General features: G+C 39.9%; 1 protein-coding gene across 2 annotated transcripts; it reads right to left on the bottom strand.

Moving 5' to 3' along the window:
* Positions 1–29,317: 29,317 nt before the first annotated feature.
* Positions 29,318–56,822, bottom strand: LOC107795893 (uncharacterized). Of its 2 annotated transcripts, none has more exons than XM_016618600.2 (18): positions 56,441–56,819; positions 56,160–56,255; positions 55,320–55,891; positions 54,753–54,828; positions 54,516–54,557; positions 54,317–54,379; positions 53,592–53,641; positions 53,478–53,505; positions 53,082–53,156; positions 40,958–41,005; positions 40,808–40,868; positions 36,552–36,665; positions 36,334–36,455; positions 32,473–32,536; positions 32,004–32,051; positions 31,331–31,371; positions 30,140–30,266; positions 29,318–29,895 (listed from the first exon to the last, which is right to left on the bottom strand). In XM_016618600.2, the coding sequence occupies exons 1-18, from the start codon at positions 56,687–56,689 to the stop codon at positions 29,780–29,782; spliced, it is 1,992 nt and encodes a 663-aa protein (XP_016474086.2). In that variant the 5' UTR covers positions 56,690–56,819; the 3' UTR covers positions 29,318–29,779. The 2 variants fall into 2 exon arrangements, 1 of the variants encoding a protein (XP_016474086.2); XR_012701133.1 differs by lacking the exon at positions 29,318–29,895 and adding an exon at positions 32,281–32,329 and having other exon boundaries at positions 30,217–30,266; positions 56,441–56,822.
* Between the last annotated feature and the right edge of the window lie 15,267 nt (positions 56,823–72,089).

Below are 72,089 nucleotides of genomic sequence, written 5' to 3'. Positions count from 1 at the left end.
TATATCAAACATGTTGCGACATGCAACCCGATCCCATAAATATGCAACATGCTGCGGCGTGCAGCCCGATCCCATAAATATCCTCACAAATCAGGCCCTCGGCCTCACTCAGTCATAAGCCTCTCAAGCCAGTCGGGCATTTCAGTAAAACAGGGTGCTCAGCCCAAAATAACACTAATATGCATCAAAATCGAGTAATAAAACTGAGTTATGCAGCAAGCAGGTATAACCATGACTGAGTATAGATTTTCAATCGAAAATAGTGAGAGGATAATAAAAATAAAATAAAACCCCTAAGGGTCCAAAAAGCACTGGAACAAGGACCAAACATGGCATTCAGCCCAATTAACAGAAACTCTTTATACACATAAGTATCATATAATTTCCACAAAATATGCAACTTTACAGTTGCTACGGGACGGACCAAGTCACAATCCCCAACAATGCACGTCCACACACCCGTCACCTAGCATGTGCGTCACTTCAAAATAGTAGAATGATAATAAATCCGGGGTTTCATACCCTCAGGACTAGATTTACAATCGTTACTTACCTCAACCAGGTTAAATCTCTACCCCGCAATGCTCTTGCCTCTGGAATCGGCCTCCAAATGCTCCAAATCTATTCGCAATCGATACAATACCATCAATACGCGCTAATGGAATGAATTCCACAAGAAAAGCTACAAAATTAGACCAAAACCCGAAATTTGGCTCAAACCCGGCCCCTGGACCCACATCTCGAAATCCGACAAAATTCACAAAACTAGAAAGCTCATTCACTAACGAGTCTAAGCATACCAAATTCATCAAAATCCGACATTGTTTGGTCCTTCAAATCCTTAAATTACTTCTCCAAAAATCCCAAGCCCTAACCCCTCATTTTCACTAATTAAAATGATTAAACAACAGAAAATCACCATATATACAAGTATTAGGGCTCAAGTAACTTACCTAAATGAAAACCCCCTTGATTCCCTCTTCAAATCTCTCCCAAAAGCTCCAAAATCGAATAGAAATGGTGAAGAATGCACCAAAATTCGCGAAGTGTGCAATATATACCCTCTGCCCAGGCTTCTCGCACCTGCGGCCATTTGCTCGCACCCGCGCAACTGCACATGCGGTCCAAGGAGCCACATCTGCGCAACTCACTTATCCGCCCAGACTCCGCATCTGCGGCAATTAGGTCGCACCTGTGTTTGCGCACCTGCACGTGGCGCGCCGCATCTGCGAAGCCAGCCTTCTTCCTTCTTTCTGCATCTGCGCCCAAGGTCTCGCACCTGTGGGCTCACAGATGCGATAGCCTTATCGCACCTGCACGTCCTGCCTAGCCTAGGATTGTCCGCACCTGCGAACCCCCTTTGCGCACCAGCGACGTCGCACCTACGACTCCTCCTTCCGCAGGTGCGGAAATAGCAGAAGCAACAGCTCCAGCTGCAAATTCCAACTTCGACAAATCCATTAACCACCGGGAATCACCCCGAGGCCCTCGGGACCTCAACCAAAAATATCAACAAGTCATATATCAACATACAAACTTAGTCAAACCTTCGAATCATTCGAAATGACATCCAAACACCAAATCACCCTCGGATTCAAGCCTAAGAACTTCTAAATTTCTAAATTCGGCAACCGATACCGAAACCAACCAAACCACGTCCGAATGACCTCAAATTTTGCACACACGTCACAAATGACACTACGAACCTACTCCAACTTCCGGAATTCCATTCCGACCCCGATATCATATTTTCCACTTCCGACCGAAATTGCCAAATTTCCAATTTTGCCAATTCAATCCTAATTCTACCACGGACCACTAAATTTACATTGCGGACGCACTCCTAAGTTCAAAATCACCTAACGGAGCTAACGAGACCATCAGAATTCAAATTCGAGATCGTTTACACATAGGTCAATATTCGGTTGACTTTCCAACTTAAGTTTCTACTTAAGAGACTAAGTGTCTCAATTCACTTTGAAGCCACTTCGGTCCCGAACCAACTAACCCGATATAACATAATATAGCTGAATAACACAAAAAGAAGTAGAAATGGGGAAAACGGGGCTATAACTCTCGAAACGACCGGCCGGATCGTTACAATATCTTAAGTAAATTTTGGTTTTATTTTATATTTTAACTTACTCCAAAGTATAAATTGCCCTAGTTTATCTCAATTTACGTCATTCTATATTTTTTTATTTTTTTCTATTATAGTTTTTTAATTCATTCTTTAACTCCATATTTTTCACGACCCAAAATCCACTAGGCGTGATAACACCTAACCCAACCCGCTAGGTAAACCAACTAACAGTCAACACTATCCAAATGAGATTTATAAGAAAACGGTGAAGACTTATCTGAATATTTATACAATAACCCAAGGATTGGTAGTACAAATCATGAGCTTCTAAGACTTAGAATTTATAAAAGCTAGTACAAAATAAATACATCATTGGTTCGAAGTTTACATAAACAAATTAGAAAAATCTAAAGCTACCAAGGGCAAGTGGCAGCTATAACCGGAATGCAGGTACATCTTTGATGTCAGCTCCCGCCATATGCAGCAACTCCAGCTCCAAAATCTGCACGCGAGATGCAGAAGTGTAGTATGAGTACAATCGACACCATGTACCCAGTAAGTATCTTGTCTAACCTCGGTGAAGTAGTGATGAGTCTTTTTAGTTAAAAGATACTCACTGATATAACCTATGCAGTAGACTAACAATAGAAACTGTAACGACCTGACCTGTCATTTTGAGTACTACAACCCATTTCCCCATTTACTGCTCAAATTGGGCTTTACAGTTATTGTGTGACTTGCCGGGCAATTGGTTTGGGTCCGATAAGGTTTTGAAATGATGTGTGACTTGCCGGGCAATTGGTTTGGGTCCGATAAGGTTTTGAAATGAATTGGAACACTTAGTTCCAAAGTTTAAAGCTTAAGTTAAAATAGTGACCGGATGTCGACTTATGTGTAAACGACCTTGGAATTTAATTCTGATGATTCCAATAGCTCCGTATGGTGATTATGGACTTATGAGCGTGTCCGTAAAATTATTTGGAGGTCCGTAGTGGAATTAGGCTTGAAACGCCGAAAGTTGAATTTTTGGGAAGTTTGACGGGGGGTTGACTTTTTGATATCGGGGTCGGAATCCAATTTTGAAAATTTGAATACCTCCATTATGTCATTTATGACTTGTGTGCAAAATTTGAGTTCAATCGTACGTGAATTGATAGGTTCCGGAGTCATTTGTAGAAATTTCAAAGTTCACTAGGCTTGAATTGGGGTGTAATTCATGGTTTTAGCATTGTTTGAGGTGATTTGAGGGTTTGACTAAGTCCGTATGATGTTTTAGGACTTGTCGGTCTATTTAGTTGAGGTTCCGAGGGGCTCGTATGAGTTCCGAAGGGTTAACGGATCATTTTTTGCCTTGGTGAGATTGCTGATATCTGTTGCTGTATTTTTCTGATTTTTCTCTTTCCCGTTCGCGAGTGGGCCCTCGCGTTTGTGAACAGTGTTTTCTGAGTGAGAGGTTTTGTTCTTCGTGTTCGCGAAGGGGAGGAAACAAACGCGAAGGTATGGTCTGTGTGTGCATCGCGAACGTGTGAGAGGTGTCGCGTTGGCGAAGAGGAGTGAGGCGATTGGGGACCCTGAGTTCTTGTTCTACGCGTTCGCGAGGTGGCGGTCGCTTTTGCGAAGATCTGAGCTGGTAAAGCTTCGCGTTCGCGAAGGGTAAGATTTGCAAAGCTTTGCGTTCGCAAAGCCACGGTCGCGTTCGCGAAGAGTTAAAGTTTTGGGCAGTCGAGTTGTGCTTCGCGAACGCGAGGGACCTGTCGCGTTCGCGAAGAAGAAAAGCCTGGGCAGTGAGTTTAAGTTCTGAAAATGGGACTTCGTCCCATTTTCCTTTTTTGAAGGATTTGAGCTCGGGAAGAGGCGATTTTTGGGAGTTTTTCAAGGGAAACAACGTGGTAAGTGATTCTAACTCGGTTTTGGTTAAATTACACGAATCTATTATTGTTTTTATCAACAAATTAGTGTTTTGGATTGAAAATAGTAGAAAAATTCATAGACTTTAATTGAGGATTTGAAGGCCGAGTTGTTGTCGGATTTGAGTAATTTTGGTATGGTTGGACTTGTGGTTGAATAGGGGGTTCAGATTTTGTGAGTTTTATCGGATTCTGAGACGTGGGCCCCACAGGTTTTTTTGGGGCATAATTTCGGATATTTGGAAAATATTAGTATTTTGATATGGAATTAATTCCTATAATTTTTGTGGGCTGAGTCAAAATATGTTTACTAGATTCGAGCCATTTGGAAGTTGATACGCGCATAATGGGATTTCTGGAGCATTGTTTAGCTTGCTCGGCATTGGATTTGGCTTGTTCGAGGTAAGTAACTCTTCTAATCTTGGAGTTGAGGGTATGGACCCTGAATATATGTATTTCATGAATTGTTGGGAGGTGACGGACATGCTAGGTGACGGGCGGGTGGGCGTGCACTATAGAAATTGTGACATAATTGTTTCTGTGGAAGTTTGTAGTTAAATGATCTTGGCATTTTCCATGCGATTTTATGAGTTAAAGAAATTGAGCTGAAAAGCATATTAAAAATCATGTTGAGGCTATGTGCCAGTATTATTGGGACCCACAGAGGTCATATTATTGTGAAATATTTATATTAAAATGAAAATTTATATACTCAGTCATTCATTTCTTTGCATATCATATCTCAGTCTCTGTTGTTATTTATTGATACATCATATCAGCATTTTTGGGCTATTCTCATGACATTGTGAGCCCATGAAAGAGAGACTGGAGAGATTGATGACTGAGGTAGGCCGAGGGCCTGATTGTGAGGATATCTTTGGGATCGGGCTGCACGCCGTAGCAGGCCATGTTGGCTTTATATATGTTATGCTATTGCATGTGAGTTGGCCGTGCGGATCTATATATTATACTATTGCACGTGAGTTGGCCGTGCGGATCTATATATTATATTATTACACGTGAGTTGGCCGTGCGGATCTAGATATTATTATAGCACGTGAGTTAGCCGTGCAGATCCAGATATTATTATAGCACGTGAGTTGTCCGTGCAGCACGTGAGTTGTCCGTGCGGATCTAGATATGATATTATAGCACGTGAGTTGTCCGTGCAGCACGTGAGTTGTCCGTGCGGATCTAGATATGATATTATAGCACGTGAGTTGTCCGTGCAGCACGTGAGTTGTCCGTGCGTATAGCGCTTGGGCTGTAGGAGCCCCTCATGAGTCTGTACACCCCCAGTGAGCGCAGTCGACTATAAACAGGGATCGGGCTATACGCCGCAGCAGGTATTGTATAGCGCTTAGTGATTGAGTGTGCTGAGCACAGTGAGAGAGAATGCGAGACAATGAGATTGAGTACTCTGAGACTGTGAGTACATGAGTGCAATCTTTGAGATACATTGCATTTACATGCACACATGACATATATGCATAAAGATGTATTTTCCTCATGTTGTACGGTATCACATTATTCATAATTTTTCACACATTTTGACAGATGGGCATAGTGATGCATTTGTTTTACACTGGTTATCTGGGAAAGAAAATGAGATATTTTATTTACTATTGAAATGATTTTTGAAAGAATTACTGTTCTCAAATTATTCATATTTTTGGCAACTTCGGCAAACGATTTGGGTTTTCACTGATGTATTTGAAAGGAAGAACTATTATTTTTGAAATCATGTTTCGGCTGAGCATTTTTATCTATGTGTTTCTTCTGGTACTATTTGCTTTATGTTGTTATGGACTGTTGTGGACTAGTGGTTTTGGACCAGACCTTGGTAGAAGCTCGTCACTGCTTTCAACCTACGGCTAGGTTTGTTACTTACTCAGTACATGGGGATGGTTGTACTGATACTATACTTCTGCACATTGCGTGCAGATATTGGTAGATCGAAATTCGAGGACGAATTTTCTTCAAGAAGAGGGGAATGATAGCATCCTAGGAAGCTCAACTCTATTCAAGGACAAGGATGAAGCTTTAGAATCTTAAAAGATGGCCTTTAACAATATGTCAAGCTAAAGAGTTGCAAAATAAGGCCATTAGACTTCAAGTGCAATTAAAGAAGCTTTTAATTGTGGAGGACGAGCTCAAGACCAAAGGAGATAAATTATACAAGTTTTACAATTATTTGGTGGCCCAAATTGAAGTCCAAGAGGAGGAAGATTGAGTCCCGAACTCGGCCCTTGAAATCTAGCGAAAGGGCACCTAGAAGAGCCCAAAATGAGCTTAAAAGAGGTCCAAATGGGGGTGTTTGAAATGGAGCCCAATTGGAGTCCAAACCAATGACCCAAACTAGTAGTTTTAAGGCCCAAATCTGCCCCAAAGGGATTTGGCCGACCCCTACCTAATTTTGTGACTTTTCTTATTTCTTAGCAACCACCTTACCTAATTTTGATGACTTTGTTACCCCTTAGCAGCCCCTACCTAATTGTAATGACTTTTTATGCCTTAGTACTCCTATAAATAAGGAGTTCTTCTCATTCATTGAGACACTTCATTGTTGATTAAGTATATCATACTTTGAGAGTTCTTTTGAACCTTTGTTACTTGTGCTTTGAGATTTATCTTTCAACCTTTACTAGTTCATTGTTCAAAGTAGTAAGATTACTTCTCTATTGTGATATCTTTGATTCCTTTGTGGTATTCTTAGAAGGCGATTAATACTAGTTATTAATTGTTGTCTCAAGTTACTCGTAAAGCGGTCAAGATCCGAATCTATTGTTTTGATTTGCTTTTAAGTAAAGGCGTTTGATTTCTTCAATAAATCAAGACGTTGTTGCTTTGATCTTGTCAAGGCTATAGAACTTGCGTTCTTGGAAGTTCTTGGAATTCTTTCCTTGAATTTTCCCATATCCTTTATTTTCTGCCCTTTAGTTCTAGTTGTTCAATTCCTTATTGTTATTGCTTCCGCATTTACTTTTCAAATTCTTACTCTAGTTTGGATTCCAGACCTTGTCGTTATCAAGTGGTATCAGAGCGGTTCTATCAAGGTTTCGTTCTTGATAATTCTGGGGATTTCTTGAATACTAAGAGCAAAAAAAAACAAGTTAAAAAGAAAAACAAAAAAAAACGAAAATCAATTTTTTAAAAAAATTGCTTGCTCTCCAGGAACTTTCTTTTGTATCTAATTTGTTTCCAGACACATGGGCTCAATGAGAATATGTATTATAATAGGACAGACCCCTTGCTTGAGTAAAAAGGTTTAACCTTCCATACAGTCATTAAGCTATATATAAAATTCAAGTATATTTCAATTCTTATATCCTTACTGATTGTGCGGATTACCGCCAGTCTTTAAATATAAGGGTACTGAATTAGCTAGGTTGAGAATTCTCAAATGTGTTAAAATAGAAATCTTTAACTGGTGGAAACCTCGGTGGACATATAAAAGTCAGTAGAGGTGCGAAACAATTCCAGTTCCCGGTCAAACGGTGATTTCTGTTTTAGCTTAGTTGAGAAGGCCGCGCGGATTATAGCCCGCCACTTGATCCTGTTAAAATGAGAGGCATAAGAAGAAGAAACATAAGTATCATAGATATACATCTTACTATATTAAGATGTATATATAGTATATCGTAAGATGTATACTATCGAATATGGCTTATATACTATGTATATAGTAAGATGTATACTAAATTATACTATACTATATAGCTTAAGATATATAAAAAGATAAAAATATTGTAAAGAGATATTCAAAGCAATGCGTTATATTTTTATTATAGCATTAAAAAATTATGGCAATATCTTTCTTAGTCTTCCTCCCCCCTATGGAATGAGCACAACAAGGCATATCACCATTGAGATGAAAAAGAAACTAATCAAGATGTGCCAAAATACAAGTTACATATTAATTTACATGGTATCTCTTACAAATTTCATAAATCCTTCAAGGTCCGGAGGAATTTCCGTTGGTGGTGGCGGAAAGCCGGAAATGAAGCTTGGTCATCACCGCTTCCAGACGAAGCATCATCCTCCGCAAGTTCAGCTAGCATTTCTTCATAAGCTTCGTCTACCTCTGGTTGTGATTTAGCAAGTCCAAAATTTCTTCTTTCTGAACGGATCCAATCTCTGAAAAGTACTAATTTTTCCAAACTCTCCCTCATAGACGCTCTATAATCACCGAGTTGAAGTCTTGCTTGACTGAAAGCGCTCTCTGATGCCACTGTTGAAGCTTGAATAGTTAAAATGTCTTGGGCCATCATTGAAAGAATCGGAAAGTGTTTTTCTTTGTCCTTCCACCATTCCAAAATATTAAAGGAGCCGCCGGGATTCACTTCCTCAATTCCCTGTGATAAATAAACTTCAAGCTCATTTAGTTGTGAAAAAATTACTAGTACTAGAACCTTGAGAACTCCTGAACCCTGCCCAAGAACTAAGTGCTCTTACTCCCGCAGTTCTTTTAGATGATTGAGAACTAGAAGAAGAAGGAGTTGGGACATTTGGTCTAGCATGATCTAATGCAACTTGATAAGCATTATAAATAGTTTGAACATTTATTTTAATTGAGGCTATTGCGTCCGCAAGTTTAGACAACTCCTCATCTTCAAGTGCTAAACCATTATAATCAGTTTCATATCAAAATTGAGGACCTCCTAATTTCATAGTAGGATTTAACAATGCAGCAACACCATAAATAGGGGCGAATAGGGAAAAAATATTTTTTAAATTTTTTTCTCATGGAATCAATAGCAAGTTGATAAATTTCCCCACCCTCTGAAAAATGATCAAACAAATTTGCAAGTTCTGCAATATAAACTAAACAGTTAGAAATAGTATGATAATATTGCCCAAAAAATTCATTTGTAGCAATATGAAATTTTTCTAAAAAATCTACAAGCATTTTAACATTAGCCCAATCCACATTTGTAAGGTGCTCATCATCATCACTTACATGAGCATTAAACGTTAGGGGTGGCAAGTGGGCCGGGCCCGGTCCTAAGTGGGCTTCGCGGGCCCGGTTCTAAGTGGGCCGGTCCTAAACGGTCCTGGGCCTCGCGGGCTTATTGCTGGAACCGGCTCGGGACCGGGACCACGAACTAACGGGCCCGGGTTTAGTGGGCCGGTCCCGGTCCGGAACGGGCCCAACAGAAACTTTTTATTTTTAATTTTTTTTTGTATAGAAGTTAGAGAAAAAAATAGTAATAAAGATATATAAGCTATATTCGATTTATATACTATATATACATCTTAAAAAATATATATACAATATTATATATACATAGTATACATCTTAAAATATACTATATATACATCTTAAGATATACTATATATATATAGTATATAAGTCATATTCTATACTATACTATATATACATCTTATATATACACACACTATACTATATATACATAGTATATAAGTCATATTCGATAATATACATCTTAAGATATATATAATATATATAGTAAGATGTATATATATTATAGTATAGTATAGTATATACTATATATACAACTTAAGATATATATATTATACTATATGTATAGCTTAAGATATATTATATATACATGTATACTACTATATATATCTAGTATATCTAGTATACTATGTATATATAGTATATCTTAAGATGTATATATAGTATAGTATATATAGTATATCTTAAGATGTATATATAGTATATCGAATATAGTTTATATATCTTATGAGATGTATATATAGTATAGACTATAGTATAGTATAAATATAAGCTTATATGTATACTATACTATACTATAATATATATACATCTTACTATATATAAGCTATATTCGATTTATATACTATATATACATCTTAAGATATACTATATATACATGTATATCTACTATATATATCTAGTATATCTAGTATACTTAGTATATCTTAAGATGTATATGTAGTATAGTATATATAGTATATCTTAAGATGTATATATAGTATAGTATATATAGTATATCTTAAGATGTATATATAGTATATCGAATATAGTTTATATATCTTATGAGATGTATATATAGTATAGACTATAGTATAGTATAAATATAAGCTTATATGTATACTATACTATACTATAATATATATACATCTTACTATATATAAGCTATATTCGATTTATATACTATATATACATCTTAAGATATACTATATATACATGTATATCTACTATATATATCTAGTATATCTAGTATACTTAGTATATCTTAAGATGTATATGTAGTATAGTATATATAGTATATCTTAAGATGTATATATAGTATAGTATATATAGTATATCTTAAGATGTATATATAGTATATCGAATATAGTTTATATATCTTATGAGATGTATATATAGTATAGACTATAGTATAGTATAAATATAAGCTTATATGTATACTATACTATACTATAATATATATATAGTATATCTAGTATCTTTTAGGCCAAATGTATATATAGTATAGTATATATAGTATATTTTAAGATGTATATATAGTATAGTATATATACTATATCTTAAGATGTATATGTAGTATAGTATATATAGTATATCTTAAGATGTATATATAGTATAGTATATATAGTATATCTTAAGATGTATATGTAGTATAGTATATATAGTATATCTTAAGATGTATATGTAGTATAGTATATATAGTATATCTTAAGATGTATATATAGTATAGTATATATAGTATATCTTAAGATGTATATATAGTATATCGAAAGATGTATATATAGTATAGTATATATAGTATATCTTAAGATGTATATATAGTATAGTATATATCTTTAAATAAAAGGTACAATACATGACCCCGGAATGAAATGGGGCTCACCGAGTCCGCTCAAAGGAAGATGCAGCACTATCTGTGATCAACAATGTCTGCTATGGAACCACCTGCATCCATTTAAAGATGCAGCCCCCGGCAAAAAGGGACGTTAGTACTGTCGAATAGTACTAGTATGGAAAAACTAAAATACCGTCTCAATAGAATGAACAATAATACAGGGGGAAACAGTTAAGAATGCAATATGAGCTTTAAATAACACTAAAACATCAAGTGAAGGATCACATAGATTTTTTAGTCAATTCCCGCATTATTAGATTGGATGGTTTTTAGTGCCAATATGCCACAATCCACTATACCACCGTGTTCTTACACGGAGTCCGATCTCGGCCCGATCGGCTGGTCCATCTAATCTGAGACATCAACCATGTTCACAATTTCATCCACAATACCACTGTGTTCTTACACGGAGTCCGATCTCGGCCCGATCGGCTAAGCCATCTCATTCGAGATATCACCCCTTTTCAATCAGTCATCTCACTTCATATTTCTTTCCCATCTTTTCAATGCAATGGCATGAGTGGCCCCAATTATAAAGTTATTCTTGGCGCTTGGCCGTATTTCATGATTCAGGTTCTTTTCCACATTCCAACATTTTTATTATCATTAACAACAACACGGTATTTCATTCAAGACTTTTTGATTTCACATGTGAGCAATTTAGAATCTAAGGCACATTTTCTAAGTTTGAACATTTCCTCAGACGACGAGATAATATGATGGAAGCATGGGCATACATAGTACACATATATTTTCAAAACAAGCACACTCGGGATAGCAATTTCTAGGACATTCATCTTGGGACTTCCATCGATTTCATGAATACCATGGGATTCAATTCTAAGAAGAAGGGGTTTAGCCAACATACCTCAATTGAACTTCTTAAAACTCTAAGATGGTCCGAAATATTAGCAACTTCAATCTATTTTAGCAATATAGCAAAACTTGAACCAAAAATTAGGAAAACGATCATGATTCTAGCTCACTTGAGCATTTTATCAAACACTATGTGTGTATTAAGGTTCCATGGCCCTTTTATGAAAGACTTCACCAACTCACACCCCATTCTTTTCTATCTTTAGCTCACAACCTCCCCACGTACCTTAAGAATACATGCATGCAAGGTAAGCACTCCCATCCCCATGAACTACCTTACTAATTGCCCATTCTAGTTATATTTCGAATTTAAGAGCTTGGTGATAGAATCTTACTCTTAGGATGAAGACCTAGGGTGCTTCTCTTGATAATCTTCAAAGGTTTAAGCAAGAGTTGAAGAGAAATTTTTGATGAGGATCACTTTCTCCCTCTAGGACTCTCTCTCTCACTCCAAAGATATCAGAAATAAGCTCAAAATGGTCTATAGGATGTGTTTTAACGGAATACAGTCGGGTTTAAACACCCCAAAAATGAAGCTCCGGAACAGGTTCTGCGGTTGCATATGCGACCGCATAATGATTATGCGATCCGCAAATGACCGCGAAAGGTGGCTCTAGGAACTGGGCTGGCCTGCTTCACTCTGCGGCCGTTATGCGGCCCGCTAACCTGTTCTGCAGTCGCATAACGTGCCACATAACCTCCCTCCGCAAAAGTCTAAGGATGACTATGCGACCAAAGTGCGGCCCACGAAATAGTTATGCGGTTGCATAATTGGCCACAAAATTGACATAAAAAATGACCCAGAAAACTGCCTCACTCTAGGACCATTCTGCGTTCCGCAGAGTGGTTCTGCGATGGCAGAACGGGCCGTAGAAATGCCTACTTCTGCCCAACATTTTCCTTCAACTCCCCAGGCACTGTTCAATCCAAGGGCCGCAGAAATGCCTACTTCCTTCAACATTTTCTTCAACTCCCCAGGGCCGCAGAAGAATTTCTACTACTATTAACCTCTACGCCTACTTCGGCATCACGGAATCTGGATTTTTAGGAAAACTTTTACGGGGCCTTACATCCTCCCCAACTTAAGATCATTCGTCCTCGAATGAGGATCAGGGTCCACTATTAGCACCTTATGCAACTTAGTTTTTCATACCCCACACCAGTAGCCCTAAATTTAACTAACTCACAAAATTTCCAAATTTTTTGTCATAGTTTCCTTTGTAACTGGGCCAATCTACCTGTTAGAGAGCCCCCGAATCATATCCTAAAAACATGTAGTACACAAACTAACGATGTAACATAACTCATAACAATACCAACGGTGGCCTCATGTAAACAACATATAATCAAAAGGAACAACTTTACATTAACTGAACAAGTGATACAAAATTCATAGGCGACAAGTTCATAAAAAGCATTACACAGCTATTCAAACAAGTAAGGATACTTCTTCTTCATCTCTTCCTCGGCCTCCCAAGTGGCCTCTTCAACCTGCTGGTTTCTCCATAACACTTTCACGGAGGCAATTTCTTTATTTCTCAACTTTTGAACTTGTCTTTCAATAATGGCAACTGGAATTTCTTCATGTGACAATTCTTCATTAACCTCAATGGTCTCAATCGGCACAATAGCGGACGGATCTCCAACTACCTTCTTCAACATGGACACATGGAATATCGGGTGCACTAATGACATCTCGGGTGGTAGCTCAAACCTTTACGCCACCTCACCGATCCTCTAAATGATTATGTACGGTCCGACATATCTCGGACTCAATTTCCCTTTCTTACCAAATTGCATTACACCTTTCATGGGGGAAATTTTCAAGAATACCCAATCTTCTTCTTTGAACTCCAAATCCCTACGACGAACATCCAAATAGGACTTCTGACGACTCTGAGCAGTCTTCAACCGCTCCTTAATGGTCTTAACTTTTTCCATAGCCTGATACACGAGGTCTAGCCCTATCAACTCTGCTTCCCCAATTTCGAACCACCCAATGGGAGATCTACATCTCTCCTATCATACAATGCCCCAAATAGTGCCATCTGAATACTAGCATGAAAGTTGTTGTTATAAGCAAACTCTATGAGTGGCAATTGATCATCCCAGCTACCCTTGAAATCATGAAAACAAGCATGCAACATGTCCTCAAGCGTCTGAATAGTCCGTTCTGCTTGCCCGTCAGTCTGTGGATGGAAGGTTGTACTAGGATTCACATGAGTACCCAAACCTTGCTGAAATTTCTTCCAAAAATTTGCCGTGAACTGAGCCCCTCGATCAGAGATGATAGAAACTGGAGTGCCATGCAGCCTGACTATTTCCTTGATATACAACTGAGCATATTGTTCCGCTGTGTCGGTAGATTTAACTGGCAAGAAATGTGCTGATTTCGTGAGCCGATCCACAATCACCCAAATTGAGTCAAACTTACGCGGAGTGCGTGGTAATCTTACCACTAAATCCATATTAATCATTTCCCACTCCCACATTGGAATTTCAATATTTTGTGCCAACACACCTTGCCAAAAAGTTCGCCACATTCCTTTTCATGTCATTCCATCAATAGACTTCCTTGAGATCGTGATACATCTTTGTAGAACCTGGATGCACGGAATACCTAGAAGCGTGAGCCTCGGTCATGATTCTTTCCCGGAGACCATCTACATTCAAAACACATAGTTGCCCTTGGTACCTATACATGACAACTACATTCAAAACACATACGGAATATGGTAGGGCGAGCCGACAAGGCTGCTATAGACAACTATATATCCAAAACTAGAAGCCAACAAGGCCACATACTATCCAACTATATATGACTGTCTACAAACCTCTAATAGAGTGTACAACTATACAAAGGATGGGACTGGGCCCCGTCGTACCAATATCTACATAAAAAAATAGCGTACCAAAACTAATAACAGCTCTGGATCAAGTGGAGCACACCAACTCTTGCTGATCAAGGATCCTAAAAAGGGGGACCATCAGCCTATCTACCTGCACATGCAGGCATGAAACGCAGGCCCCGGGAAATAGGGGCGTCAGTACGAATAATGTACCGAGTATGTAAGGCATAAGAATCAGTACATAAAAGACATAAATGAAACATGGAGTAAAGGAATCCGCCTGTAAATCTAAATAACTTTGTGAATCCTAAAATATTTATAAAGTCATGCTTGTATGTATAAATGTCGTATCATGCGTAGGTATATGTGTACATAACATCATCAAGCCTCTGAGGGAATCCCATCATATCATCTTGGTCTCTGTGGGCGAAATCATCAATGTATACCAACTGATCAGGTGGTGGTACGTATATAACGCCATAATCTTTTTCCATATCCCATATACATAATACACGTATATAATGCCATCTGGTTATGGGTCAATGTACATGTATAAATGAATGAAATGCATAAGAAGTAAGTTAATAAGATTTCTCAGAATGTCATAAGATCAATATGCCTTCGGATAAACTTTATCAACTTACGTATTTTTTGAGACCCATGAACAGATGATATAATAATAGGACACATGGGGAATCAATAACATATGCACCCCTAGTACTTTTATGAATAGAGTCATTTATGAAAGTTGCGCGTTTTCTTGTTTCGTTGTATCATATGGATCATGCCAAAATGAAAGAAGAGATAGCCTAAACATACCTGAGCCGATTCTCTTGACAATCCCTCTAACACACATCAATTGCGACAAAACTAGTAACGGCGGATCGAAGTAGGGAAAGATCCGTATGATATTCTTGAGAAATATTGTATCGTACTCCCTTAGAATCGCAATTTCACGCTGCTATAGTATTATGCAGTTTCATATGAATTGTTTTGAGGCTCCATCCATTACTTAGCAAGCATAACACCACACTTTAATGAGGTAGGAAGATATCTTATCATTGTGGGTTTATAAGAACTTTTGGTGAAGCTACATCCGTTACCTTACAACATATACCTTTCCCTTTAATGACATATGTAGGTGTCTTTATCATAGGTGTGGGACCCACTTTCTGTGATGACTTAGCCAACAAATTCCCTAACTATGCCACCTAGCCCCTAGCCAAAGAGTCATTGTTACCTAAATCCCTTGCTGCCACGTTGGGTCTCCATTAAGCTTATCCACAAATTCTAATTACTTTGTTAATCTCCCACTAAAAAATCAATAATTAACCAATTATCCACATAATTAAGAATTATCTCAAATTAGTTATGTATGCGGTCAAAACCTATTAAGTTAGTCGTACGGACTGGTCGAGATAACAATACTTCGATCGAAAGGTATCTACGTAAAGTCAGGTCGAGATCCGAAGAAAGGGCTTCGGGATTCGAGCTCCAAGTCCGATCAAGGATCAGATCAGTATCATTATCGGGCACATGACCAAATCAAACCACGAGGCAAAAGGTTGTCGGAGATGCACAGACTGACCAACACCCACCCCGAATATCAAGACTCCGAGTCAGGATCGAGCTCAAGTCAAGGTCGATGGCTCGACCTGATGGCTCGACCCGATATCGAGTTCGAGTCAGTATCGAAGCTCCCAGAGAAGGCCGTTACAACTGCACTAAGGGAGAAAATCCTGGCGGAAATTAGGGAAAAGACAATACATCATAGGCTCTCCACTATGTACTTTTTATTGTATAGAAAGTAAGATCCCTCTACTATAAGGATGGGATGGATTGTAAGCAGAACGACACATTGTAACAAAAGATTTCTCCTCATATTGAAAGATATCCTCTTGTGTTTATTTCACTTCATCTTATTCGTTCTTGTTGCTCACTATTCTCATTCTTATAGTCAAGAATACACGTATTTCTATTTCTCTATGCGATTTGTATCAAATTATATCACATATCCTTAGAACCATACACAAATTTAACTCTATCCAATTTTTCGGGAAAACAATTTGGTGCCCACCGTAGGGCTAAGGATAACAGTGGTTATTTGATACGAATCTGAAAAATTACGACATTGTGTTTTGTGCTTGTTTCCAAATATATCTTGGATTTCGGATTAACAACGACTACCAATCAAATGGCTTCACCAATCGACAACGAAGTCGGTCTTCAAGATGAGAACAATAACTTGACACCCAGTACCGAAAGACCACTTGTAAATGCCGTTGGAGCTCGAATCGTAGCGCCAATAGATATCAATTCGCATGTAGTATTGAGGCAAACCTACATGCTGAACCCGAAAATAGCATTCATGGTGGCACTCGGTTTGCAGTTCAAGATACCCATAACGTCGAGGAAAATGGCGTTAGCTTGCGCATGATTTTCGAAATGTTACAAGCCCAGCAAATCGCGATAGCTCAATTGCAGAGCCAAACTCAGGTACAAAGCAAGCCGAAGCCCAATCCGCTTTGAGAAATCACCCACAGAACGGAGCTAGCCATAGTTAAGTCAAACGAGCAAGAATCGGGGACTACTCCCGAAATTACTAAATTGCTCGAGGAACTCACAAAACGAGTCGAAGCCAACAATAAAAAAGTAGAAACATATAATTCCAAGGTCGATCAGATCCCGGGAGCTCCACCAATGATAAAAGGGCTGGATTCAAAAATATTCGTACAAAAGCCTTTTCCCTCGAGTACAACCCCAAAACCAATCCCCAAAAAATTTTGTATGCCCGAAATTCCCAAATATAATGGTACGACCGATCCTAACGAACACATCACCTCTTACATGTGTGCCATCAAGGGTAACGATTTGGAAGACGATGAGATCAAATCCGTGTTATTGAAAATATTCGGAGAGTCCCTCTTGAAGGGAGCGATGATTTGGTATCATAATCTGCCACCAAATTCCATTGACTCTTTTGCCATATTAGCGGATTCGTTTGTAAAGGCACATGTTGGTGCCATAAAGGTCACAACAAGGAAATTAGACCTCTTCAAAGTAAAACAAAGGGGTAGTGAAATGCTGAGGGAGTTCATATCCCGATTTCAAATGGAACGCATGAAATTGCCACCGGTCACAGATGACTGGGTCGTCCAAGCTTTCACCTAAGGGTTGAACGAGCAAAGTTCAATAGCATCACATCGGCTGAAACAAAATTTGATCGAGTATCCAGCAATAACTTGGGCGGATGTCCACAACTGATATCAGTCAAAAATTAGGGTCGAAGACGACCAGTTGGGAGCTCCTTCCGGATCCAAGAATCAGAACATGACAACTATTAAAAACTAGAGGGACATCGACAGAGAGCAAAGGTCGAACAGAGACCGATATCAACCGTATGTCACAGATCAAATGAACAACGGTTCAGCGCGCAATGCCGCTTGGAACAATCGAAGGAGTGATCGAGGACAAAATTCTTTGGGGCTTATGAGCAAGAGGCTTCGATAAATATGTCGATCCTATAGAGGCATCTCGGCTATCGGAGTACAATTTCAGCGTCGATGCATCAGGCATTGTATCGGCGATCGGAAGAATCAAAGATACTAGGTGGCCCAGACCCATGCAAACTGACCCTTCCCAAAGGAACCCGAATTCAATGTGCAAGTATCATGGTACGCATGGCCACATGACCGAGGATTGCAGAAAATTAAGAGAAGAGGTAGCCCGCCTATTCGATGAGAGCCACCTTCGAGAGTTCCTCAGTGACCGAGCCAAGAATCACTTCAGAGAAAGGGATGCCAGCAAAAAAGATAAACAAGAGGAACCTCTACATATCATTCATATGATCATCGGTGGGGTCGATACTCCACAGGGACTCGTGCTCAAATACGGTAAGATACCGGCCACAGGGGAGAAATGAACTCGAGGTTATGTACCCGAGGGCACTTTATCATTCAGAATTGAAGAAGCCGAGGGCATCTCTCAACCTCACAACGACGCTCTAGTAATTTCTATCCTATTAAATAAAGCTCAAGTTAAGCGTGTTTTAGTGGATCCAGGTAGCTCTGCGAATATCATCCGATCTTGGGTAGTAGAGCAGCTCGGTTTGCAGAATCAAGTCGTGCCCGCAACTCAGGTCTTGAACGGCTTCAATATGGCCAGTGAAATGACTAAAGGGGAGATTACTCTACCAGTGAATGTAGTTGGAACCATCCAAAATACCAAATTCCACGTAATCGAAGGAGATATGAGGTACAATGCCCTACCTGGAAGGCCTTGGATCCACAATATGAAGGCAGTGCCTTCGACCCTCCACCAAGTAATTAAATTCCCTACGTCGGACGGCATGAAAACAGTATACGGGGAGCAACATGCTGCGAAGGAAATGTTTGTGGTCAATGAGGTAACACCGATACCAACGCTATCGGCCTCTGAAAGATCGAGCACTAAAGATAGACGAGAAACCAAATAGCAATCACAGCCACCAGTCTCGACTGAACCGGTGGAACAAGGAAATAGAGGATGACGAGGAAGCGTTTCTGACACCTCGATCTTTCATCGTCCCTGACGACTCCGACGCCACCAAATCTACGATCGAAGAACTGGAGCAGGTTATATTAATCGAATATCTGCCTGAGAGAAAGGTATACCTGAGAACGGGATTGACCCCCAAACTTAGGGAAAAACTTATTCAATTTCTTATCGGTAACATAGATTATTTTTCTTGGTCCCATTTAGATATGGCAGGGATCCCACCGTCGATAACAACGCACCAGCTGAGCTTGGACCATAGGTTCAAACCGGTGAAGCAAAAAAGAAGACCTCAGTCCGAGGTAAAACAAGCATTTGTAAAGGATGAGGTAACTAAAGTTCTCAAAATAGGGTCAATTCGGGAAGTAAAATATCCCGAGTGGTTAGCCAACGTAGTTGTAGTCCCTAAAAAGGGGAACAAACTTAGAATGTGCGTATATTATAAAGATCTAAATAAAGCATGCCCCAAAGATTATTTTCCACTGCCTAGCATCGATCACATGATCGATGCCATAGCAGGCCACGAGATCCTTACTTTTCCCGACGCCTACTCCGGGTACAATCAAATTCGAATGAACTCGGAGGACCAGGAAAAGACTTCATTTATCACCAAGTACGGAACCTATTGCTATAATGTAATGCCATTCGAGCTAAAAAAATGCAGAAGCTACTTACTAACGCCTAGTAACTAAAATGTTTGAAGAACAAATAGGTAAGTCGATGGAAGTTTACATTGATGACATGCTAGTTAAGTCCCTGCGCGCGGAAGACCATTTGACTCATTTGCAGGAAACGTTCAAGATCTTAAGAAAATACAACATGAAGCTCAACCCCGAGAAATATGCTTTCGGGGTTGGATCGTGCAAGTTCCTTGGTTTCATGGTATCGAATCGGGGAATCGAGATCAACCCCGACAAAATTAAGGCCACCGAAGACATCACCGTCGTGGATAGCGTAAAAGTAGTGCAAAGGCTAACCGGATGGATAGCTGCCTTAGGCCGATTCATTTCGAGGTCATTAGATCGAAACCACAAATTCTTCTCTCTACTCAAAAGGAAGAACGATTTCGCCTGGACCCCGGAATGCCAACAGGCACTAGAACAATTAAAGCGGTACCTATCGAGCCCACCACTACTTCACACTCCGAGGACAGATGAGAAGCTTTACTTATACTTGGCGGTATCGGAAATCGCGCTAAGTGGCGTCCGAATTCGAGAAGAACAAGGTACACAGTTTCCTGTTTTTTATGTAAGTCGGACCTTAGGAGAAGCAGAGACTAGATACCCTCACTTAGAGAAATTAGCACTTGCATTAATAAGCGCCTCTAGAAAGTTAAGACCATACTTTCAATGTCACCCCATATGCGTTTTAACCACTTACCCATTTCGTAATATTTTGCACAAACCCGAATTATCGGGTCGATTGGCCAAATGGGCCGTCAAACTCAGTAGGTACGATATCGAATATCAACCCCGTACGACCATCAAATCCCAAATTTTAGCGGACATCATGGCCGATTTCACGCCAACCCTCGTACCCGAAGTTGAAAAGGAATCTTGTTAAAATCGGGTACGTCATTGGGGGTTTGGACCCTCTACACAGATGGTGCTTCAAATGTGAAAGGGTCCGAGCTTGGCATCGTACTGAAACCTCCCACATGTGGCATTTTTAGGCAATCCATCAAAACCACTAGATTAACTAACAATGAGGCCGAGTACGAGGCCATGATTGCAGGTCTCGAGCTAGCTAAAAGCCTGGGAGCAGAAGTCATTGAAGCCAAATGTGACTCTTTACTAGTGGTGAACCAAGTAAACAAAACTTTCGAGGTTCGAAAAGATAGGATTCGAAGGTATTTGGACAAATTACAGGCAACTCTACACCATTTCAAAGAATGGACCCTACAACATGTGCCTCGAGAACAAAACTGTGAGGCTGACGCACTCGCAAATTTGGGGTCGTCGGTCGAGGAAGATAAGATCAACTCGGAGATTGTCGTTCAACTCTCGAGATATGTAATCGAGAAGGGGCATGCCGAAATAAATTCCACGAGCTTAACCTGGGATTGGAGGAATAAGTATATTGAATATTTAAAGAACGGAAAACTCCCATCGAACCCTAAAGAATCGAGGGTTCTACGAACCAAGGCTGCTCGATTCATGCTGGTTGAAGATGGAACATTATACAGAAGGACGTTCGACGGACCACTGGCGATATGTTTGGGACCAGGAGACACCGATTATGTTTTACGAGAGGTCCATGAAGGCACTTGTGGAAACCACTCCGACACCGAACCATTAATTCGCAAAATCATCAAAGCAGGGTACTACTGGGGTAGCATGGAGAAGGACACTAAGGAGTTCGTTCGAAAATGTGATAAATGTCACAGGTTTGCACCAATGATCCATCAACCCGGAGAGCAGCTTCATTCGGTCATTTCTCCATGGCCATTCATGAAATGGGGAATGGATATCGTCGGCCCTCTACCATCGGCCCCAGGTAAAGCTAAATTCATTTTGTTTATGACTGACTATTTCTCTAAATGGGTTGAAGCACATGCGTTCGAAAAAGTGAAAGAAAAAGAGATTATAGATTTCATCTGGGACCACATCGTGTGTCGATTTGATATACAAGCAGAATTAACATGCAACAATGGTAAACAATTTATCGGCGGTAAAGTGACAAAATTCTTCGAAGACCATAAAATAAAAAAAATACTGTCAACACCATATCATCCTAGCAGGAACGGACAGGTCGAATGAACGAACAAGACTATCATCCAAAACCTGAAGAAAAGGTTGAGCGAAGCCAAAGGGAAGTGGAGAGAAATTCTGCCCGAAGTCCTATGGGCATACCAAACAACATCGAAGTCCAGTACTGGAGCAACTCCGTTTTCCTTAGTATATGGCTCCGAAGCCTTAATTCCAGTCGAAGTCGGAGAACCCAGCGCAAGGTTCCGACATACTTCAGAAGAGTCGAACCATGAGGCTATGAATACTAGCCTCGAATTATTAGATGAAAAATGAGAAACGGCACTGGTCCGAATGGTTGCACAAAAACAACGAATCGAAAGGTACTACAATAGAAGAACTAAACTCTGCCATTTTGAGGCCGGGGACTTGGTCCTAAGGAAGGTCACCATCAACACTCGAGATCCTAATGAAGGGAAACTTGGCCCGAATTGGGAAGGACCTTATCACGTCCTTGATATAGTCGGAAAAGGGTCTTATAAACTCGGAACAATGGATGGCAAACCGTTACCAAACAATTGGAACATATCACTTCTCAAACGATATTATTGTTAAGGTATGATTTTCTCCTTTCTATCATCTATATATATATATATTCGGCACTAACTCATTGTAGGAATTCGACAAAAGATATCAAGACCTCTGGTTTTAAAGCACGCGTTGTACTCTTTTTTTCCTTAGTTCAGCTTTTATCCCAAATGGGTTTTTCCGGCAAGGTTTTTAACGAGGCAACAATTATGTGCTACCTGAAGGCAATTCAACAGTATCTGAGGCTTCTTCATAATAAACCCCGAATATTGGGGGGCTACCATCAAATAAATCAAGTTCGACACAAGAAAGTTATTTCATATCAAATTCATGTCGGGCAGGGTCTCGATAGAGAAAAGTGAAAGGGCCAAATGATCAAAACGAACCATGCCCATATAGTTTTGCTCAAACTCTAGCACAAGATACAAACATATGTATAATGACTTATAAAGGAAACCTTCTTCTTCTCAGATATCTCTTACTTTGAAAAGATCTTCCTACTTCATGATTCAAACATGCTTAAGGGCCAACCACCATTAAAAGGCCTACGGGCTACGATATTTTGAGTTCGAGTTCGAAGCAATCACTCACTCAATCATTAAGCCTAAGGGCTATCTTACATCGAGTTCGAGCGAATCCTTCACCCGATCATAAAAAGCCTACGGGCTAAGATGCTTTGAGTTCGAGTTCGAAGCAAACACTCACTCAATCATTAAGCCTAAGGGCTATCTTACATCGAGTTCGAGCGAACCACTCACTCGATCATAAAAATCCTACGGGCTAAGATACTTTGAGTTCGAGTTCGAAGCAAACACTCACTCAATCATTAAGCCTAAGGGCTATCTTACATCGAGTTCGAGTTCGAGTTCGAAACAATCACTCACTCAATCATTAAGCCTAAAGGCTATCTTACATCGAGATCGAGCGAACCGCTCACTCAATCATAAAAAGCCTATGGGCTAAGATACTTTGAGTTCGAGTTCGAAGCAAAAACTCACTCAATCATTAAGCCTAAAGGCTATCTTACATCGAGTTCGAGCGAACCGCTCACCCGATCATAAAAAGCCCACGGGCTAAGATACTTTGAGTTCAAGTTCGAAGCAAACACTCACTCAATCATTAAGCCTAAGGGCTATCTTACATCGAGTTCGAGCGAACCACTCACTCGATCATAAAAGGCCTACGGGCTAAGATAAATCGAGTTCGAGTTCGAAGAAATCACTCACTCAATTATTAAACCTAAGAGATATCTTACTTCAAGCTCAAAATAATCACTCACAAATTATTAAGCTTAGGGACCAACACAGCGAGAGTTTGAGGCTCTATTCTCGCTTAGAATAGACTAAAAGGGTTCCATTACTCCAAAATTCAAGATAACTCGTTCGAGCAATAACAAAATCTTCACAAAAGCAAAAACACATTCGAGCATGAAAATGAGAAGACATTCAAAAGAAGCTCTATTATTAATAAAAGGGGGTATGTACAAAGAGAACAGTCAAAAGTTTGCAAAAGAGAAACTAACTCCTAACTACGGCCGGTGTCAATGTCTCCTTCAGGAGCTGATTCTTCTTCAGGCTTTTCATCGGACCCACCCCGACTACCTTCTTCATCATCATTGTCATCGTCAAAAGAGACAAGCTGCCTTGCTTCAGCTTGGAACGCCTTAGCGATCTCCTCGAAAAGTTCAAAATCTCGAGTGTGGATTTCCTCGAGGGTTTCCCTCCGAGATTGGCACTTTTCCAAGTCAGTAACTCGTTGCTCCCGATCAGAAGCCTCCCTTAGCTGCATTCGAGCAGCCTCGACATCGGCCCGATACACAGCAATGGACTTGTCCGCCATGATTTTTGATGACTCGATCTCCGCTTTGGCCTCAGCAAGCCCTGTCTCAGCTCCTAGATCCTCCTGGCCTGGGCCAAACCTTTATGCTTGATACCCCGAAGTTGAACATCAGCCGATAATAGTCTGGCCAAGATGGTTTCTTTTTCTGCAGCTAGGCTGTCCATAGTCGCCTTCCACCGATCACACTCGGCCTTGATCTGATTGACTTCTCCCCGAAGTAACCTGATCTTCTCAACCTTTTATTGCAACTGAGATAACGAAGGGTTAGCTTCCATAGTTGGGTCGAATCCTTACTCTAAAAGAACGATGCTCACATGTTTATCCAGTTCGGCCTCTTCTTCACGAGCCTTGGCCAAATCTGCTTGGAGGTCCTTTATGGTTTCTTTCTTTTGGCCACAAAAAAGCTTTAGAGCATCTCTCTCCCCCGAGACCTTTTGAAGCTCGGCCTCACACTGGCTGAGATCGACTCGAAACTTGCTAAGGGCCTACACAAAAGGAAAAAAATGCAAGTCATGCTTAGAAAAGAACGAAGAAACCAAGCGAAGTAAAATCATTACCCAAGAAATGAAACGTTGGGCCTCTTCTAGATGAATAGAAGCGTCATTAATATCGGAGGCATCATCAACTCCAGCAAAGCAATCCACTAAAGGGTACTACACTAGAGCCTCCGCCCATATCGGGGGTCTTCAATTCTCGAGCTTCCCTTAACGCCTCCTCGGAAAAGGTCGGAAGAGAAGGCAAGTGGCCCACTGTCATGGTCCCGAGCAAATCGCTCGGGACTCACTGATCGACCCTTGGGCTATCAGAACTGGCCCCGTCCGGTGTAGCTGTCATCAGCTCGAAAGGTCTGACGACGTCGTGTACCAAAGCTTCTTCCTCTTCTTCTTCTTCTTCTTCTTCTTCTCTCAGTCGTTGGACCGAGTCCATCATAAGAGCGATTACCTTTTTTCTTCACCCTTCGAGTTTTGGATTTAGGGTCCTCGGACTGAGAGGCAGTTTTTCGTTTTCTATCTTTCCCTGGTTTCGAAACCAGGGACTTGGTTCCTTCCTCACCACTCGAAGGCCTCAAAATGGCATCCTTGGTCACACCTGCATGAAAGGAAGTCAGTAACTAATGGAGCATAAAAACGTTTCAAAAAACATGAGAAGTGACCCTTACCATGATTCGGCATAAGAGGAAGTCGAGGCTAACTTTCGAACACAATCCTCGAGATCGGGTACCGCTTGTGGCATCCAAGGGGCAGTTGTATATCGGAGGGAGATATCAGATAGAATCATATAAAGGTACGAAAAGCAACGCCTTATGAAAATCACTTACGGTCGAAATTCCATTCCTCAGGGACCGACATCTTCTCTTCCGGGATAAGGTCACGGGTCCTCACCCAAATATAACGGCCCATCCAATCCCGATCCTTATCTTCATCGATGCTCGATATTAAAGCTTTCGATGCTCGACGATGGAGCATGATTAGTCCTTGAAAGTTTTGAGGCTGATACAATCGTATGAGGTGATTTAGGGTGAAATCCAACTCCCCGACCTTGTTGGAGAAGAAGCGAAGTAAGATTACTATGCGCCATAGAGAAAGATAAATTTAACAGAGGGTGACCTGATATCTTCTGCAAAAATCGATGATCATAGAATCGACGGGACCCAACGTGAAGGGATAAGTATAAACACTTAAAAAACCCTCCACGTGAGTGATGATGCTCTCTTCGGGAGAAGGAATTTGCAGCACAACCTCGGGACCCCAGTTGCAGTCCTTCCTCACGGCCTCGAGATGGCCCTCTGTTATCGAGCACATATACATCGACACATGCTCACATCGGCCCGGAACCGACGAAGGATTCTCAATCTTAAAATCGGCCTTTAGAATACATGGGCCAGGAACATACTCATGGGGAAGCAGTTCCGCCGGCACCTTGTTGCCGGACGGCCGAGAAGAGGAAGCTTTCTCCTTCTGCGGTATGGTTTTTGAAGTTTTTGCCATAAGGTATAAGTAAAAGAAAAGCAAAGGAAGATAAAAGGATTATGGTGTCAAACGCTGATGGAGGTGGCTCTACTAACGGCGAAATGGAGGCGGAAAGAGTAAGAAAATTTGGGGTTTTTTGATTACATATTAAGTTTGATTTAGGACGAGCTATTTATGGGCTAAACAGAGGCGGTTCATTCTCACATAATGGCCGACATCGACTGGCACGCATTAAATGCCTCGGTAAGTTGAACCGACGGGACAGCTACCTTGTACTTCATGATCAGACTTGATACTGATGTCAATATATGTCTAATCATACCATGGGAAATCATGTCGTTTCTCGTCACATCCTCTCTAAGAAACGATGGGACTATTTCTATGCGGTCGAAACCTATTAAGTCAGTCGTACGGACTGGTCGAGATAACAATACTTAGATCAAAAGGTATCTATGTAAGGTCAGGTTGAGGTCCGAAGAAAGGGCTTCGGGATTCGAGCTCTAAGTCCGATCAAGGATCAGTTCGGTGTCATTATCGGGCCCATGACCAAATCGAACCACGAGGCAAAAGGTTGTCGGAGATGCACAGACTGACCAACACCCACCCTGAATATCAAGACTCCGAGTGAGGATCGAGCTCGAGTCAAGGCCGATGGTTCGACCCGATATCGAGTTCGATTCAGTATCGAAGATCACAGACAAGGCCGTTACAGCCACACTAAGGGAGAGAATCCTGGTGGAAATTAGGGAAAAGACAATACATCATGGGCTCTCCACTACGTATTTTTTATTGTATATAAAGTAGGATCCCTCTACTATAAGGATGGGATGGATTGTAAGCAGAGCGACACATTGTAACAAAAGATTTCTCCTCATATTGAAAGATATCCCCTTGTGTTTATTTCACTTCATCTTATTCGTTCTTCTTGCTCACTATTCTCATTCTCATAGTCAAGAATACACGTATTTCTATTTCTCTATGCAATTTGTATCAAATTATATCACATATCCTTAGAACCATACATAAATTTAACTCTATCCAATTTTTCGGGTAAACAACTTAAAATACTAATCACTTTTAATACATTTTATATACCTTGCTATCATGGTCATGTGGTACCTTGTATGACACTAGTCCATAAATACCGGATATTATAGCTTAGACCGTATTTTATCCCAAATTGACAACCTTTAACGAAACTCATTTTCTTTGACTTGTTTACCCTCTAACCTTCACGGCACTTACTTATCACCTGTTATAAATAGCATAAATACTTATAACCTCAAAAATAATCTCATTCCCGAGCCTACGTCGATTAACTTACGACGAAATTTTTAACGTACGAAAACGCAAAATGTAACAGCCATATTATGACACAATGTGGGAGACTGGAGCATAAGGCGTCTCCATAGATGGGGTACATTTCCAGGATACTGTTAAACAATACTCTGTATTTGATTTTGGGCAAGAATCTGGCTGCATATTTAGTGCGGTGTTTGGTGATGAATAGTTGTGTTGAAGTGAGAGGGAAGAAAAAGAGTAGCCAACTTGCAGAGTCTAATGAATTTGAAGACAAGATAAAGGAGTTGAAAAACATCTGCAATCCAGTCATTGCTAAGATGTATCAAGACAGTGCTGGTGGAGCTACTATGGATGAAGATGTTCCTTCCATTGGTGGTACTACTGGAAGTAGAAGCGATGCTGAACCGAAAATTGAAAAAGTTGATTAAGAGCTTTTGTGGGGATTGTTTAACTGTGGTGCTGGTCTCCGGTAACTTGCTAACTTTTACCATGCAGCGGCCATCGCCTTATTGTTTTCGTGAGCGCTGGAATAGTTAGCCTTCTTTAATTTCTAATCCAGTTTTTGCTTTTTATCGTCAATAAGTGCATTCTCAAATAGAAAATATTGTTGTTTTTCCATAAATATGCTTTAGTAATTTAATACTAGCATTTTCTTTTTTTGACTACAGTGATCGTCTGGTTGTTGCCATTCTGCAATTAAATTAGATTGAGTTTCTAAGTTTTTACTTTTGAAGTTGCTAAAATTTTATGTCGGCAAAGAAAAACAAGTGTGCCAAATTCTATGTAGCAAAATGCGAGTCGTATGATAATTCAGTTGACATCATAGGCCTATATCTGGACCGTTTAGTAGCATTCCTAATTGTAAGTTATTGTTGTTCTACATTAATGAATATGTAAGCTATTCAACATATGATTCATTTTACATTTATATAAGCGTGCATCGATAATTAACATGTGTGCTATATAATAGGTGATTCAGAAGTGTAACCGAGTAGTGAAGTGCGTGATCATCAAACTACTATAGTAATCATTTTTTAACTTTTAGAATTTGAATCAAATAAATTTGAGAATTGGTGACACATATAGTGGGGGAGTTAGATAGAGTAAATATACTTATTTTTACGCATGTGCATAAATTTTTTATCTCTTATATATGGATCAGATTTACTATAAGTTGATATTTAAAATTTACTATCTTCTCTTATAACCGCGTGAAGCACAGACAAATTGACTAGTCTCTTCATATTTCAGAAAATCCTACATATTTTCAATCTTTCTCTTTGATATTCTTACTCATCTTCTTTCTCAAAGATTTCATTAGTTCAAGTGTTCGATAATACTTTTAAGTTTTCAATAGTTCTATACTTCTATTGCTCTGTAAAATCTTATCTAAGATCAACAATATCTCAAGAAAGATTAAATGGGTTGGTTATATTATCAATTGAACATGAACTATTAGAGAAAATCTATTATACAAAAATTATTAACAACTTTATATATCAAAATGTTAGTAGAATAGACTTCAAATAAAAACATATCTTATAACTTTCTTTTAAAAATTTAGGTCTCATATTAAGCTATGGCTTTAGGCACCTGTTGGTATATTCATTTGAATATGTTTTCTTGAATTGGTTGTTATATATGTAATTCAATAACATGTTTACAAATTTGATTAAAAAATGTTGCTATGATTACATCCATCGATATAGTCTTTGCAATATCTAAGTTCTACAGTACAAAAAGTTAATTTTAGAAAATAAAATTTTCATTTGTAGCGAGTATTAAGTTATGTTTGAATATTAGACAAGATTAAACTACAGACAAGATTGTCAAAATATAAAATATCATATATCAGAAAGAGTCGAAAAGTAAAAAAAAATAATTAATATATGTTATGATAATTCAGATTTTTCGACGAGACAAAAGAGAAACCTCATGGCGAATTTTTTAGCAATCGGTCAAAGTGAATATCTTCAATTGTTTTTTAACCATCTGGTATTCAAGACATATTCTACTATGGATGGTGTTAGCGCTCCCTCCCAAAGGAATTTTCATTGATTATGGGTGAGGAAACCTTCACCACCACGCAAAGCTTGATGGTTCTTCAATTGGCGATTGCATATTCTGGTTGTCTCTTTTAGTGGAAACACATCAAAACAGCTTAAGCGTCATCCACATACAACGACAAATAGGACGTGAGGATCCACCAAATAATGTGCAGCAAATAATGGTATTCACCAAATGAATAAAAAAATTATTGATGGGAAAGAGAGAGAAACAACTCATTGTCAAAAATCATTTTCCTTTTGTATTTTTTGGGTGTTTTCTGGATCTATCGATCGGCATTCTTTCCATAATTGAGTTTCAATCCCCAATTTCTTGAGCTCTATATGGCCACGCTCGACTGCAAAGTGAAAGAAAAACTTTATTAAGTTATTTGCGTTAGAAGTGCATATATTTTGTTGTCGGGCTACAACAACAACCCGGGGTAATTCTACATGTGGGGTCTGGGGTAGAGTGTACCAAACAGACTATTAATATGTTTAACTGCAACTGCGCCTCCAAAGTAGTCAATCAGTTATTACTCTTTTTTCCCCCTATATTCATTATTCTCCTTGTAGATTGAGAGGAGAGGGAGAATCTCTTACCATGAACAGCATCATGTGAAGTGAGAGGTTGACCACCTTGGTTAATCCAAAACTGTAATCTCTCCTCTGCAATATCTGGTTCCACTCCATGATTTTTGGTTCTTCTCCACAAGTATGTGAGCCACGCCTGAAAGAATAATACCAAAAGAGAATCTTTGACTACGTAATGGGAATCGGAAAGAAATTCAAAACAAGTGTATAACATCTATTTTTAAATTAATTTTCCAATAACGAGCACAACAAACTCATAGTATCTCTGAACCTATTTTTGGTCCGTTCTAAAAAGAATGACCCCTTTCTAAATTTGAAAACAATTTAGCTTAAACTTACAATTCTACCTTTAATGAGAAACTTTTATAACCACACAAATACTCTGAGCCCCTTTTTTACTTGTTTAGGACCACAAATTCCAAAAGTCTTTATTTTTTCTTAAATTTCGTGCCCAATCAAACAGGTTCACATAAATTGAAATGGATGGAGTAAATGATTAACAAGAAAAAAGAGAGGGGGACAATTGAGACCTCTTATTCAATTGCAACTTGTAAGCTTAGAGAGCCCCCACTATAATTCTTATAGAATAGTTTTTGTTTTTATGAAGAATAGTAGTATCTATTTTGAAATGGATCGTTTAGCTATATAGTCATTGGTTTTCTTACAGAGACAAAATTGTCACCCGGATTCTATCACAGATAAAGAAAACAAAAACAATCTTTAATTATATACTCCCTCCGTTTCAATTTAGGTGAGATAATTTGATTCGGCACGGAGTTTAAGAAATAAAAGAAAACTTTTAAACTTGTAGTTTTAAAAGCTTAAGGGGTAAAAGCTTTGTGGGACCATAATATTTTTGTGGTTATAAAAGTTTCTCATTAAGGGTAAAATGGTCAAAATGAAGAGTTTAAAGTTGAATTATTTCTAAATTTAAAAATGTGTCATTTGTTTTTGAACAAACTAAAAAGGAAGTACATCATCTAATTTGAAACGGAAGGAGTACTAGTTATTTTTATTTTTTGAATATTTCGTTAGAGAAGTTGTGCACAATTCAAAATCAATGAGCAATAATTACGCGTTTTAGTTATTCAAAGGTTTGCTAACCAGCAAGTGAGTAATAGCCTCAAGGGAAGACGAAAGGTGGAAAAAAGAGGGAAAGTCAATGTGAAGAATTAATTAAAGAGTCAAAATGTCAAATACCTGCTTAAATTGCACATCTTCTGTCTCCTCCGGACTCAATTCTGTGATACAGACATAATATTAGTAATACGAGGTAGCAAAGAAAGTTCTAATGCTAATATCTACTAACCACTCCTTTTGAAAATATAGGCAAAATTGGAGATACAATGAATGGAATGGCTAAACCTGAACTAAAAACTCAATATTAGATTATTGCGTAGTGGTGTATCAGAAGTACTCGAATCACATGGTTTGTTAAACTAGAATTAATTCACTTCCCGAGCGAAAGTCTCTCAATTTGGCATTGAATATAGGATATCTCAATAACAGCAAGGAAATAGGTTAAGCCACCTCAAATTAAGTCAACAGTAGTGAAAATTAGATCCTTGACAAAAACTCCGATGGTGATTTTTGAGAAAGCTTAATCTTATACCATGGTGAAGAAAACCCATTCAAACCTTTCTGGGTTGAGCCATGCACTTATTGTTACACAATGTAACTTGAATAGTTAAGATTTTCCAATGTTATATGTATAGAAGGAAGAATGTCATGCAATTAAAAATGACTTATCAAAAGCAAGTAATGTTTATTCTGTTGAAACAAGAAAAAGAAGAAAGAGAAATGATTCAATTGTGCAAAGGGTTCAAAGTAAGCTAATTGAATGACCAAATGACAGTAACTTGAATAAACTCACCAAATGCTTCTGAAAAGCTTTGGCCTTCCATTGGTAGCCTCATGTCATCTGCAGCCATAACATATGGAACGGCAGGTCATTATATCTATCAGTCAAGATTTGAGATGGTTTACTATGATCAGCATGGAGACTGAAAAAGTTCAGTAGCTCCAAGTCTTAACCCTACAACAAATGCATATATCTCTCAAAAAGTTAACCCAATCCGAGATGCAGCATTGTACACATTGAGACAAATTCCTATAACCAAAAGAGAAGGAGATATGATAGAAGTCCGTACAACTCCACAAACTAACGCTCAACTTTTGGATCATCCACAATTGTGAAAACTACAACAAAGGCAGAATCCCAAACCAGTTAGGATAAACAATAAAAAATTCAACATATTTGGTGAATGAATCCCAAGAATATAGTTAACATGTGATAAAGGTAGATACGCCATAAAGTTAAATATGAATATCTACTCTGTTACCTGTAGCTCTGAGTGCAGTTAGGCGCCTTTGTTGGGCCATTGCTAGGGCTACTGCTCCTTCTACCTTTAAAAGGGGAAAAAAAGGATAAAACATAAAACTAAATCAATTACACAAGAGATTTCATCAAATTCACAGAAAATTAAATCAATTACACAAGAGATTTCATCAAATTCTAACACATAATACAACTTTTATTTCCATTTTTAAGCATGTGAATAGTAGTTCCAAACCATTGATATTATAACTGATTTCTCATCAACCTTTCTGCTCAGCGTTGACTGTTCAGTAACAAGATATGAAGCTTTAGCATCTTACGTTCAAGGTTATACGACAAGAAAAATGAGGTTATAATTTATTATGAAACAAGTTTGAAATTATTACTCCCTCCGTTCCGTTTTATTTGGCACTGTATCCTTATTAGTCCGTTCCAAAAAGAATGACTATAATATAATATTTCATTAATGATAATCTTTATAGCACACAAATGCTATAAAATGTTTAAAACCTCAAGTTTCAATTTTATAGCCACACAAATGTTATGTCATATTTAAGACCACAAGTTTCAAAGTTCTTCCTTCATTTATAAAACTTTGTGCCAAGTCAAACTATGACAAACAAAGTAAAACGGAGGGAGTACTTTGGTATTAATCTACTATCTTTGGTCCTACAGAATTATTGTCGGATGACCTTTCTCCAAATATTTCATGGATTTCTTGCCCCGCAACAAATAAGAAAAAAGAAGAAGACAGAAAGCAAAAACAAAAGAAAAGCTACCTACACTAGTCTTGATTTATGTTGGCAACTGTTACAGAAAATCAGTCTAATATGGCAAAAGAAGAACAACGGTTGTGCTATCATTTTCTTCGCATTTTAGAGAAAGGAAGAGCATTTATCAGAGACGCTGAAGATAAATATTCTTAAAACAAAGTTCAGTTGAATATAATGGTGATAAATGTTTTAGGGATCTTTTATGAATAGTGTATCAGGTTCTATATCAACAAAGAACACTTATCTGGCTTGCTTGACTTCAAGTAAAACAACAATATTTGATGATTTCAGAGGTTAACGTTGAAGAAAAGTTTGCATTTTGCAAAGGCAATATACTATCACTCAAGTGGTCTAAAAGGTCTAGTAAAACTAAGCGACGTGACTCTCAGGATAAGCTGAGTGTGAAGTTTGGGCTCAAAGACCCACATACAATTCTGGCCATATTTATTCCCTGCTCACACTTTGATAACTCTTCATATTTTTCTCCCCCCAGGGTAAAGGATCAACACAGATATACAACAAAGGGAAATGGATGGAGTTAGCAAGCAAATTAATATGGTATTCTCTTCAATTGTCGTATTGTAATTGAAAGGGATTAGTCTAGTTTGGTAGCACCTTTTGATAAAAGACTACATGGGTTGTAATCCTATTATCCTTGCCTACTCTTCTATTGTCTACTTCCTTGATCCTCACTGTAATTGCTTCGGTATGAGAAAATATCAAAGCTTTGCTGGAATTGTTCCACTCCTCTCATTGGAACAATTCCATAGGAGATGATTTCAATGGCCACATTGGAGCGAATTCGGGGGGTTATGATGATGTGCATGACGGCTTTAGTTTTGGAGTTAGAAACGGAGGAAGAACATCGCTACTGAATTTTGCTAGAGTTTTTGATTTGGTGATAGCCAACTCAAGTTTTCTAAAGAAGGTGGAACACTTGATCACTTTCCAAAGTTCGGTGGTCATGACCAAGATCGATTATCTGCTCGTCCGGAAGTCCGATATAAGCCTTTGCACGGATTGTAAAATCATCCCGAGTAAGAATTTCACGACCCAACATAGGCTTTTGGTCATGGACCATAAAATCACAAGGAGAAGGAGAAAGAGGGTTGTGTCTGGTCAATCGAAGATCAAGTGGGGAGCCTTGACTAGGGGCAAAACTCAAGAGTTAAAGGACAAGTTGTTGGCAATGGAGGCTTGGAGGAGTACTGGGGACGCAAGTGGTATGTGGACCGCGACTGCGAATAGGATTAGGGAAGCTGCTAGCAGGGTATTAGGGGTTTCGAGGGGATATTCGGGTGGTCACAAATGGGACTGGTAGTGAAATGACGAGGTCCAAGGAAAAGTAGAAAACAATAAAGTGGCATATTTTAAGTTACTGGAGAGCATTGGCGAGGAGGTGAGGAGGAAGAATAGGAAGTTGTATAAGGTGGCTAAGACGAAGGCGAAGTTAGCGATTACGGCAGCTAAGACTGCAGCGTTTGGACGATTGTATGCTGAACTTGGGGGGCAAAGGCAGGGATAAGAAGTTGTACAAACTAGCTAAGGTAAGAGAAAGGGAGGCTCGTGACCTGGCCCACGAGAAGTTTATTAAAGACGAGGATGGTAGAGTATTGTTGGATGAGGCACTTATTCGCCGTAGATGGCACACCTACTTTCATAAACTCTTGAATGATGAGGGGGGCAAGAGCATTGTCCTGGGTGAATTGGAACACTCCGAGAGTCGTAAAGACTTCGGGTATTGTAGGCGTATAAGAGTTAAGGAGGTCAGAGGGGTTATGTGTAAGATGCGCAGGGGAAGAGCGACCGGGCCAGACGAAATCCCGGTGGAGTTCTGGAAGAGCGCGGACAGGGCGAGCTTGGAATGGCTTACTAGGTTATTTAATGACATTTTCAGGACGAAGAATATGCCCGATGAATGGAGTATGATGATCCCTTTATACAAAAATAAAGGTGATATCCAGAATTGCAACAACTATCGAGGTATCAAGCTGCTAAGCTACATTATGAAAGTCTAGGAAAAGATGGTGGAGTTGAGGGTGAGGAGGAGTGTATCTATCTCCGAGAACTAGTTCGGATTTATGATGGGACGTTTGACTACAGAAGCCATTCACATTGTTAGGAGATTGATGGAGCAATATAGGGATAGGAAGAGGGATTTACATATAGTGTTCATCGACCTTGAGAAGGGCTACGATAAAGTACCTAGAAATGTGATATGGAGATGTTTGGAGTCTAGAGGCGTTCCTGATGCATACATTAGAGTGACTAAGGATATGTATGATGGAGCTAAGACCCTAGTGAGGTCCATGGGAGGAGAGTCAGACCATTTTCCAATTGAGATGGGGTTACATCAGGGGTCAGCTCTCCATTTTTATTTGCACTGGTTATGGACGTGTTGACGTGCCACATTCAAGAGGAGGTGTCGTGGTGCATGTTATTCGCAGATGATATTGTTATGATTGATGAGACGCGAGGCGGTGTTAACGCAGGACTGGAGGTTTGGAGGCGTCACCCTAGAGTCTAAAAGTTTCAAGTTGAGCAGAACCAAAATAGAATACTTAGAGTGCAAGTTCAGTCGTGCGGATCAGAAAGTGGACGGGTATGTGAGGTTGGATTCACAAGTCATTCCTAGGAGAGATAGTCTCAAATACCTTGGATCAGTTATACAAGGGAATAGGGAGATCAACGAGAATGTCACACATCGTATCGGGGGTACATATGATTTGTATGCACTGGCTTGAGAGAGTGTTAGATAGTTATGTAAATAATCCTAGTACCACATAGAATAGGAGTAGAATATGTATTGTGTATAGTTATAAATAGGGTTATTGTAAAAGGCTTAATAGAATATCAATAATAGATTTTTCTCTCGTGCATTCTGACAATTATGTTGTAAAATGTTATAAAAAAGTTTAATATACATTGTTAATGCTTGTCCCATGTCAAAGGTCCTAGATCACTTTGAATATCTTAAGAGTCTAAAAACTACTCCACAAAAATGATATGATGTGCAATATGAAAAAGTTCTGAAATTGCATAAACCAAAATCCAAAGAAAAAGTTCACGGAAGAGAAGAATTTGTAAAAGACCTTTAGTGATGTCAGTTCCCGAAGACCTTTATCCACTAATAGCATACTTTCAACATTCCCGTCTCCTGAAAGTTCACTCAGATCATGCGGAAGTGCTTCCCTTTCCTCTGGATCATTGTAAACTACAAAAAAAATTATTTTAAATAATAAGTTAAACAAAACAGGCTTTAAATGGTTTAGGTTGTAATAAATAAACATTAACTTTTCGAAAATCTCACGTAATGAGTTCTCATCTTTAGCTTTTTGCCCTGCCTCCAACACAACTTCCAACGGTAAAGGGGCAAGGGATGACCAATATTCTTGTTTTGCTCCAGCTATGTCTGTGTGAATACCTGCATAATGTTTAACTTTACATGAATAATCCAAATGGGAACAAAGACAAAAACTAATTTTTCTACACCTAAGTCCAGGAAAAAAGAAATGTAGAATTTCACTTGGAAGATTAAATTGGTACCAGAGCGTGAATAGATGTGAATTATTTAACAACTCTTCTGACTGATCTCACTTAAACTATATCAGCATTAGGGCACAATAACCCTTGAATTAGTTTTAGAGTACTTCGTACAATCCATTAAAGGAAAACAAATGAAATGATAATTTTACTTTTAAATGTCGGAAAAAGCCTTCACATAAATCACAACTTTTTGATGTTCCCTCTTTCCTAAATTACTTAGAGCCCGTTTGGACATAAGAAATTTTTCTCTTTTTCCTAAAAAAGTTTTACTTTTTTCCGAAATCAGCATTTGTTCATAAAATTTTTACACTTTTAATACATTTTAAAAAATTTCAAAAATTTGAAAAACTTCAAAAAGCTGTTTTTCAAAATTTTCACTCAAATTACTCACAAAACTTCAAAAATAACTCAAAATTATATTCATGTCCAAACACAACTCTAAAATTTCAAATACCATTTTCACTTGAAAAAAAAATCCCCTATTTTGGAATTTTACAATTCTTATATCCAAACGCCCACTTAGGCACTGATACTGAGCAAATTATAATTTCACTGTATCCCCTCCATCCTCCCCCATACAAATTGTGCACTTACAAATTTCTGCTTAGGATTCAACTGTCCATATGCTACTTCTTTTTGAAGACATGTAGTAACATTTTTGTCATATCTTGTACGTTTCAAAGAAAAATAAAAGATGTTTCATGTGATGGACCTCCTAAAGGGTATGACAGATTTTACACAGTAGAAGAACATAAATTAGAGTGGATTTGAGATTTTCTCTTTTATTTTCAGATAAGTTTATATTTGTGTTCATATTGATCTTCTTACATATTGACTAATGCTTATGTTGGAAATCTAACTTATTAAGGGTTCCCTACTTCATTGATTGTTACTTTGTCTAAAATGTTTGAAGAATACTAGATAAATAACATTATTGACCAAGACATGTCACTTTTAGAAAGCCAACATTTTGAGAACATTACTGGACATTACTCAACATCAAACTTTTCTCACAAAGACTTAGAGCCTTCCTACTGGAATACTCCTCCTTTATCTGCGTTGTTTCATTATCGTGAAGATTTGGTTGGAACTACATCTCCCAGATTAGTTCCTGATTATAATGATACTTCTTAACTTTCTTTACTACTCCCAATAAAATGCACTTAAAAAAAAATATCTCACAAAAAGGAAAAAGATTAAATATATCTTGTTTGACAATTTTGCCAATAAGCTAAAAGGGAAAAGACAATTAGAGATTCATTGTAACTCTCGCAATTATTTGAAAAATACTTATTTGGGATAGTTTACAGAAATAGGATGAAACAATTGGGTCATCACGATTGTTATCCAGAGCAGAAAGTGTTTTAATAGGTTCTAGAAAAAGTGTACAGAAGGTAAAGGAGAAATCAAGGATGAATAAAGGCCAAATACCTATGCGGCCCATTAAACTTGGCTCCAATTTTTATTTTAACACTTTAACTAAAGCCAGTACCTATTGAACACTAAAACTCTGTCTTACTTGTGCCTATTAAACACAATAGCTGACATGGCAAAAAAATGTGTATTTTACCACTCTTAAGCGCGTGAATGGATCTGAAATTATATTTTTTCTTCTTTTTTATTTAAATAAAACCCCCTTTTTCTAAAGAAACCATATCACCACCTTATTAACTCCATTACTGCCGCTTCTCCGCCATTGGTGCGACCATTTTCCTTCGTTCTTCTTTCTCCGCACACCAACCTCCACCCTTCCCCTTCTTCCTCCTCCCTACCCACCACTGCCACCACCAGCCTCGATCATTTCCCTTCCCTCCTTACATGAAACGGAGATTTAAAAATTCAGAGACGAAGAACAAGTTGACTGAGAAAGTTGAATTGATGAGATAACTAAAATTGATCAGAAATTGGATCAAAGAAAATTGGTGAAGTATGAGATTGACGAAGAAGACGACGATGAAGAATTTTTCGACCATGAAGCTCTGCAAATTTTCCCTGAACTTCAAATTATTTTTTGTCTTCAGATATTTATTTTTTAGTTAATGGACTAATCTCATACATCGTCAATCTGCTGCAGAGCTTGAAAGAAATCAGATTCCTTAGGAGACTCTCCCCAATACTCAGCGTTTAAGCAGATTGAATGAAACTCATTTCTCTTTCTCTTTTTTCCTTTCTAGATTTTTTACTTTTCTTTTTCTCTACTGACTTGTCTTTTTCTTATTGGTGTCATTTGTTAGGTCAATGGCAAGTAGCTTCACGCTTTGAAGTTTGTTGAGAGTTATAAAAAATGTGTTTAATAGGTATAAGTAAGATAAAGTTTAAGTGTTCAATAGGTACTGGTCTTAGTTAAAGTGTTAAAATGAAAACTAGAGCCAAGTTTAAGGAGTCGCATAGGTATTTGGCCATGAATAAATCTAAGAGACAAGGGCGTACAAAGATATTTTTGTATATAATGTGGGTCGTTTGGTAGCCGGTTAGAGATGTGTTATCCATGTATTAAAATTAGGATAACTTTATACATTGTTTGGTTAAAAGAAGGAAAAAAAATAATCTCCACATAAAAGCTAGCATAAGTTATACAATGTTTGGTTATTTTTTCCTCTTTTCCACATAAAATGTAGCATTACTAATACAATGTTTGGTTCATGTTTTTCTTTTCCGCATAACTAATACATGTATAAGTTATGAGGGAATCTATGTATTATTTATGCAGGGTAGAAGGTGGAATAACTTATACATGTATTAGTAATACTTGTATTAAAACACAAAATGACAAGAATACCCTTTATTCAAACTTGTATTTTTTTGTTTAAAATATATATATTTAAACTATACTAACAATTTTAATAAAATAAAGTAAGCTAATAATAAATAACACTCACATTACATTTATATTACTAATCCTTATATAACTACCGCATAATTAATCCCCGCATAACTAATCCCGACATAATTCAACCTTGCATAACTAAACCTTGCATAACTAATACATGCATAACTAAACCTTGCATAATTAATACCTGCATAACTAAACTTTGAATAATTAATACCTGCATAACTAATACATATATAACTAATACATGCATAACTCTAACAAGCAACCAAACGACCCATATATAATAGAGCTACATCGGGTAAGTGAGGTTTAGAACGTGGCAAGGCAGAACTGGAGCTGAGCTAGTGGTGGATGACAGCTGTGTGGATATTAGTTGTAGCTTAATTAGTGATTACCTAGAGTTTGTTGTAGTTAGTTAGTTAACTAATCCTTGTACATAAATATCCGATTGAGCTAATAAAGAAGAAGCAGTTTCATTTGCTCCCAAAATATTTGACCTTCATGTCTCTCTTCTCTCTCTCCCATTCTTCCCCTAGGCTAGAATTGTCATAATTCTCCGAATTCTTCAGATTTTAGCAAAAGAGATGAGAGAATATCAGATTCTATTTCTCAGAAGAAAGTCATTCGCACTCGATAAGCACCAGGTTTAGTTAGTCTAACTCTAGGTGCTAATATCAAATAATTTAGCGAATGTAATTTTTATAAAAGTTACATTTATTTATTGTGGTTTAATAATCATTTTTTATAGTTTACAGTTTTATGTAATTTCCAGTGTCCATTTTCAAGTGACATCCGAAAACAAACTCAACTACAATGACTTCTCAATTTTATGCGTAGAAGGCGGAGCAGAGAAGAAGGCATAGTTGAAGAAACTGGGGTCCTAAATGCCAAAAAAAAAAAAAAATGATGATTGTGAAAAGTAATAGAAGAAATTTATTTTTACGCCAATAAATGTGGTCAAGGTGTCCCAAAAGAAGTACAATATTAAAGGAACATTGAGGTCTTAATCTCAATGCTTCAATGCTTAAAGGAAAGTAACTCCATGGTTTATCTAGAAAATCATTTATAAAATAAAGTAATTTAGTGATCACAGTTTTACTTTAAGAACACAAATATAATTCTAATTGTCTAGATATATTAAGCACCACAAGTCAGAAAAAATTCTTGGCACAAGAAATTTAATATACCATAACGGACGCATAAACTCCAATAGCGTGCAAGCCAACACCTCTTGAGAACAACCTCTTCCTAAGGTGTGAAACTGTGAATTACGTAAGTATGCAAAAGGAAAGGGGGAAAAGTTACAAAGAAAGGCCACAAAATAATTACATACATACCATCTCTTCTTGACTCAGTATCATTCTTCGAGTCATAGTTCGCAGGGACTACGCAAAAGAAAGAAAAGAAACGCGTATGCTATTAAAGATGCGAGATAGTTTATTATTCATGCTCATAAGAGTATTATGATTATAGATGAGTATAATATCTTTGACATGGTGGACAACATACAGGAATAAATCATGATTACAATAACCGAAAATCTTTGTCTACTCTATGACCTTGTTAAACTAACTGTATTTCAGTAACCAAAAATATTTACTAAATGTTATTTGCTAACAAGTTTCCAACAGTAAATTACATGCATTTCAATTATGTCCCAGCACTACTGTTTACCCGAAAAACGGATAGAGTTGAATTTGTACGTAGTTCTAAGAATATGTGGTATAACTTAATACAAATTGTAAGGATAAATAAAAATATCAAATACGGATTACAAAAAATGCAAAATAAACAAGGTTGGAAAGAAGATGATTTTTAGGACTAAGCAAGATGAATCAATCTATGAAACTTAAAAGAATAACTCTTCAATATAGGAGTGTATGGTGTTTTAGTTACAATGTAAGCAAAGAACTGTCTTTTACAGAAATGTAGCCATCCTCTTTATAGTGGAGGATCATATTTTAGATATAATTAAAAATACATAGTGGGAAATCCATGATAAATCAGTTTTTCCCTAATTCCCGCCGAGATTCTCTCCCTTAGTGCGTTTGCAACGGCTCTTTGTTTGTGAGCTCGAGCTCAATCGCCCTCGCTGCTGGTCGGTATTGTTTTTAGAGCTCGATGCGGACTTGCTCGATGCCGACTCGGGATCAGGTGATGATTCGGGTTCGGTATCGGTTGGCCTCTGCCCCTTAAGCTCGATTCCACAACATCTCATCATAGTTTGATTCAGACTTGAGCTCGATAATGACTTCAAACTCGGTGTTTGACCTATACCTGAAATCTGAAGCTCGTCCGTACCATCTTCAGAACCCATCTCGATATTACGAAGTCTTCCTTTGGTCCATTATGATCCCATCTCGATCAATCGTACGAATGCTGAAATCAATTTCGACCGTATACAGATAGTCCCCTCGTTTCTCGGAAAAGATATGGTGGAAAACGATATGATTTCTCAATGGCTCGATTGGACATGCACTGACGTTTGCATCGAGCCCGACTATGACGTACGTGATAGTTGTCCCGTCGGTTTAGCTTACCAAGGCATTTAATGTGTGTCAGACGGTGGTCGGCCACCGCTGATATTGAACCGCCATTGCTTCAATATATAAATAACCCTTCCTTTTACCATTTATCACTTTTCAATCTTCCAAATTTTTCAAGTTCCTTTTCGTATCTTCTGAGTTCATTCGCAAATCTGTGATTCTTTTTTACAAAATCCTTCTTCAAAACCACAAAATCTTTGTCACTTTTTTTAAATCCAAAAATGCTGAAAACATCAAAAACCATCCCCCAAAAAGAAAAAGCTTCTTCTTCCCAATCTGCCGCCGACAAAACACCGGTGGATCCACAGCCTGAGGAGTGCATCCCGACGGCTTGTGTTCTTACCTCCGATTTTAAGGCCGACCAAGGTTCTTCGGTTCCGGGCCGATGTGACCCGGTATCGAGGTATATATTATGTTCGATAACCGAGAGATACCTCAAACAGCTAAAGAAAGATTGCAATTGGGAGAACAAAGAAATAGTAGTCCCGTCTTCTGAAGAAGATATCACCACTTATGTGAAAGGGTTTTTAAGTGTGTATACTTACCCTTTCACGTTAGGCCCCCTCAATCCCGTTATTATCGATTTCTGCCGCCAATACCAAATAACCTTAGGTCAGATCCATCCTTCTTTTTGGCAGATCGTTATTTTGATCTGATACTTCGTGAACAAAATCGAGGGGATGCCTTTCACCCTCGACCATCTCATCCGATTATACTGTCCTCGCCTCTTTCAAGGCGGATTAATAAAATTTCAGCGTCGGGCTACCAAGGTTCTGTTCTCGAGCATAGATGAGAACATGGATCGAGGCTAGATGGGCAGGTTCGTTCGAGTAAGGACTTCGAACCTGATTCTGACTGAAAAGATGCCTTTTCTCGAGGAGTGAAACATGAAGCGTAAGTGTAATTCTGTTGTTATCCCCTACTATTTTGCCCTTTCATTTCTTTCTCACCGGTATCCCCTTTTTGTGATGCAGCGGTTCCCTAGATGCCCGACGCAGTTCCCGATCTCAAGAATTGGGTACGAGATCTGGCTTTGACCTCCACATATGCCGAGCGCTCATGGCGTGATTTGTCGAAGGGTCGATGGGAAGCCAAAAATCATGGTAAGCTCCTTTCTCGCATCATTGATAATTCGAACTGTTTTCCGTATACTTAAATCAATTTTCTTGTGTGTAAGTTTGGGCAAGGATGCGGTTTTGAGACCCCTGTCCGGCGAGGAGGAAACTTCGGCCCCGGTTTCTAAACCGGCGAAGGACAATAAGAGAAAGAGGGCCTCTACTTCCAAAAACCCAAAATCAAAGGCTCGTAAGTCGAAGAAGAATACCATACCTTTAACCTCAGAATCAGTTCGGCGTTTTAGGGATGAAGACGAGGAAGAAGAAAAAGATGATGGACCCGTACTGATGGCCCGAATGAAGAAAACCATCGACGCCCCACAGGCAACTGGATCGATGGTGGTTTACCAGGCTCCGCCTCGAACTGAGGATATATCGGAGAAAGATTCGGGCAAAGTCCTTGAGCCATTGAGAATCGAGGATATCTCCCATCGAAGTCAACAGATAGTGGATATGACTGAGGGGGTCATTCCTGACTCTCTTCGAACCGAAGAAAACACCCCAAGTGACTCACTTGGGGCAGTAGTAATCGAAGACTCGCCCACTTTCCCTGCTTTTTCCGAAGGGGCGATTCGGGAAGCCCAAGCTTTGGGGGCCCTTGAGGTAGATGGATCTCATGAGGGAGATGATCCTTTTCGTGATTTGTTTATCGGTGTCGAGGACGTTGTCGGCACTAGTGATGCATCAGATCTTCTCCTCGGAGTGCAGCAGGCTTTGAATCGGGTAAGACTTAACTCACTTCGTTGGTAATGCTTTTATGCATGTTTTCTTTTTCTAACTTCGTTTCTTCTTTCTTTGCAGGCCACAGTAGTTCATCGAGAAGCATGTTCTCGGTCTCGAACCGAGCTGCGTCAATATGAGGCCGACCTTCGACGGGTCACGGAGGAGAAGAACTCCCTTAAACTCCTCTTAGGGCAAAGGGGAGAGGAAATCAAAGACTTCTGAGCTGAGTTGGCCAAGGCTCACCAAGATCAGACCGATCTGTCCGAGCAGGTAATGATACTTTTAAAGCCTATGGGCTTGATACCAGAATGATGGCTAATTTTTCGATCTTACAGCTGCAGCAGAAAATTGAGATGATCGAAAAACTCCGTGAAGAGGTCTATGTGATAAAAGCGGAGTCTTTGAAGTGGAAAGAAGGTATGGACTGTTTCGCTATAGAGAAAGAGGCTGCTCGAGCCCAATTATCATCAGTCGAAAACCAACTTCAAAGTATGAAGGAGAAAAGCTCGATTCAAGCAAGAAGAATAGAGGAGCTCGAGGCTCGGTTAGCCTCTGAACTTGCCAAGGCCGAATCTGACACCGAAAAGGCAAAGGCCGATGCAGATGCACCCGTGGCCGTCTATCGGTCCGATGCTGAAGCTACCCAGGTATAAGCAATAGAGGCAGCCGAGACCGTCGATACTCAAATACATTGGGTTGCTGAACTTGCTAAGTGCCGATCTCGGAGGGAGACCCTCGAGGAGATCCATGCTCGAGGTTTCGACCTCACTGAAGAGATAAAAAGGGCTCAAGAGCTCGAAGTCGATGTTGAAGCCTTGGCTTCCGATGATAACGATGATGATGAGAGCAAGAGCGGGTCCGAAAATGTGGAGGAGCCCGGTGGAGAAGAGACCGCTCCCGGAGATAACCAAGAAACTTAGCCCTTAATTTCTGTGTTGCAAACAATCATGTAAACAATCTTGTATATATATATAAATATCTTTTCTTTTACCGACTTGCCTCTGTTTAATTTCCTACCTTGTGAAGATTTTATTTTATTCATGCCTTATGAATGTTTACATAAGGCTTTAGGTAATTTGATCGAATTTGGACTTCATAGCCTTTATATCCGAGTGAGCAATTACTCAAACTTGAAATAAGGTAGCCGATAGGCTTAGTAGTCGAGTTGAGTGATTGTTTGAACTTGAAGTAATACAGCCCGTAGGTTTATTAGTCAAGTGAGTGATTTCTCAAACTCGAGATGATGTAGCCCGTAGGTTTTATTAATCGAGTGAGTGATTCAAACTCGAAGTAATGTAGCCCGTAGGCGTAAAGGGTCGAGTGAGTATTGCTCGAACTCGGAATAAAAGTAGCATGTAGGCTTAGTAGTCGAGTGAATGATTTTGAACTCGAAGTAATGTAGCCCGTAGGCGTAAGGGTCGAGTGAGTGCTTGTTCGAACTCGAAATAAAAGTAACCCGTAGGCTTAGTAGTCGAGTGAATGATTCGAACTTGAAGTAATGTAGCCTGTAGGCATAATGGTCGAGTGAGCGCTTGCTCGAACTTAGAATAAAAGTAGCCCATAGGTTTAGTAGTCGAGTGAATGATTCGAACTCGAAGTAATGTAGCCCGTAGGCGTAATGGTCGAGTGAGTGCTTATTCAAACTCGAAATAAAAGTAGCCCGTAGGCTTAGTAGTCGAGTGAATGATTCGAACTCGAAGTAATGTAGCCCGTAGGCATAATAGTCGAGTGAGTGCTTGCTCGAACTCGGAATAAAAGTAGCACGTAGGCTTAGTAGTCGAGTGAATGATTCGAACTCGAAGTAATGTAGCCCGTAGGCGTAATAGTCGAGTGAGTGTTTCTCGAACTCGTTGATTTACCTTAATCCTGTTTGCATAATAAATCTCGAAATAGAGGAATATTTCTTGGATATAAGATATCGGTAAAGAAGAAAACTTTCTTTGCAAGTCATCATACATGTGTTCATGTTTTGCGTCAGGGCTCGGGACAATTACATGAGCATGGTTCGTTTTGACCATTTGGCTCTTACAATTTTTCCTATCGGTACCCTGTTGTTATGAAGCAACTTTCTTGCATCGAACTTGATATAGGGCTAATGCACAATTTTTCCTATCGGTACTCTGTTGTTATGAAGCAACTTTCTTGCATCGAACTTGATATAGGGCTAATGCCCCCCAGTATTCGAGGTCGATTGTAAAGAGGCCTCGGATACTATCGAATTGTTTCTAGGTTAGCACGATCAATGGTTGCCTCATTCAAAACCTTGCCGAAAAACCCATTTGGGATAAAACCGATCTAAGGAAAAAAGAGTGCAACACGTGCTTTTAGACCTAGGGCTTCGTATTGAAGGATTCATCATTGCTCCTGATTGGACTCCTGCAAGGGTTAGTTTTGAAATATAAATGAATATGGGAGGGTCGTACCTTAGTAGTAGTATCGCTTTAGGTGCGACACATTCCAATTGCTTGATAGTTGTTTGTCGTTTATAATACCGAGCTTGTAGGATCCTTTTCCGACGATTTCAAGAACCTGATACGGTCCTTCCCAGTTTGGACACAGTTTTCCTTCGTTTGGATTTCGGGTACTGAGGGTGACTTTCCTTAGCACTAAGTCCTCGAGTTAAAAATGGCGAAACTTGGTCCTTCGATTATAGTATCTTTCGATTCGCTGCTTCTGGGCGGCTAATTAGACGAGAGCAGCTTCTCGTTTTTCATCGGATAATTCGAGACTAGTATTCATAGCCTCGTTATTTGACACTTATGTTGTATATCGAAACCTGGCACTGGGTTCCCCGATTTCGACTGGAATCAAGGCTTCGGAGCCATATACTAAGGAAAATGGGGTTGCCCCCATACTAGATTTTGGTGTTGTTCGATATGCCCAAAGAACTTCGGGTAGGATTTCTCTCCATTTTTCCTTTAGCGTCGTTCAACCTTTTCTTTAGGTTTTGGATGATAGTTTTGTTCGTTGATTCGGCCTTTCCGTTCCCACTAGAGTGATACGGTGTTGATAATATCCTTTTTATTTTGTGGTCTTCAAGAAATTTCATCACTTTGCCGCCGATAAACTGTTTCCCATTGTCACACACTATTTCGGTGGGTATCCCGAATCGACACACGATATGATCCCAGATAAAGTCTATAACCTCTTTCTCTCTTACTTTTAAACGCCTGTGCTTCAACCCATTTAGAGAAATAGTCAGTCATAAATAAAATGAACTTAGCTTTACCTGGGGTCGATGGTAGAGGGCCGACGATATCCATTCCCCATTTCATGAAGGTCATGGGGATAGGACTGAGTGAAGTTGCTCTCCGGGATGATGGATCATTGGTGCAAACCTTTGACATTTGTCATATTTTCGGACAAACTCCTTTGCATCTTTGTCCATATCGATCCAATAATACCCTGCCCTGATTATTTTTCGGACTAATGAATCGGCACCGGAGTAATTTCCACAAGTACCCTCGTGAATCTCACGTAGGATGTAGTCGGTGTCTCCTGGACCTAAGCATACTTCCAATGGTCCATCGAATGTCCTTCGGTATAATGTTCCATCTGTAGTCAATGTAAATCGAGCAGCTTTGGTTTGTAGGGCCCTCGAATTTTTAGGGTCCGATGGGAACTTTCCGTTCTTCAAGTATTCAATATACTTATTCCTCCAATCCCAGGTTAAGCTTGTAGAATTTATCTCGGCATGACCTTCTTCGATTACGGATCTCGAGAGTTGAACGACAGTCCCCGAGTCGATCTCATCTCCCTCGACCAATGACCCTAAACTTGCGAGTGCGTCGGCCTTACTGTTTTGTTCTCGAGGCACATGTTGTAAAGTCCATTCCTTGAAACGGTGCAAAGTTACCTGTAATTTGTCCAAATACCTTTGCATCCTATCTTCTCGAACTTCAAAGGTTTTGTTTACTTGGTTCACCACTAGTAAAGAGTCACATTTGGCTTCAATGATTTCTGCTCCCAAGTTTTTAGCTAGTTCGAGACCTGCAATCATGGCCTCGTACTCAGCCTCATTTTTAGTCAACCTAGAAGTTTTGATAGATTACCTAATAATGCCACCCGTGGGGGGTTTCAAAACGATGCCAAGCCTGGACCCCTTCACATTCGAAGCACCATCTGTAAAGAGGGTCCAAACCCCCGATGACGTACCCGATTTTATCAAGAGTTCTTTTTCAACTTCGGGTATGAGGGTTGGCGTGAAATCGCCCACGAAATCCACCAAAATTTGGGACTTGATGGCTGTACGGGGTTGATATTTGATATCGTACCCACTGAGTTCGATAGCCCATTTGGCCAATCGGCCCGATAGTTTGGGCTTGTGCAAAATATTACGAAGTGAGTAAGTGGTTAACATGCATATGGGGTGATATTGAAAGTATGGTCTTAACTTTCTAGATGCGCTTATCAGTGCAAGTGCCAATTTCTCTTAAGTGTGGATATCTAGTTTCTTCTTCTTCTAAGGTTTGACTTACATAATAAATAGAAAATTGCGTACCTTGCTCTTCTCCAATTAGTACGCCGTTCACCGCGATTTCCGATACCGCCAAGTATAAGTAAAATTTCTCATCTGCCTTCGGTATGTGAAGTAGTGGAGGGCTCGACAAGTATCGCTTCAATTCTTCTAATGCTTGTTGGCATTCCGGGGTCCAGGCGAAATCGTTCTTCTTTTTTAGTAGAGAGAAGAATCTATGGCTCCGATCCGATGACCTGGAAATGAATCGGCCTAATGCGGCTATCCGTCCGGTAAGCTTTTGCACAACTTTTACACTATCTACGATGGCGATGTCTTCGATGGCTTTGATTTTATCAGGGTTGCTCTCGATCCCCCGATTTGATACCATGAAGCCGAGGAACTAGCCCGAACCGACCCCGAAAGCACATTTCTCGGGGTTGAGCTTCATGTTATATTTCCTTAAAATCTCGAATGTTTCCTGCAAATGAGTCAAATGGTCCTCTGCGCACAGGGACTTAACTAGCATGTCATCAATATAAACTTCCATTGATTTACCTATTTGTTCCTCGAATATTTTATTTACTAGGCGTTGGTAAGTAGCTCCTGCATTTTTTAGCCCGAAGGGCATCACATTATAACAATATGTTCCATACTTGGTGACAAATGAAGTCTTTTCCTGGTCTTCCGGGTTCATTTGGATTTGATTATACCCGGAATAGGCATCGAGAAAAGTAAGGACCTCGTGGCCGGCCGTGGCATCGATCATGCGATCGATGTTGGGCAGCGGAAAAGAATCTTTGGGGCATGCCTTGTTTAGATCCTTATAATCTATACACATTCTAAGTTTGTTCCCTTTTTTAGGGACTACAACTACATTGGCTAACCATCCGGGATATTTTACCTCCCGAACGGACCCTATTTTGAGAAGTTTAGTTACCTCGTCCTTTATGAATGTATGCTTTACCTTGGACTGGGGTCTTCTCTTTGGCTTCACCGGTTTGAACCTAGGGTCCAGGCTCAGTCGGTGCGTTGTTATCGACGGTGGGATCCCTGTCATATCTGAATGGGACCAAGCAAAACAATCTATATTATCTATAAAAAATTGAATAAGTTTTTTCCTGGGTTCGGGGGTCAATCCTGTTCCCAAGTATACCTTTCTCTCGGTCAGATGCCCGATCAATATAACCTGTTCCAGTTCTTCGACCGTCGAAAATCCTCCTCATCTTCTTCTATTTCCTGCTTCCCTGATTCGGTCGAGGCTGGCGGCTGTGATTGCTATTTAACTTCTCACTTACCTTTGATGCTTGACATTTCCGAGGTTGATGGTGTTGACATCGACGTTACCTCATCGACCGCAAACATTTCCCTCGCAGCATGCTGCTCCCCGTACACTTTTTTTACACTATCCGACGTCGGGAATTTTATTACTTGGTGAAGAGTCGAAGGTACTGCCCTCATATTGTGGATCCAAGGCCTTCTGAGTAAGGCGTTGTACCTCATGTCACCCTCGATTACGTGGAACTTAGTATTTTGGATGGTCCCGGCCACGTTTACCAGTAGAATAATCTCCTCTTTAGTTGTTTCACTAGCCATTTTGAAGTCGTTTAAGACCCGAGCTGCGGGCACGACTTTATTTTGCAGACTGAGTTACTCCACGACCTTCAATCGGATGATATTTGCAGAGCTACCTAGATCCACTAAAACACGCTTAACTTGAACTTTATCTAATAAGATAGAAATTACCAGAATGTTGTTGTGGGGCTGAGAGATGCCTTCAGCTTTTTTGTTGTTGAATGATAAAGTGTCTTCGGTCACGTAATCTCGGGTTCATTTTTCTCTAGTGATCGGTATCTTTGAGCGTTTGAGTATGGGCTCCTGTGGAGTGTCGACTCCACCGATGATTGATATGTTGAGGTTCCTCCTGTTCATTTTTTCTGTTGGCGTCTCTCTCTCTGAAATGGTTCTTGTCTCGATCGCTGAGGAACTCTCGAAGGTGGCCCTTATTGAATAGACGAGCTACCTTCTCCCTTAATTATCTGCAATCCTCAGTCTTGTGGCCATGTGTGCCATGATATTTGCACATCGAATTTGGGTTTCTTTAGGAGGGATCGATTTGCATGGGTCTGGGCCACATAGTATCCTTGATCCTTCCGATTGCCGATACAATGCCTGATGCATCAATGCTATAGTTATATTCCGATAATCGAGGTGCCTCTATAGGATCGGTATATATCCCGAGAATTCTGTCCTTGATCACTCCTTCAATTGTTCCGGGCGGAATTGCATCCCGAATCATTATTCCTTCGATTTTTGGTGTATGGTTGATATCGGTCTCTGTTCGACCTTGGCTCTCTATCGATGCTCCTCTGGTTTTTAATAACCGACCTGTTTGGATGTACTGATCCGGAAGGAGCTCCTAATTGGTCATCTTCGACCCTAATTTTTGACTGATATCGATTGTGCACATCCGCCCAAGTTACAGCTGGATACTCGAGGGAAAAAGCTTTTGCAAGAATTTCTTGGAATCCAACCCTTTTATCATTGGTGGTGCCTCCGGGATCTGATCGACCCTAGAGTTGTATGTTTCTACTTTTTTATCGTTTGCTTCGATCCACTTTGTGAGCTCCTCGAGTATCTTAGCAATTTTGGGAGTAGTCCCCGATTCTTGCTCATTTGACCTACTACGGTTGGCTCCGTTCTGTGGGCAATTTCTCGAGGTGGATTGGGCTCTGGCCTGCTTGGTGTCTAGGTTTGGCTCTGCAACTGAGCTATCACTACCTGTTGGGCTTGCAGCATTTTAAAAATGATACGCAAGCTGACTCCGTTTTCCTCAACGTTATGGGTGTCTCGAGCCGCAGATCGAGTACCGCCATGAATGCTATTTTCAGGTTCAGAACATTGGTTCGCCTCAAGGGCCACCTGTGAATTAACGTCTAGTGGTACTTCGACCCAAGCTTCAGGTGCTCCGACTCGAGCTTCCATGGCCTCGACAAGCGGCCTTCCGGCCCTAGGCGTCAAGTTGTTGGTTTCGTCTTGAAGGCCGACTTCGTTTTCGATAGGTAAAGCCATTAATTGAGGGTTTGCCATTGCTAATCCGAAGCCAGAGACACTTTCAAAAGACAGGCGTAAAATGGTGTGTGTTTGCAGATTCGTATCAAATAATCATTGTTATCCTTAGCCCTACGGTGGGTGCCAAACTGTTTACCCGAAAAACGGATAGAGTTGAATTTGTACGTAGTTCTAAGAATATGTGGTATAACTTAATACAGATCGTAAGAATATATAAAAATATCAAATACGGATTGTAAAGAATGCAAAATAAACAAGGTTGGAAAGAAGATGATTTTTAGGACTAAGCAAGATGAATCAATCTACGAAGCTTAAAAGAATAACTCTTCAATATAGGAGTGTATGGTGTTTTAGTTACAATGTAAGCAAAGAACTGTCTTTTACAGAAATGTAGCCATCTTCTTTATAGTGGAGGATCCTATTTTAGATATAATTAAAAATACATAGTGGGAAACCCACGGTAAATCAGTTTTTCCCTAATTCCAGCCGAGATTCTCTCCCTTAGTGCGTTTGCAACGGCTCTTTATCTGTGAGCTCGAGCTCGATCGCCCTCGGTGCTGGTCGGTATTGTTTTTAGAGCTCGATGCGGACTTGCTCGATGCCGACTCGGGATCAGGTGATGATTCGGGCTCGGTATCGGTTGGCCTCTGCCCCTTAAGCTCGATTCCACAACATCTCATCATAGTTCGATTCGGACCCGAGCTCGATAATGACTTCGAACTCGGTGTTTGACCTATACTTGAAATCTGAAGCTCGTTCGTACCATCTTCGGAACCCATCTCGATATTACAAAATCTTCCTTTGGTCTATTATGATCCCATCTCGATCAGTCGTACGAATGCCGAAATCAATTTCGACCGTATACAACTAATAAGTAAGAAAATACAATGACATTTCACGACTATAAACTGCCAAAGAAAAATGCAAATGTCTTTTTTGAATTCTTTGGAAAAATGAAATATTGAAATAATATCCATGATATACTCCCTCTGTTTCAATTTATGTGAATCTATTTGACTGGCCACAGAGTTTAAGAAAAAAGAGAAGACTTTTGAACTTGTGGTGTAAAATGAGGCACATATATTTTGTGTGACTATAAATCATTGCATAAAGGTAAATTATTTCTGGATATGGAATTAGGCCATTCTTTTTGGCACGGACTTAAAAAGAAATAAGTTCATATAAATTGAAACGGAGGAAGTAAGCTTTAAACATTTTCTACTTTTTTTTTATCTCCAAACTTTTGAATTTTCAGTAATTATGTTCTATACTATTCTCTAAGACTTGTTATAAGCTATCAGAATACTTCAATTCTAAAGGCCTCACATCCAACGACTCATCGTGAAATCAAGATTGCAAAGCTAAAGAGGTAGATTCACAAAACTTTTAAGTTCTTTTTCTTTCTGAAAGGATAATATTGAAGTTTTAATTTGTAGTACTTATATCTCAGAAGACTAAAATAGGAATTCTTAGTCCTTAATCATAGATATAAAGAATGAACTATTCCTGAAATATGAAATCAAATATAAAGGATGAAGGTTACAAATACCTCAGCTTCTGTTCGAAGAGCTGCAAGCTCGTCACTTTTTCCACCGTAAGTTTGTGCTGCAACTTTTAGAGCAGCCTGTGAAGTACACATCTTTAATTTCATCCAAGCGGAATAAGTGAAATAAATATGATAATATCATACTGTCGCTTTCCTATTTTATGTGAAAAGTTTCTACTAAAAGATCATACATTTCTTTACACCTAACAAGTTTAAGATTCAAACTGTACTTCGATTGTTATGTGATGTTCCCTATCGGATTAACTCTACAATTTTTTTTTCTTCTACTATATTAATGTACGGTAAATTATACTATCTCTTTGAAGTTATACATTCAACTGACGTGTGTCACAAAATATAAAATAAGGAAGAATGTATTGAACTCTTTATCATACATACCTCCCTTTGTTGTAGAGCTGCTTGTTTCCTGTACAAAGTAAAAATAAAAACATATTGAATTTAGCCTAGATGATTTTAGAATGAAGGTCAATGTTCTTTGATTATGAAGCTTACCTGCTTAAAAGACGAGCCTCCATTGACACACCTTCCCCAAGACTGGCAACCTAAAAGCAAGACATATGTAATTATGGCCAATATTTTGGCTAGCGGAATCCATCTCACATAAGCATAAGCCTATTTGCAAAGTAGACTTTGTTGGTAATATTTTTTGGGACCCAAATGGATATTATTTGCACAAGTTGTATCTTTTCTTTTACAACTAAGAGGCCAAGACTTTTTTGCCTATAAAAAGAAAGGCAATTAGTTCATTTTAAACACACCAACAAGACGTGAGTCTTCATTTCTTGTTTCTTCTTCTCCTTTAGTAATTGAGAGTATTTTGTAAGAGAGTGAGTGTTGAAAAATACTTGTGTGATCCCCTTTCTTTGGAGCGATCTTGTGAGGTTATTCTCTCAGGGGTATGTGTCATTGTTATCAACTTGCATTATCTTTGTTATTGTCATTATAACATTGTTTGGCTAAATTTCGCACTACCCGAGTTCCCGATCCTTGTTAAGCAACTCAAATATTGTGAAGGCTCACGACTTTTTTGCGAACCTCTTACTTTCAGTAGTGGAATTACTCGAACCACTGCTCGAACCCATGATGCAAAGCTTTCATCAGTTTGCAACATCCAATAGTGGTATTGCAATGTTGGCAGCATCAACATACAGTCTGAAAGCAAAGGAGAAAAACTAACTAATGCGAGAAAAGTAACAAATACGTTCTTGAAGATTTACCTGCTGCTCAAGCTGCCTAGCCCTTGCCTCAGCTTCTTCACAACGCTCTTCTGCAAGTCGAAGCTGAAAGGATATATAACGATCCACTGCCCGTGAGCACGATGGATTGAAATGATAAACTAATTCTGTTAGCAAAAATTAGCGTTACCCAGCGCCTAAGTACCCAACTGATTGCTTTTGAGAAGGAAGTTGTTCTTACCTTTTCGAGTAAACTTTCATTCTCTTCTTGAAGCATGTCAACCTGTATTTTGGATCAAATCTCATTCACATCAATATTGTAATTAGAGATCATGGGAACTCAATAGAGATTCTAAAAAAAATAGCAACTTATCCAAGAGAACTTCTCTGTTCAGGAAGTTCAACTCTATAAACTTTCTGGTTTTTAGAAGGTTTGACATGTAGTTGAATGATTGATACAGTTGGTAAATGAACTAACCTCATCTTGTAAAGCAGATGAAGATGGCTGAGTGGGAGGTTCTTTATACTTGAAAGTACCAAAATCTACTGATAACCTGCTCAGTGACCCAATAAATGAAAGATTAGAACATATTCAGCAATGCACAAGACTGTTTAGTGTACTTCCAGGTGATATTTGCGTTTACCCTTGGTCCTGTTCAAAGACTAACATCTAGAATGTGGGATGGACGGACAAGTGTTTTACATTTCGGAACAAACTTCAATTCTAGTTCTAGAGCTGAAGAGTGCGTAGTAATTATATGACTAAATTGTCAACATTTGTAATAAAACTGGTAAAGCTACTTTGTCAAAATAGTGAGCATCAAAACCTTATACGACATGCTCGTGTAGTTATTTGTGCATTCAAACTAGTAAAAGCATTTTTGAACAAGGAAAAACACTTGAGACTTCACCATGCTTACTAGCTTAACTCTATATTCATAGTAACTTATTAGTTTCGAGGGTGCACACATGTTGAGATGGGTCCAATCAAAGAAATACAAAATTCAAAGAATTATGATTACCGATTCAAAGAATCAAAGATTACCTTTTATCTTTACGAGCTTCAGGATGAGGCTCAATTGCAGCTGCATTAGAACCAACTGGTCTGAGCGAGACAGGCACATTAGAAGGTACAACAGGAACTGGCTTGCCACCGAAGTGACCCGAGCCGTTAGCTGCTAGAGCACGAGCAGATAGAGGCTGTTCCGGGATGCTGGATTGAGACGATAATTGATTGCTAGCCAAAGGTGTAGTTGGTGCGCGAGCAGATGGTGGTTGTTCCAAAGTATTTTTAGATTGAAAAGTTAGCTTACTCGGTACAGCTGCAGAAGTAGAAGAAGTGGTTTGGATAGATGAATGAGAATGTTGATGAACATGTACATACTGTTGCTGTTGCTGTTGTTGATGTTCCAAGGAGGAGCCTGATCGGAGAGAAGTTCGAATAGGCGTCGTTGAACGAGCTGACAAAGGCTGCTGATCTAAAGACTCTGAAGACAAAGATGGTCTGATTCCTAATATTGATGTTGGACGTGTAGTTAGTGCATGTTGTTCTATGGATGTACGGATTGATGTTGGACGTGTAGATGATGCATTTTCTTCTATGGATGCACGAACTGGCTGAGAGAGAACAAAGAAATCAAAACTTCAATCTTGATTCTTGCATAAAAAGATTACAGGCAATCTCAATTTATTTGGCTTTGATTGGACACTGAGTTTATCTAAGCAAGACACGTAATAGTCCCAAAACTACTATCCAATTGTGATCTATAACAAATACTCATTTATGACAAAATGTAAATGTGTCAATTTTTTAGAAGAGGAAAAAGTAACAGAAAGGGAAAAATTGAGAGTGAGGAAGTATTTTAATGGTGTTATGTAAGAGTACCTTTTGACCCAAAGAGTCAGTAGATGCAGATGGTCGGATTCCTAGTGATGCCGGACGGGTAGTCGATGCCTGTGGTTCGATGGATGTCCGAACTGACTAACACACAACAAAAGAAACCAAAACTCAAGCTACTTACTTATTTCTCAAAGAGAAAGATACTTTCTCCGAGCTAAAATAGATTATTTGAAATATAATGCTACTGTGGTCCATAACTTTCTTTTCAGTAATTTTATTAAAAACACCAAAGGAGCATGTGCAAGTTTTTTAAAGTATATATTTACCAGAGGAGTACGAGTTCGATTGGGCCTTCCACCAAGGCCAATAGCAGCTGTAGAGGGAGCCACAACCACAGGGTTGTATTCATACAGCTCGTCTTTCTCTTCGTCGTCATCGGCTTGTTGATACGCCATTACCTGAGCCAGCCTCTGCGCCGCCGCCTTTGCATTCTGCGGCCGCCGTCCCGCATTTGACCCTGACCGCGCGTTCCCCTGACCCTGCATCTCCGCCCACCCAATGCCTCCACTCTGCATTATTTTCCTCTTCCCTTCAATTTATTTCTGCGATTTCACCCCAATTAAATGAAATTATTATACATATCAAAAGATAATAATTTGAATGAAACAATAATAATTGTTCTAATAGTCATGTAGTAGTAGGAGTAATTTTCTTTTGCCTCAGACGTCATAGAATTTGGAACGAAATGAAAGTAATACCTTTTAAGTACAGTCTACGCCAGATCCTTCTCAAACGCTTTGATGTTAGAAGATGAATCCATGCATCAAGATATTTCCATCAATCTTTGATGTTAATTCAATACATTCTTCTTATTAGCCCACCAATTCAATGTCATGTAGATTTATTTATATCAGGGTAACAACATATAAATGAGCTCAATCACTGAATTTCTTTTTAGAATATAGAATTTTGGTTCTTGTTGTTTTGCGAGTAAAATATTGTGGACAAGATTGGAGTCGCCACCTTGCATTGCATGCGGGGAAGTTGAAATATGAGATGCGAATAATAATAATGCCTATGGTTACAAGCACTAGCAGTGCTAGAATCGCGTATAACAAGTCAAATCAAATGATGGGTTTATATAATTAAACTAGTTAATTTGTGCGCATTAAAACTTGTCTAAACATCTATGTTGTTACTTCAGGTTGTATTGTTCTTGCTTAGAATTATTTATTTATTAATATTGGGTCAGCTACCTTTTATCCTTTTATCGATCATTATTCGAATAATTCCTTTTGTTCCTTCTGATAACAACATGATAGGGTCCAAGAATTACTAAAGAAAATCAAGAAACGTGCGGAAGCTAAAAGAAAATAAAGAAACAAAAAAATAACGGAAAATTAAAGATAGATTGAATTCAAGAAAGAGTTTCTTGAATTCAAGAAGTCTATTCTTGAAGTTGAATCCTAACAACAACAATTAGCTAACAAAGAACTAATCGCCTTTGGTAGAGAATTAAAAACAAGAGATAGATTGTGAAACCCGACCCTTTAGAATAACAAGAACAACAATAAGCCTAAACTTATCACCTTTCTTGAATACCTAGAAGTGATCTAAGATTTCAAAAGAGTTTAATCTTACCACCTTAAGTTGAGTCTTGAAAGTTGAAGAATAAATCCAAGAGTAGTCACACACAAGAGTGCAAGAAAAATCTCATAATTTTTATTGATAATAGTCTATGTCTAAAAGCAAAGAAGACACCCCTTTATATAGTAAGGGGGTCACGAAATTCTACCTAAAAATTAAGAAAATAAAGTCCTAAACTACTTTGTACAACAAGTCCAACTATCATAGGAAAAGGTAAAACTCTAGGAAATAAAAACTAAGTCAATCTTGGAAAGTAATTCCAATAATCTTAGAAAAATAAAAACAAGCCTTAACTACCTAGGAAAGCATCAAATATGTCCTAACAAACTAGAAAACAAAATAAGGAACTTTGACTCCTTCTCCTATGTCTTGGCCGCCCCTCCTTGAGCTGACTTGGGCGCCAAGTTAGCTCCTTTGTAGGTTGATTTAGGTACCTAATTTAGACCCTCCTTGTCTGGTGCTTGGACCCCAATCTACCTTCTCTTGGACTTGGACTTGGACCATGAAATGAGTGTAGCACTTAGCTAAGTTCTCTCCATAATTCTTGAGCTCTTCTTCCACCACTAACGCCTTCTTGATCTCCCATTGAAGCCCAACAACCTTGTCTTGCTTCTCCTTAGCTTGAGACCTTGTAAATGGCTTTTTTGGTGCTTCTAAAGTTTTATCCTTGTCCGTAGAGCTATCATTCCCCTCCTCTTGAAAAGAATTCGTCCTCCAATTTGAACCTACATCAAATAAGGATAAGTCAGCAACATTGAAAGTAGCACTTACTTGAAACTCACCTGGAAGGTCCAATTTCTAAGCATTATCTCCAATCCTTTCAAGTACTTTAAATGGCCCATCTCCTCTAGGGTGCATTTTGTCTTCCTTTTTGAAGGAAATCTCTCCTTCCTCATATGAACCCAAACCAAATCACCAGGCTCAAAGATAACTGGTTTTCGACCTTTATTTCTTCATAAAGTTGTTTACTCATTCTTCCTCTCAATTGCAAGTCTCGTATGCTCATGAATAGTCTTCATCAAATCAGCTTTCTTTTTTCCATCAAGACTAACCATCTCATTAGTAGGCAAAGGCAATAAATCAAGGGGTGTAAGGGGGTTAAAGCCATAAACAACTTCAAAAGGAGAATAACCAGTAGATGAATGAACAGTTCGATTGTAAGCAAATTCTACCATAGGCAAGTGATCCTCCCAAGAAGGTAATTTTTCTTTTAGAACAACCCTTAACATATTTCCTAAGGTTCTATTTACTACCTTAGTTTGCCCATCAGTTTGTGGATGACAAGAAGTAGAAAATAACAATTTTGTTCCTAATTTTCCCCAAAGCACACGCCAAAAGTGGCTTAGAAATTTTGCATCTCTATCACTAACAATAGTTCGAGGTACACCATGCAATTTAACAACTTCTCTAACAAATAAATCAGCAACATGAGAAGCATTATTAGTCTTTAAATAAGGAATAAAGCGAGTCATTTTTGAGAACCTATCTACCACAACAAAGATGCTATCCTTACCATACCTTGTTCTAGGCAATCCTAACACAAAGTTCATAGAAATATCAATCCAAGGTGAAATAGGCACAGGTAATGGCGTGTATAAACAATGTGGCAACACTTTAGATTTAGCTTGTTTGCATTCAAGACATTGAGCACAAAATCTTTCTACATCTTTTCTCATATTAGGCCAAAAGAAATTTTCAGCAAGGATGTCAAGTGTTTTAGGCACACCAAAGTGTCCCATAAGCCCCCCACAATGTGCTTCCCTCACAAAAACTTCTCGCAAGAACAATTAGGGACACAAAGCTTATTCTCTTTAAAAAGAAACCTATCTTTCAGATTATACTTCTCAAAAGGCCCATTTAAACATGCCGAAAATGCTACATCAAAATCAGAATCATCAACATATAAATCCTTAATATGATCAAATCCCATCAATTTAGAAATAAGAGTAGAAACAAGAGCGTACCTTCTTGAAAGCGCATCAACAACTATATTGTCTTTACCTTGCTTGTAGCTAATCACATAAGGAAATGTCTCAATGAATTCAACCCATTTGGCATGTCTTCTACTCAATTTACCTTGGCTTTTCAAGTATCTTAAAGACTCATGGTCAGTTTTTATCACAAACTCCTTTGGCCACAAATAATGCTGCCATGTAGCTAGAGCCCTTACCAAGGCATATAATTCTTTATCATAAGTAGAACAATTCAATGCAGCCCCATTCAACTTCTCACTAAAATAAGCGATTGGTTTAGAATCTTGCATTAAAACAGCCCCAATACCTCTACCAGATGCATCACATTCAATTTCAAAGGACTTATTAAAATCAGGTAATTGTAAAAAAGGAGCAGAACATAATTTATCCTTCAAAAAATTAAATGCATGCTCTTGTTCTTTTCCCCAATTAAAGACCTTATCCTTCTTAATGACTTCAGTTAAAGGTGCAGCAATTGAACTAAAATCTCTAACAAATCTCCTATAGAAGCTAGCAAGTCCATGAAAACTTCTAACTTCAGTAATGCTCTTAGGTGTAGGCCAATATTTAATCGCCTTGATTTTATCTTCATCTACCTCTACACCTCTAGAACTCACAACAAAACCCAAGAAAACTACCTTATCTACACAAAAAGTGCACTTGGATAAATTTGCATATAATTGTTGCTCCCTAAGCACATTACAAACTTGTTTCAAATGTTCGACATGCTCTTCTAAAGATTTAGAAAAGATCAGAATATCATCAAAATAAACGACTATCAATTTTCCATGAAAATCCTTAAAGATATGGTTCATTAACCTCATGAATGTACTAGGTGCATTAGTTAACCCAAACGGCATCACTAACCATTCATACAATTCATATTTAGTTTTAAAGGCAGTTTTCCACTCATCTTCAGGATTCATTCTAATTTGGTGATATCCACTCTTCAAATCAATTTTAGAGAATATTTGAGAACCATGCAATTGGTCAAGCATATCATCTAAACGGGGAATAGGATGGCGATACTTTACCGTTAATTTATTAATGGCGTGGCAGTCCACGCACATCCTCCAAGTGCCATCCTTCTTTCGCACCAAAAGCACGGGCACAGAACAGGGACTCATGCTTTCTCTTACAAATCCCTTATCAAGCAGCTCCTCTACTTGTCTTTGTAATTCTTTTGTTTCTTCGGGATTGCTCCTATAAGCAGGCCTATTAGGAATTTGTGATCCCGGCATAAAATTAATTTGATGCTCTATTCCTCTAAAAGGCGGTAAACCTTTAGGAAGGTCCTCAGGAAAAACATCTTCAAAATCCTGCAAAAGATTAGAAATAACACTAGGCAAAGAGGATGTTAATGAATCATTATTAAGCAGAACTTCCTTATAAGTGAGCAAGATAATAGGCAACCCTTTTTTTTTTTTTGTAATTAAACACTCTTTGGCTTTTGCAAGGCTCACTTTTTTTTTAATCTTAGCCTCTTTCCTCTCACCAATGCTTTTTTTTTTTTTTTACTCTTACCCACCTTTTCCTTTCTCTCTTTGCTGCCCTCTCTCTCCTCACACCTCACTTCATATTTTCCCTCTTTGTCTTTCCTTTCAGTCTCTCCTTTTGATCCCTTCCCATGTTTCCCCATTGATTCTTTCATCTTTTTTTGATCTTCGTATACTTGGGAAGGAGTTAAAGGTGCAAGAATGTACTTCTTGCCATTATGCTCAAGAGAGTATCTATTTTTCCTCTCATCGTGAAAAGCACTCCTATCATACTGCCACGGGCGCCCCAACAAGATATGACAAGCTTGCATGGGTACTATATCACATAGAACTTCGTCAGCGTACCTTCCAATCTTGAAGGAGACCATGCATTGCTTATTCACCTTGACCTCTCCACTATCATTGAACCATTGCAACCTATAAGGTCTAGGGTGCTTCGTCCATTCCAACCCTAACTTTTCCACCAAATATGCACTCACAACATTAGCACAACTCCCATTATCAATTATCATAGAACAAATTTTATTTTTAATCTCACACCGAGTATGGAATATGTTTTCCCTTTGTTCTTCATTAGAGTGACCCAAATTAATGTGCATGAGCTTCCTAACCACAAAATTCACCCCACTATTAATGTACTCCATCTCTTCTCCTTCTTCACTCTCTACAAAGTTTTCTTCTTGGGGGAAATGCGAGGTTGCTGGTGCACGTGGGGAGTGCGCAGGTGCGGGAAATGCTAGGCTAGGCAGGTTGCGCAGGTACGAGTTGGAGGTCGCATTTGCGAGCCCGCAGGTGCGTAACCTGGGGCGCAGATGCGGAAAGGGGGACGCTGGGCAGGCTTCGCAGAAGCGGAGGAAACGCGCAGGCGCGGGGTTTTGGGCCGCAGATGCGAAAGCTAGGCTCCTAAGTGAGTTCTGCACCTACGATGGATTTTTCCGCAGGTGCTGTGGCGCAGAAGCATGAAAGTTTCCGTAGGTGCGAAAAACCTAGGCAGAAACCATAAATAGAACCCTTCGCGAATTTGGTTCATTTCCATCATTTTCAAGTCGGTTTTTGGAGCTTTTGGAGGGATGTTTGAAGGGTGATTCAAGGGATATAAATGAGGTTAGTTGCTTGAGCCCTAATACTCGTATATATGGTGATTTTCCATTGTTTAATCATTGTAATTAGTAAAAATGAGGGGTTAGGGCTTGGAATTTTTGGAGAGTAATTTAAGGATTTGAAGGACCAAACGATGTCGGATTTTGATGAATTTGATATGGTTAGGTTCGTGAGTGAATGGGCTTTCTAGTTTTGTAAATTTTGTCGGATTTTGAGACGTGGGCCCGGGGGCCGGGTTTGAGCCAATTTCGGGTTTTGGTCTAATTTTGTAGCTTTTCTTGTGGAATTTATTCCATTAGCGCGCATTGATTGTACTGATTGTGAATAGATTCAGAGCATTTGGAGGCCGAGTCTAGAGGCAAGAGCATTGCGGGATAGAGATTTGACCGGTTTGAGGTAAGTAACGATTGTAAATCTAGTCCTAAGGGTACGAAACCCTGGATATTGTATCATTCTACTATTTTTAGTGATGCACATGCTAGGTGACGGGTGTGTGGGCGTGCACTGTTGGGAATTGTGACTTGGTCCGTCCCGTAGCAACTGTAAAGTTGCATCCTTTGTTGAAACTATATGATACTTATATGTTTTAGAAAGAATTTCTGTAAATTGGGCTGAATGCCATTTTTGGGCCTTGCGCCAGTACTGTTTGGACCCTTAGGGGCTGTTTCTTCCTATCCTCTCATTGTTTTCGATTGAAAATCTATAACTCAGTCATGTTATACTTATTTACCATATAACTCAGTTTTATGACTCTGTTTTGATGCATATAAATGTTTTGGGACGAATGCCCTATTTTACTGAAATGCCCGAGTGGCTTGAGAGGTTTATGACTGAGTGAGGCCGAGGGCCTGATTGTGAGGATGAGTGTGGATCGGGGCTGCCCGCCTACAACATACTTTATTATTATAGCACGTGAGTTGTCCGTACAACATGTGAGTTGTCTGTGCAGATTATAGCGCTTGGGTTGAAGGAGCCCCTCCGGAGTCTGTACACACCCCTAGTGAGCGCAGGTACCTACTGAGTGCGAGTGCCGAGTGCTGAGTAACTGGGAGGCATGAGTGATTGTGACGCCAGAGTGGCAAGAGTGATTGTGAGGTTTGCCCGAGGGGCTGTATATGAGTGATGTTTTTGCCCGAGGGGCTGTTTATGATTTCATCATTTTGCTCACCTTTGCATTTTTCCTCTGTCTGAAAACTGTTGAAAAATATCTTTAAATGATTTTTACTGGAACTGGGTTAAAACGAGATGTTTTGATTCAAATCCTGATTTTAAAAGCATGTGGTATGTTACTGAGATTTCCCGATATGAATGTTATATGCTTTATTGCTCGTCACTACTACTCAGTCTTTATTTATTGTTGTTACTTACTGAGTTGGCGTACTCATGTTACTCCCTGCACCTTGTGTGCAGATTCAGGTGTAGCTAGACATGGTAGTGGTTATTGATTGTTTTGGTTACAGATTTTCTTATAGATAGCAAGGTAGCTATTTAGTGATCGCATCCCCTGCTCTTGTCCCTCTTATCTTCCTCTAGTTATATTTAGCTATTTGTTTTCCAGGTTGAGTTAGCCTTGATATTGTTAGACAGATTGTAGTAGATGCTTATGACTAGTGACACCCCGATGTCGGGCTTTTCCTTCCGCACTTTTATTTTGAATGGAACTCCTTTACGAAGGTTTTTATGTTAAATAACATTGGAATTATCTTTGAAATAAAAATATCGGTTTGTTTTGGAAATGATTTGGCTAGCCTAGTTCCACGATAGGCGCCATCACGACAGGGGTTAGTTTGGGTCGTGACAGATTTGTATCAGAGCCTAGGTTACATAGGTCTCACGAGTCATGAGCGGGTTTAGTAGAGTCTTGCGGATCGGTACGGAGACGTCTATACTTATCTTCGAGAGACTGCATAACCTTTAGGAAACTCCACATTCATGAATTCTTGTCATGTGAATCTGTTGATTCTAGTAAATAAACATATGTTGTTTCATTCTCTCACAGATGGTGAGGACTCGTGCTACCGGTCAGGAGGGCCAGCCACCACCACCAGCCAGGGCTGCGAGAGGCCGAGGTCGCGGTAGAGGCCGTGGTAGGGGCAAAGGTACAACCCGTAAAGCAGCTGGGGCAGTACCTATAGATCCACCAGTTGTCCCAGATCAGGACCAGGTTCCAGTTATTGATGGATGCGGTTCTCCGAGTTGGCCCATCATGCTATCTAGTTGGTTTCCACGGACAGAGAGAGGATCATGAGGTTTATTGATGGCCTCACTTATAAGCTACAGTTGCTCATGACCAGGGAGTGGGTTTAGGGTGCTACCTTTGATGAGGTTGTCGACATTGCTCGGCATATTGAGATGGTTCGCAGTCAGGAGAGGGAGGCCAAGAGGCCTCATGGTCAGGGTGGATTCAGCGGTGCTCTTTTTGGGGGTCAATTCCAGCACGGTAGAGGTCATCATTTCAGACAGGCTCGGTCAGCTCGGCCATTTACCATGGTGCATTATCTGGACATGGTTTTCACAGTTCTCATCAGGGTCACTCATCACTTAGTGCCCTTCCAGCTCAGAGTTCGTCCCGTGCTCCACCTGTTCAGGGCTCTTACATGCCAGGTTCTTCTACCAGTTATCCCAGTGCTAGGGGTTCCCTTCAGTTTCCGCCGCCAGCACCAGTGAGTTGTTTTGAGTGTGGGGAGCTTGGGCATATATGGAGGCAGTGTCCTCGTTGTCATGGAGGTCTATCTCAGCAGAGGAGTCAGCCTCCAACTACAGCACCAGTTACCTCACCACCCGCCCAGTCAGCTCGGGGTGGAGGTCAGTCAGCTAGGGGTCACCCTAGAGGGGGAGGCAGATCACGGGTGGTCAGGCCCATTTTTATTCTCTCCCTGCCAGACTAGATGCTATTGCTTCAGATGCTGTGATTACAGGTATTATCTCAGTTTGTCACAGAGATGCCTCAGTATTATTTGACCCTGGTTCCACGTATTCATATATTTCCTCGTATTTCGCCCATTTTCTGGATATGCCCCGTGAGTCTCTAGTTTCTTCTGTTTATGTATCTACTCCTGTGGGTGATACTATTATTTTGGATCGCGTATATCGATCATGTGTGGTGACTATTGTGGGTCTGGAGACACAAGTGGACCTTTTGCTGCTCAGTATGGTCAATTTTGATGTGATATTGGGTATGGATTGGTTATCTCCATGTCATGCTGTTCTATATTGTCACGCTAAGACGGTGATGTTGACTATGCCGGGAATTCCGAGGGTTGAGTGGAGCAATTCTCTAGATTATGTACCAAGTAGGGTGCTTTCATATTTGAAGGCTCAACGCATGGTTGAGAAGGGTTGCCTATCTTCTTTGGCTTTTGTGAGGGATGTTAGTGCAGAGACTCCTGTCATTGATTTTGTTCCGGTGGTACATGATTTTTCGGATGTGTTTCCTGCAGACCTGCCGGGCATGCCGCCTGACAGGGATATTGACTTTGGTATTGATTTGGTGCCGGGCACTCAGCCCATTTCTATTCCACCATATCGTATGGCACCGTCGGAGTTGAAGGAATTGAAGGAACAACTTCAGGAACTCCTTGATATGGGGTTTATTAGGCCTAGTGTGTCACCTTGGGGTGCACCGGTTCTATTTATGAAGAAGAAGGATGGTTCCATGAGAATGTGTATTGATTACAGGCAGTTGAACAAGGTCACAGTCAAGAACAAGTATCCTTTGCCTCGTATTGATGATTTATTCGACCAACTTCAGGGAGCGAGGGTGTTCTCCAAGATTGATTTAAGGTCCGGTTATCACCAGCTGAAGATTCAGGATTCAGATATTCTTAAGACAGCTTTCAGGACCCAATATGGCCATTATGAGTTCTTGGTGATGTCTTTTGGGCTGACGAATGCCCCAGCAGCATTCATGCATTTGATGAATAGTGTATTTCAGCCCTATTTGGACTCATTCGTCATTGTATTCATTGATGACATCCTGGTGTACTCTCGTAGCCAGGAGGAGCACACTCAGCATTTGAGGATTGTATTACAGATATTAAGGGAGGAGAAGCTTTATGCAATGTTCTCTCAATGTGAGTTCTGGCTCAGCTCAGTAGCATTCTTGGGGCACGTGGTGTCTAGTGAGGGTATTCAGGTGGATCCGAAGAAGATAGAGGTGGTGCAGAGTTGGCCCAGACCATCCTCAGCCACGGAGATTAGGAGCTTTCTTGGTTTAGCGGGTTTTTACCGTCGCTTTGTGGAGGGATTTTCATCTATTGCATCGCCTTGACCAAATTGACCCAAAAGGGTGCTCCATTCAGGTGGTCGGATGAGTACGAGGAGAGCTTTCAGAAGCTCAAGACTGCTTTGACCACAACTTCAGTATTAGTTCTGCCATCAGCTTTAGGTTTTTACACCTTGTATTGTAATGCCTCGAGGATAGGCATTGGTTGTGTTTTGATGCAGGAGGGTAGGGTGATTGCCTATGCCTCGCGCCAGTTGAAGACCCATGAGAAGAACTATCATGTCCATGATCTTGAGTTAGCAGCCATTGTTCGTGCCTTGAAAATTTGGCATCATTATTTGTATGGGGTTCATTGTGAGATCTATACTGATCACCAGAGTCTGCAGTATCTGTTAAAGCAGAAGCATCTTAATTTGCATCAGCGGAGATGGTTGGAGCTTCTTAAGGACTATGATATCACTATTTTGTACCATCCGGGGAAGGCCAATGTGGTGGTCGATGCTTTGAGTCGCCGGGCAGAAAGTTTGGGAAGTTTAGCATATCTTTCAGCAGCAGAGAGACCTTTGGCATTTGATGTTCAGACCTTAGGGGCCAGCTTGTCAGATTGGATATTTCGGAGCCTAGTCGGGTATTGGCTTGTGTGGTCTCCAGGTCTTCTCTTTATGACCGTATCAGGGAGCGTCAATATGATGACCCCCACTTGCTCGTTCTTCAGGATAGGGTTCGGAGAGGTGATGCTAGGGATGTGACTATTGGTGATGACGACGTGTTGAGAATGCAAGGCCGGATATGTGTTCCTAATGTAGATGGGCTTCGAGAGTTGATTCTTGAGGAGGCCCACAACTCGCGGTATTCCATCCATCCGGGTGCCGCGAAGATGTACCAGGATTTGAGGTAGCACTATTGGTGGAGGCAGATGAAGAAGGATATAGTTGGGTTTGTGGCTTGGTGTCTCAACTGTCAACAGGTTAAGTATGAGCATCAGAGACCGGGTGGCTTGCTTCAGAGATTAGAGATCCCAAAGTGGAAGTGGGAGCGGATCACCATGGACGTTGTAGTTGGGCTCCCACAGACTTCGAGGAAGTTTGACGCTATTTGGGTTATTGTGGATCGGCTGACCAAGTCCGTGCAATTCATTCCAGTTGGCACTATTTACTCTTCAGAGCGGTTGGATGAGATTTACATCCGAGAGATCGCTCGCCTGCATGGTGTCCAGTTTCCATCATTTCAGATAGGGGTACTCAGTTCACATCGCAGTTTTGGAGGGCCGTGCGGCGAGAGTTGGGTACTCAGATTGAGTTGAGCATAACTTTTCACCCTCAGACGGACGGGCAGTCCGACCGCACTATTTAGATATTGGAGGACATGTTGCGTGCTTGTGTCATTGACTTTGGGGGTTCATGGGACCAGTTTTTGCCATTCGCGGAGTTTGCATATAACAACAGTTATCAGTCGAGTATTCAGATGGCTCCATACAAGGATTTATATGGGAGGAGGTGTAGATCTCTGGTTGGATGGTTTGAGTCGGGTGAGGCTAGGCTCTTAGGTACAGACTTAGTCCAGGACGCATTAGATAAGGTGAAATTGATTCAGGAGCGGCTTCGCACGGTGCAGTCTAGGCAGAAGAGCTACGCGGATAGGAAGGCCCGTGATGTGTCTTTTATGGTTGGGGAGAAGGTTTTGCTGAAGGTATCATCCATTAAGGGTGTTATGAGGTTTGGGAAGAGAGGCAAGTTGAGCCCCCGGTTTATTGGGCCTTTTGAGGTGCTTCAGAGGATAGGAGAGGTGGCTTATAAGCTTGCCTTGCCACCCAGCTTGTCGAGTGTGCATCCAGTGTTTCATGTTTCCATGCTCCGGAAGTATATTGGAGATCCGTCCCATGTTTTGAATTTCAGCACGGTTCAGTTGGAGTGTGATATGACTTATGATGTGGAGCCGGTGGCTATTTTGGATCAGCAGGTTCGAAGGTTGAGGTCAAAGAATGTAGCTTCAGTGAAGGTGCAATGGAGAGGTCAGCCTGTGGAGGAGGCCACCTGGGAGACTGAGCGGGAGATGCGGAGCAGATATCCATGCCTATTCGAGACTCCAGGTATGTTTCTAGACCCGTTCGAGGATGAACGGATGTTTAAGAGGGGGAGGATGTAACGACCCGGCTGGTCGTTTCGAGAGTTCTAGCCCCGTTTTCCCCATTTCTACTTCTTTTTGTGTTATTCAGCTATATTATGTTATATTGGGTTAGTTGGTTTGGGACCGGAGTGGTTTCAGAGTGAATTGAGGCACTTAGTCTCTTAAGTAGAAACTTAAGCTGGAAAACAAATCAACCGTATGTTGAACTATGCATAAACAATCTCGGATTTGAATCCTTATGGTTCCATTAGTGCAGTTAGCTGATTTTGGACTTAGGAGTGCGTCTGGAATGTGATTTGGATGTTCGTGGTAGAATTAGGCTTGAATTGGCGAAATTAGAAATTTGGCGATTTCGGTCGACATCTGGAAAATTTGATATTGGGGTCGGAATGGAATTCCGGAAGTTGAAGTAGGTTAGTAGTGTCATTTGTGATGTGTGTGCAAAATTTGAGGTCATTTGTACGTGGTTTGGTTTGTTTCGGCATCAGTTGCTGAATTTGGAAATTTAAAAGTTCTTAGGCTTGAATCCGAGGGTAATTTGATGATTTGATGTTGTTTTAAGTGATTTGAAGGTTCGACTAAGTTGGTATGTTGATATATGACTTATTGGTATTTTTGGTTGAAGTCCAGAGGGCCTCGGAGTGATTCCGGGTGGTTAACGGATTTGTCGATATTGGAAAATGCAGTTGAAGCTTCTGCTACTGCTATTTTCGCACTTGCGGAAGAAAGAGTTGCAGGTGCAAGGCCGCTGGTGCGCGTGGGGAGTGCGCAAGTGCGGGCAATGCTGGGCTAGGCAGGTTACGCAGGTGCGAGGTGGATGTCGCATCTGCGAGCCCGCAGGTGCAAAAACTGGGGCGCAGATGAGGAAAGGGTGATGCTGGACAGGCTTCGCAGAAGCGGAGGAAACGCGCAGGTGCGCTTTCGCAGGTGCGGGTTTTTGGGCCACAGATGCGGAAGCTGGGCTCCTAAGTGAGTTCCGCACCTGCGAGAAGAACTACCCGACCCACGATTTAGAGTTAGCCGCGGTAATTCATACACTAAAGATGTGGAGGCACTACTTGTATGGCATTCATGGTGATATCTATACGGATCATAAGAGCCTCCAATATATCTTCAAGCAAAAGGAATTGAATTTACGTCAAAGGAGATGCTTGGAGCTACTTAAATATTATGACGTTGATATTTTATACCATCTGGGGAAGGCGAACGTGGTAGCCGATGCTTGGAGTTCGGTTACTGGACTCAGGTGATATTGGAATTACTATTTAGGATACGGCAACATCCTCGTTAGTAACTAAAGTGAAGGAACGCCAGTACGAGGATCTTGTGTTAGTTCATTATAGGGATACCACCCCTCAGAAGGAGAAGACACAGTTTGAGGTTGCAGAAGATGGGGTCCTCAGATATCGAGGACGATTATGTGTCCCTAATGTTGCAGGGCTGCATCAGCGGGTTATGGGAGAAACTCACTATTCTCGTGATTCTATCCATCCAGGAGCAACCAAAATATATCATGATATCAGGGAAGTATATTGGTGGGACGGAATGAAAAAGGATATAGCGGAGTTTGTTGCTCAGTGCCCTAACTGTCAGCAGGTCAAGATTGAGCACCAAAAACCCGGTGGATTATTACAGGCTATAGAGATTCTGACTTGGAAGTGGGAAGTAATCAATATGGATTTCATCGTAGGCCTACCTCATACCCAGCGTAAGTTCGATTCTATATGGGTGATTGTTGATAGGCTTACAAAAGCAGCCCATTTTCTGCCCATTAGGATTATATATTCCGCAGAGGATTATGCAAGGCTTTATATTAAGGAGATAGTTCGACTGCATGGTATCCCTGTATCTATTATCTCGGATAGAGGAGCTCAATTTACAGCTAACTTCTGGAGGTTCTTCCAAAAAGGATTGGGGACTCAGGTAAGTCTTTGTACAACATTTCATCCCCAGACAGACGGGCAGGCTGAGTGTACTATTCAAACACTTGAGGATATGTTACGAACTTGTGTGATAGACTTCAAAGGTAGCTGGGATGATCATCTGCCGCTTATTGAGTTCGCATATAATAATAGCTACCATTCCAGTATTCAGATGGCTCCATATGAAGCTCTTTACGGACGGGAGTGTAGGTCGCCTATAGGGTGGTTCGATGTTGAGGAAACTACGTTAGTAGGACCAGAATTGGTACAATAGGCAATCGAGAAAATTAAGCTTATAAAGGAAAGGCTATTAGCAGCTCAAAGCCGTCAGAAGTCTTATGCGGATAATCGACGGCGAGACTTGGAGTTTCAGGTTGACGACTGGGTATTCCTAAAGGTATCACCGATGAAAGGTGTTATGAGGTTCGGTAAGAAAGGAAAACATAGCCCTCGGTACATTGGACCATATAAGATCATACGCAAGATAGGCCAGGTAGCATATGAGTTAGACTTGCCTTAGGACTTGGAGTTTCTACATCCAGTCTTTCATGTGTCTATGCTCTGTAAATGTATCGGAGATTCTTCCAGAATCGTGTCAGTTGACGACGTTCAGGTCATAGAGCAGCTATCATATGAAGAAACTCCCATTGCTATATTACACAGTTAGGTTCGGAGATTGAGAACTAAAGACGTAGCTTAGGTGAAAGTACTTTGGAGAAACAATAATGTGGAAGAAATGACTTGGGAGGCTGAGGAAGACATGAAGTCTAGATATCCCTACTTATTTCCTCCTCCAGAGAAGGGTCCGACTGAGACATCACAACCTTAAGGTACGTGTATGGATCCTTGTGTTAGTTATTGATGATTGTGGTCCTATATGGCGTTGAATCATTGAGTTTCTACAGGAAGAGTTGGTAGTAGTATTGTTACAAAGGCGACTCTACCAAAGTTATATAGATCCCGGGGAGTTAAACATTCGAGGACGAATGTTTCTAAGGGGAGAAGGATGTTACATCTCGCGTTTTTGTATATTAAAGTTTCGTCTTCAGTTAATCGACGTAGACTCGGGGATGAGATTATCTTGAGGTTAACGTATTTATGCTATTTATAATAAGCGATAAGTAAGTGCCATGAAGGGTAAAGGGTACACGAATTAAAGGAAATGAGTTTCGATTGAAGATTGTCGATTTGAGAAAATTCTTAATTATGTGGGTGATTGGTTAATTATCGGGTATCGGGATATTACCAAATTAATTAATAAATTAGTGGATAAAGATTAAAATCCCCACCCACCCCCACGTGACAGCAAGCCACTTCCTAAAGACATGACTCTTAGTCATTGTTGATTAGGTGGCAAACAAATGTGTTAGTTACAAAGACACTTCATCTCTAACATCTTCAATACAAAATAACTTACAATCATCTCATGCTAACTTCATTCTAACATTTTGAATACAAAGACACTACAATCAGATGCTAATTTC

This window comes from Nicotiana tabacum, chromosome 17 (assembly GCF_000715075.1).
Source record: "Nicotiana tabacum cultivar K326 chromosome 17, ASM71507v2, whole genome shotgun sequence".
Lineage (NCBI taxonomy): Eukaryota > Viridiplantae > Streptophyta > Magnoliopsida > Solanales > Solanaceae > Nicotiana > Nicotiana tabacum.
Note: the sequence above shows the minus strand (reverse complement) of the source record. Positions and strands in the feature narration are given on the sequence as shown.

What these genes read in the sequence shown, in the direction of transcription:
- LOC107795893 (XM_016618600.2), bottom strand. Translation starts at nt 56,689, where the DNA reads ATGCAGAGTGGAGGCATTGGGTGGGCGGAGATGCAGGGTCAGGGGAAC. An exon ending in CAGCTCTACAACAAAGGGAG is followed by an intron (nt 53,157 to 53,477) that starts GTATGTATGATA and finishes TGTACTTCACAG; the next exon opens with GCTGCTCTAAAAGTTGCAGC. An exon ending in CTCTTCGAACAGAAGCTGAG is followed by an intron (nt 41,006 to 53,081) that starts GTATTTGTAACC and finishes TCTTTTGCGTAG; the next exon opens with TCCCTGCGAACTATGACTCG.